Below are 72,089 nucleotides of genomic sequence, written 5' to 3'. Positions count from 1 at the left end.
AGGCAGGGCAGGGAAGGATAAACACCTTAGGATTGGATACTTTGGGTCATGGTGGAGAGGTCTGACAGATTGTGGTCCACTGGAAAAAGGAATGGCAAACCACTTCAGTATTCTTGCCTTGAAACCCCATGAACAGTATCAAAAGGCAAAATGATAGGATACTGAAAGAGGAACTCCCCAGATCAGTAGGTGCCCAATATGCTACTGGAGATCAGTGGAGAAATAACTCCAGAAAGAATGAAGGGATGGAGCCAAAGCAAAAACAATACCCAGCTGTGGATGTGACTGGTGATAGAAGCAAGGTTCAATGCTATAAAGAGCAATATTGCATAGGAACCTGGAATGTTAGGTACATTAATCAAGGCAAACTGGAAGTGATCAAACAGGAGATGGAAAGAGTGAATGTCGACATTCTAGGGATCAGCAAACTGAAATGGATTGGAATAGGTGCATTTAACTCAGATGACCATTATATCTACTACTGCGGGCAGGAATCCCTTAGAGAAATGGAGTAGCCATCATGGTCCAAAAAAGTGTCCGAAATGCAGGACTTGGATGCAATCTCAAAAACAACAGAATGATCTCTGTTCCTTTCCAAGGCAAACCATTCAAAATCCTGGTAATCCAAGTCTATGCCCCAACCAGTAACGCTAAAGAAGCTGAAGTTGAACGGTTCTATGAAGACCTACAAGACCTTTTAGAACTAACACCCAAAAAAGATGTCCTTTTCATTATAGGGGACTGGAATGCAGAAGTAGGAAGTCAAGAAACACCTGGAGTAACAGGCAAATTTGGCCTTGGAATACAGAATGAAGCAGGGCAAAGACTAATAGAGTTTTGCCAAGAAATTCCACTGGTCATAAAAAACACCCTCTTCCAACAACACCAGAGAAGACTCTATACATGGACATCACCAGATGGTCAACACCGAAATCAGATTGATTATATTCTTTGCAGCCAAAGATGGAGAAGCTCTAAAGTCAGCAAAAACAAGACTGGGAGCTGACTGTGGCTCAGGCCATGAACTCCTTACTGACAAATTCAGACAGAAATTGAAGAAAGCAGGGAAAACCACTAGACTGGGTGATATTTAGGTGATATGACCTAAATCAAATCCCTTATGATTATACAATGGAAGTGAGAAATAGATTTAAGGGCCTAGAACTGATAGATAGAGTGCCTGATGAACTATGGACGGAGGTTTGTGACATTGTACAGGAGACAGGGATCAAGACCATCCCCATGGAAAAGAAATGCAAAAAAGCAAAATGGCTGTCTGGGGAGGCCTTCCAAATAGCTGTGAAAAGAAGAGAAGTTTCAAAAAGCAAAGGAGAAAAGGAAAGACATAAGCATCTGAATGCAGAGTTCCAAAGAATAGCAAGGAGAGAAAAGAAAACCTTCCTCAGTGATCAATGCAAAGAAATAGAGGAAAACAACAGAATGGGAAAGACTAGAGATCTCTTCAAGAAAATTAGAGACGTCTAGTAAACATTTCATGCAAAGATGGGCTCGATAAAAGACAGAAATGGTATGGACCTAACAGAAGCAGAAGATATTAATAAGAGATGGCAAGAATACACAGAAGAACTGTACAAAAAAGAGCTTCACAACCCAGATAATCACGATGGTGTGATCACTGACCTAGAGCCAGACATCCTGGAATGTGAAGTCAAGTGGGCCTTAGAAAGCATCACTATGAACAAAGCTAGTGGAGGTGATGGAATTCCAGTTGAGCTACTTCAAATCCTGAAAGATGATGCTGTGAAAGTGCTGCACTCAATATGCCAGCAAATTTGGAAAACTCCGCAGTGGCCATGGGACTGGAAAAGGTCAGTTTTTGGTCCACTCCCAAAGAAAGGCAATGCCAGAGAATGCTCAAACTACCACACAATTGCACTCATCTCACACGCTAGTAAAGTAATGCTCAAAATTCTCCAAGCCAGGCTTCAGCAATACATGAACCACGAACTTCCTGATATTCAAGCTGTTTTTAGGAAAGGCAGAGGAACCAGAGATCAAATTGCCAATATCCGCTGGATCATGGAAGAAGCAAGAGAGTTCCAGAAAAACATCTATTTCTGCTTTCTTGACTATGCCAAAGCCTTTGACTGTGTGGATCACAATAAACTGTGGAAAATTCTGAAAGAGATGGGAATACTAGACCACCTGACCTGCCTCTTCAGAAACCTATATGCAGGTCAGGAAACAACAGTTAGAACTGGACATGGAACAACAGACTGGTTCCAAATAGGAAAAGGAGTTCATCAAGGCTGTATACTGTCACCCTGCTTATTTAACTTATATGCAGAGTACATCATGAGAAACTCTGGGCTGGAGGAAGCACAAGCTGGATACAAGATTGCCAGGAGAAATATCAATAACCTCAGATATGCAGATGATACCAGCCTTATGGTAGAAAGTGAAGAGGAACTAAAAAGCCTCTTGATGAAAGTCAAAAAAAGGAGAAAAAGTTGGCTTAAAGCTCAACACTCAGAAAACGAAGATCATGGCATCTGGTCCCATCACTTCATGGAAAAAAGATGGGGAAACAGTGGAGACAGTGTAAGACTTTATTTTTTTGGGCTCCAAAATAACTGCAGATGGTGATTGCAGCAATGAAATTAAAAGATGCTTACTCCTTGGAATGAAAGTTATGACCAACCTAGATAGGATATTCAAAAGGAGAGACATTACTTTGCCAACAAGGTCCTTCTGGTCAAGGCTATGTTTTTTCCAGTGGTCATGTATGGATGTGAAAGTTGGACTGTGAAGAAAGCTGAAGGCCACAGAATGAAAGTTTTTGAACTGTGGTGTTGGAGAAGACTTGAGAGTCCTTTGGACTGCAAGCAGATCCAACCAGTCCATTTTAAAGGAGATAAGTCCTGGGTGTTCTTTGGAAGGACTGATGCTAAAGCTGAAACTCCAATACTTTGGCCACCTCATGCGAAGTGTTGACTCATTGGAAAAGACTCTGATGCTGGGAGGGATTGCGGGCAGGAGGAGAAGCGGACGACAGAGGATGAGATAGCTGGATGGCATCATTGACTCGATGGGTGTGAGTTTGGGTGAACTCCAGGAGTTGGTGATGGGCAGGGAGGCCTAGAGTGCTGCAATTCATGGGGTTGCAAAGAGTCGGACACATCTGAGCAACTGAACTGAACTGAGATGATAGGGGTAATTTTTCATTGGTGGTGCCAGGCCCTTGGTGATTGAGACAGAAGAATATTTCTGGCTGAGGTGGATGTGCAGTCCAGTAGAGGAGATATGGCTCTGGATTGGTTAGTGTTCATAATAAGGCATGATTCTGCTACACTACACTATTCTTGCAGTCTCTAAGATCTGGCTATCCTCTGGAAGGGAAACTCTCCCTAGCCAGAAAGAGTTTTAAGATGTCAAATGTCCTACTATACAAAAAATAAAAATACAATATGTCCCTTTCCTAGGGTTTATTAAATAATCAATGTTAATGTTCTAGTTACAAAAGGGAAATCTAACATTTTTATATTATTTTTATCTTTTGCAAAAAATCTGTGTATTTTTCACAGTAGTGCTTATATTTTATGGGAAAAATTATGAGAATTCAACACTCTGAACTTTCAGTAAGCAATCTTTTTCCTTACCACTGCTACCACCTTAATCACATAACGTGGTTGCTTTCTCTTTCAAAAGACATTTGTTTGTATATTATTAGTGACTTCAACACCCAATTCTTATTTTGTATATAGTGATAAAGTGATCCTGAAATGAGGGGCTGGGAGTCAGGGGATGTGGACTCCTGGGAATGGAAGCTTAATTTTTTTGAGTCCTGTTTCTTGCAGGCAAGACTCCAGCCTCTATGACCTTCCCTGAGTTCCGAAGGGCGGATTCAAATAGTTGTTAATCAAGACGGAGGGCTTCCCTTGTGGCTCAGCTTGTAAAGAATCTGCCTGCAATGCGGGAGTCCTGGGTTACATCTCTGGGTTGAGAAGATCCCCTGGAGAAGGAAAAGGCTACCCACTCCAGTATTCTGGCCTGGATAATTCCATTGACTATACAGTCCATGGGGTTACAAACAGTCAGACAGGACTGAGTGACTTTCACAAAATCAAGAGAGAAGCAGCCAAGAAACCACCTGAGGTGAGATCAAGGGACTAGAGAAGTTCATCAGTGATGAAACCCTGAACACACCCTAATCTTGTCAGCAACCCCACCTTTGAACCATTGTTGTAGGAGTTAAAGAGAAGTTGCTCATTCTTGTCCAACTCTTTGGGACCCCATAGACTGTAGGCTACCAGGTTCCTCTATCCATGGGATTTTCCAGACAAGAATACTGGAGTGGGTTGCCATTTCCTTCTCCAGGAGATCTTACCAAACCAGGGATTGAATCCGAGTATCCCATATTGTAGGCAGACGCTTTACCTTCTGAGACACTGGGGAAGTCGACTCCTTGTTTGTTGTAAAACTCCTCATCAAATCCCCCCAGGTCAGGACACATAGTTTTCAAGGGCAGGGACCCTCAGTGTTCCCCTTTGCAAGACAAATAAATAAAGCTATTCTTTCCTTCTTTACTCAAAACTCTGACATTCAATTTGGCACCCAGTACAGAGGTTGAGATTTCAGCATTCATCCCAAAGAACATCTCCCTGAGAATCAGTTGTGCCCTTAGCACAAGAATAAACAGTAGATCTAAATAGGCTCTTTATTTCTTTTTTTTTTCTCCTCCAGTTGGAATGCTACTAGAGACTTCCTCCTTATTTATAGGTCTAGCAAAATCTGTTTTCATCCATATTATTGGTATTTGTGGTCTTAGGATACACTTACTTTCTTTGGGTAAGAACATTTATCTGGGAATAATTCAGATAACTTTTTATTATGGGTTGTATCTATCATTATTTAGAAAATGAAAACTTAGAAAATTGAAATACTCATGTTAATATAACATCAACATAAATAAAATCCACATGTTAACAATATTAGAATTTATATGAAAAAACATTTTCTAAAAAAGTTCATTAATTGTAAAAATCACACTTAAGTTTTTGAAAATCTTTTTCATTTCTTGTTTAAAAAAATTCAGACGAACTCTCACATCAGTATCTGCTTTTAATATAATCTTATACTTTGTTTTTATTGAAGCATATGAAAATATGGTTTCACGTATACAATGTAGTTTGAAAAAGGAGGAATTATTTTATTCTTAATTTTAAATGATTGCAATTACTCTACTTTAATAATACATCAAAACTCAAAAAAAAAAAAAAAGGTAATAAGGTAATTTATTCAAGAACAGTTGCAAGTTGGAGCCTGAAATCATATCCATAAACATTTCATACTCAGTTATATTAAAATCCATTGTTCTAGCTTGGATTTTTCAATAGATATATTATGCATGCTTGATTTTATAACATCATGAATTGGTCATTTGGAAAACAGTGAATTACTGGTATTAAAATCTTCCAAATATTGACACTTTGTATGATGCAATATCAAAACAATTTGTATGATCACTCATCTTGAGAAATTTTTTAAATATTGTAAAGCTATTTAGCTCTTTGCCCTGAATGTGCTTTCTAAAATTTTTATCTTGTTGCAAGTTTAAATTTTGCCACCTACACCAAATACCAGAGAATTTCCCCCTTGTAGTGATAAGTTACCTTCAAGCATTTCTGAGAAAATGCCTGCCAAATGCCCAATACCATAGCTAGTTGGTCAGTTTTTCTTATAAGTGGAAGTGACATTTCATGAAATAAGCTAGTTCAGCTGGCAAATCAAACAATCACACAAATATTTTTTCATCAATACAATCATTTTACTTAAGTATGTAACAGAAGAGCTTTTTCTGTATTTCCAATGTGTCACAGAGAGTATCAAAAAATATATTAACTTAAAGTTCAAGATATGAGAAAGTTAATTATTTCACGTCTTCCTCAAAACATTCTTAGAGAAACTTATTTGTTTCCTGTGAGTGGTGACAGGATATGATGATTACTGTTAAACTAAGGTGGAAGTGTTTTGATTTGTGCTAAGTAGTTGCCAGTCTAATTTGACAGTTTTTATACCAGCTGTGCAAAAATTAACACACTTAAAAAGGAAATGAATGCCTTAATATTATTACCTAAAAATTATTATAAAATAGTTTTGATTTTGCAGTTGTACTATGTTTTATTCCCCTTGAACCTCAATCTAAGATCTACTTGATAATTTTTGCCACCAAATTACCACCTGCCACAAATATCACCAAAACCTTCTTACTCAAAATTCCCACAATTTCAACTTCTGCTACCAACAAAATAAATAAATATCAATAACTACTATATAAAAAGTAGCTAAAATAACTCATTTCTATTATTTTTTGCCTTAACATACAATGTATAATTCCCTCACACATCACTGTTCCAGGAGGGTCACAAAATAAGAAAATCAATAAACAAAAATGTCATGGGTTAAATCTAGCACTTTATAACTATGTATCTCCAAAATTTGTTTTTAACAAATTTATCTCAATATCTCTTTAGAAAGAGATCAGACCCCAGCCAGGAAACAATATCAGGCTTCATCTTAACAAAATTCCAGAGGGGGAACAACAAAAAAACAGAAAAGACAAAACAGAAACATAACCATGCTGAGAGTGTCTTGGATCATGAGATAAAAGCCTCAACATTGGTTTCATATTTGAATATATGGACTTCTAAAGAATTCTGTGGATATACATTTATCCAGAAACATTTGCATTCTAGTATATACAAAAAAGACTGAAATGTGATTAGGCATGTTGCTTCATCATAGATGTCTCATAAGAGCAACAGAGTAGTCATCGCCACATTTTTTAGTTAAACTTAGTAATTTGACTGTATACATAGTCAAAGTTGAGATAACTGCTGTCTGTTGTTTGTCACTTGGAGACCTGTTTACTATTTCACTTGTCATTTAATTTGTCAGAACCTACAAATGTTTGTCACTCAGAAAACAGTGTCAGACTTTAATATTTGGGGCTCCAAAATCACTGCAGATGGTGATTGCAGCCATGAAATTAAAAGACGCTTACTCCTTGGAAGAAAAGTTATGACCAACCTAGATAGCATATTGAAAAGCAGAGACATTACTTTGCCAACAAAGGTCCACCTAGTCAAGGCTATGGTTTTTCCTGTGGTCATGTATGGATGTGAGAGTTGGACTGTGAAGAAAGCTGATCACCAAAGAATTGATGCTTTTGAACTGTGGTGTTGTAGCAGACTCTTGAGTCCCTTGGACTGCAAGGAGATCCAACCAGTCCATTCTGAAGGAGATCAGTCCTGAGTGTTCTTTGGAAGGAATGATGCTAAAGCTGAAACTCCAGTACTTTGGCCACCTCATGCGAAGAGTTGACTCATTGGAAAAGACTCTGATTCTGGGAGGGATTGGGGGAAGGAGGAATAGGGGACGACAGAGGATGAGATGGCTGGATGGCATCACTGACTCGATGGACGTGAGTTTGGGTGAACTCCAGGAGATGGTGATGGACAGGGAGACCTGGCGTGCTGCGATCCATGGGGTCACAAAGACTCGGACACGACTGAGTGACTGAACTGAACTGAACTGAACTAGCAGGGTATTTACAATAAATTCTATTCAATTACAAATTAAGACATGTTTCCCCATTTTCTACAATGCTTTGAAAATTCTGGGTAGACGTCTCTGGGTTTTATATCAGATCCAGTTTCCACTTAATGTACTCTTCCCTATTCTATAATCTCTTAAGAAATGAATATTCTTTCCCTATGCCTTATTTGTGAACATTCCTTTCAATCTACTTCATATTAAAATGTAGTTCATAGTGTTTAATTCAATATTTAACTCACCTGTCATTTAGGTACCAAGTATTGAGTTTAAACCTTACATATACTAGCATTCATATGTTTCTCAAAATTTCTTATATCCATCATGTTAAATAAATGTATGTTAGGATGAGGGGTGATGATAAATAAAATACAATAGATACCAGAAAGGTACCTATCTGCATTGGTAGATGAACTCTTTTATCACTGAACCACCAGGTAAGTCCCTATTTATAAGCTAGGAACTTAATTTTTAAACACAATGATTAGGTTGATTTACACAATACCAATTAATTAAAAATACTTACTCTATTATTGAGAAGACTAGAGGTTAAGAGGTAGGAACTTTTAGCTTTCAATCAGAGGCCTTTCTAGAATAAGATGAGGGTTTACCGTGTATATTTATTTATTTAACAAATGTGGTTGCAGTTTCTGATCTAGTATATAATAAGCTTGAAAGCCACAGCTCTATCCTAGTAAGTAAAATCCTGAACAAACTGAAAACTCAACTCATCTTAGATCCCTAAGAGAAGTGAGGTCACAAAGCAAACCACTATGTCCCAAATTCCATGGCGTTGCAAAGAGTTGGACACGACAGAGCAACTAAGCACATCCCCCAAATGGAGAAACAACAGGTGAATACAGATAATCACAACTTACCATGAACTGAAACCTATGTTGAAATCAATATCAGGTAGGCAAACCCAAAAAAGAATCATGGAGCTGCTGGTGATATCAGTGCAGATAAAGTTGAGAGTTAAGAACTCCAGGGGAATCTGATATATGAAAATCCCTATGGTTTTGTGACTTCTACCTCCAGGAGGTCTACCAGACCCTTATAGTAAAAATGTGAGAAAAATTCCCTCATGCTTCCAGAAGGCGAAGAGAAAAAGAATTATTTATAAAATACTCTGCTGTGCTTAGTCACTCAGTCGTGTCTGACTCTTTGTGACTCTATGGACTGTAGGCTGCCAGGCTCCTCTGTCCATGGGATTTTCCAGGCAAGAATACTGGAGTGGGTTGCCATGCCCTCCTCTAGCGGATCTTCCCAACTCAGGGATTGAACCCAGGTCTCCTGCATTGCAGGCAGATTCTTTACCAATTGAGCCACCAGAGAAGCCCAAAAATACTCCAGGGCAATGGTTAAGACTCCACACTCCCAATGCAGGGATCTGGGTTCTATCTTTGGTCAGGGAATTAGATCCCACATGCTGCAACTAAAGATCCCACATATTACAATTAAGATCAAAGATTCCATGTTCCACAACTAAGACCTGGTGCAGCCAAATGAATAAATAAATATTTTTAAAAAAGAAAACTACTCAGAGCATCTGTTCTTATCATGGTCTGCTCACAGGAGCAACTATTTAAGCAGAAGTTATACTGCTAGAGTTCTATCAGAACCCTAGTAAGAAGCGGAATGCCCAACTTCAGTTGTTTCTATCCTTCCATGACAGGGAACAGAAATACCAAACCCCAGCCCACTCTAGCCATCTTTTCCTACTAAAAAAAAAAAAAGGATATTGAGAAGTACTAGTGAAGTTCACAGAGGCACACACTCAAAAGACTAAAATTTAATGAATCAAAGGACTATAGAATGCTTCCTCTCTCCCAGTGCCTTATCATTGAGGTTGAAATTGTTAGTCAGTAAACGTAGGAACTCTGAGACCTCAACCTGTTTCAATAAATATCCTATTCCATTTACCTAAAACTATACCCTTTGTCCCAAATTCTTGGCTCTCAGAGGCTGTGTACTGAGTGTACCAGCACTCAGGTTCAAGAAAGGGTAATAATTAACTTCTGTTCCATATGCCTGAGGGGAAAAAAAATTGGTGATCATTAATCTTTAGCTCATATGTCTGGTCCATTGTAAAATGGCCAGTGGTCATGAGAAAAGGTCAAGGGATGGCAACTTAATGACTAAGAAAACTAAGAATCTGAGGATCAAAAGAAGCCATAAAGATGTCAAGTAAAGCATTGTGACCTTTAAGCTGATGGCTTAGAAATGACATATGTTAAAAGTAAGAACTAATCAGAAGTGTACAAATCAATACTAGTAAGAAAATAAACTGCTGTAAGTCCAGTCTTTTGGGGTATTTCACCCCCTCTCAGTGTCTATGCTGAGAGCTTGTATTTCCTTTCTCTCTGAAATAAATCCTGTTTGCTTGCTACCATGAGAGTTTGCATGTTTGAGTTCATTCTTCAGCTGCCCAAACAAGAACTTGGATTCCCGTTTCACCATCACATTATAAAAAACCTATCTATACAGTTTCTTTTACCTAGTACATGATGTCTGTCCATTAAGGAAAAAATTATAAGACATAATAAAAGACAAAATCACATTTTGAGTATAACGAGTAAGCATAAACAAGGTCGGATATGGCAGGGATGCTAGAACAATCAAATCAGAAATTTAAAAGGACTACAATTAACGAAACAGAGTAGGACCCTGCAGGACTGTCCAGGGTATAAAAACTCCTTCGTGTTCCTTTTTTCTTGTCTGAAGGAAAAGGACTTCAGTCTCCTAGACCTTCTCTGAGTTCCAAAGAGAAGACTCAAACAGTATCTAATTAGGGAAGTGAGAGCATGCAGAGACAAAGAAAAAGCAGTCAAGGAACAATAATGCAGCAAAAAAGCAGAGCCCTAGTTCCTCTTCAAGGGATATACCTTCAAGGGATATACATAACAATCCGATACATATCTTTTGAGTTCTTCTACAGGAACTAAGGCCACCACCCAGGTGGAGGTCAGTAATTTCAGACTTAGAAGCAGCATGTAGACTCCAGACTGGTTAGAAACAGAAGGCTGATGATTGAGATGTTTGAAACACCATCTTATTACCTCAGCACCAACAAATCAGAAGAAAGTTGCACACACTGCAGCCCCTTCTTCTCCCCTAGTATTGCCTTTAAACACTCTTTTCTGAATCCTATCATGGAGTTTGGATCTTTAGAGTAGGAGTCTCCCATATTTCTTGCTTGGCCCTTGCAGTAAAACTTTCTCTCTACTCTAAACTCTGACATTTTAGTTTATTTGGCCTGTGCATCGAGCATACAAACTTAAGTTCCGTAACATTAGTATACTAAGGGATCCAATGCAAGTAAACACTGTATAAGAGCAGATAGGAATTATAAGAAAAAACCAGAAAAAAATGCTAGAGATCAATACACTAATAGAAATGCAGATTGCCTTTGATGGACTTATTAGTAGACTGGACATGCTTAAGGGAAGAATCTCTGAGATTGAGGATATTTCAGTAGGTACCCCTAACACTAAAAAGCAAAGAGGTACCCTTAACACTGAAAAGCAAAGACTGAAAGAAAAACAAACAAACAAACACAACAGAATATCCAAGAAATGTGGGCCAACTACATTGTGGCCAACCACATGTGGGCTTCACTAAGGTGAAGCATATGCTTAATGGCAGAAAAAGACGAAAGAACAGAAGAAATATTTGAAACAATAGTGACTGAGAATTTCCCTATATTTTTCACATTTTTGAGGTCTGATTGACATATAACATCATATAAGTTTTAAAGGCACAGCATATTGATTCAATACATTTCTACTGCAATGTGGTCACTATTGTAGCATTAGCTTCCCTGGTGGCTCAGACAGTAAAGCATCTGCCTGCAGTGCAGGAGACCTAGGTTCGATCCCTGGGTTGGGAAGATCCCCTGGAGAAGGAATGGCAACCCACTCTAGTACTCTTGCCTGGAAAATTCCATGGACTGAGTAGCCTGGTAGACTATAGTCCATGGGGTTGCAAAGAGTTGGATATGACTGAGCGATTTCACTTTCACTTTCTGTTATATCACATAATTATCATTTTTTCTAGTGGTAAGAGAATTTCTCCATATTGTTAGACAAAACCTACAGACTCAGGAGCTCAGAGAACATCTAGTCACATAAAAGCCAAAAACTCTATGCCTAGACATATCATTTTCAAACTACATAAAAATTAAAGAGAGTCCTGGCAGAAATCCAAAGAAAATATACATTGTCTATAGAGGAAAAAAATATATATATAAGAATTATATCTGATTTATCCTCAGAAACCACACAAACAAGAAGATTGGAGTGACATATCTAAAGTGGTGAGGAAAAAACCAAATCTGCAAAATTATCCTTCAAAACTGAGAGAGAAATAAAAACTTATAGACCAACCAAAGTTGGAGGAATTTGTTGCCCGTAGATCCAACTTGCAAGAAGTGTTAAGTGTTTTTTTAATAAGAAGGAAAACGGCATAAGGGGAGACTGAATCTACATAAAGAATGGAAGAGCACCAAAGAAGAAATTAGTCAAGGTAGAAAAAAAATTATTTTTCTTTTATTTTTAATTAAACTAAAGATAATAGTTTATTCCAAACAATAACAGCAACTATGCGTTCAGTTGATGTATAAGTGAAGTGAATGACAGAGACACAAAGGACAGAAGAATTAGGACTATTTTACTATCATAATTACTTGCACTACCTGAGAAAAAGCGACATTTATTTACCAACAAAGGTCCGTCTAATCAAAGCTATGGTTTTTCCAGTAGTTGTATATGGATGTGATAGCTGGACTATAAAGAAAGCTGAGCACCAAAGAATTGATGCTTCTGAACTGTGGTGTTGAAGAAGACTCTTGAGACTCCCTTGGACAGCAAGGAGATCCAATCAGTCCATCCTAAAGGAAATCACAAGGCTATGGTTTTTCCAGTGGTCATATATGGATGTGAGAGTTGGACTGTGAAGAAAGCTGAACGCCAAAGAACTGATGCTTTTGAACTGTGGTGTTGGAGAAGACTCTTGAGAGTCCCTTGGACTGCAAGGAGATCCAACCAGTCCATTCTGAAGCAGATCAGCCCTGGGATTTCTTTGGAAGGAATGATGCTAAAGCTGAAACTCCAGTACTTTGGCCACCTCATGCGAAGAGTTGACTCATTGGAAAAGACTCTGATGCTGGGAGGGATTGGGGGCAGGAGGAGAAGGGGACAACAGAGGATGAGATGGCTGGATGGCATCATGACTTGATGGACGTGAGTCTGAGTGAACTATGGGAGTTGGTGATGGACAGGGAGGCCTGGTGTGCTGCGATTCATGGGGTCGCAAAGAGTCGGACATGACTGAGCTACTGAACTGAACTGAACTGAAAGGAAATCAGTCCTGAATATTCATTGGAAGAACTGATGCTGAAACTGAAAATCCAATACTTTGGCCACCTGATGTGAAGAACTGACTCATTAGAAAAGACCCAGATGCTGGGAAAGATGAAGGCAGGAGGAGAAGGGGACAACAGAGGATGAGATGGTTGGATGGCATCACCAATGCGATGGGCATGAGTTTGAGTAGGCTCCAGAAGTTGGTGATGGACAGGGAAGCCTGGTGTGCTGCAGTCCATGTGGTCAAAAAGAGTCAGACATGACTGAGTGTCTGAACTGAATCTGAGAAGATATTTATGTTATTTAAAAGTGGACTTGGATTGTGTTATTTGAAAGCGCACTTGGACTGGCTGCAAATATATACTGCAAACTCTAGAGCAATCACTAGAAAAAGTGAAAACAGAAGTGCAACTGATATGCTAAGAAAGAAGAGAAAATGGAATCATATAAAATGCTCAAATAAAACTACTACAGGGTAAAAATGTACATAAAAGCTAGGAACAAAGAAAAAGGGCAACACATAAAATACAATAAAATATATTGCAGATATTAAACTGATACAGTTCTAAATGTACTAATTTAAAAACACAGTTTCAGAGTGGATAAAAATTATCAACTATATATCATTTATAAGAAACCCAATATGTGTGTTTCTAAAGGCAAATATAAATTAAAATATAATAAGTGGAGAGATATATGCTAACATTAATCAAAGGAAATATTAATAGGAGCAGTTACTGAAATTATTTTCTGACAGAGCAGACTTCAGAGCAAGGAAAGTTATAAGGGATAAAGAAAGCTATTATGCAATGATAAAGACATCTCATCAAAGAAAATATGCAGGTGGCAAATAAGCATATGAAAACATGTTCCCCATTATATGTCATTTGGGAAATGCGAATTAAAACAACAGTAGGGTATCACTACACCTTGGCATGGCTGAAATTCATAACACTGGCTTCAAATGATAGAAAGGGTGTGGAGCACCAGGTGCTCTCACTCATTGTTGATGGCAGTGCAAATTGGTACAGCTGCTTTGGAAGACTGTGGCAGTCTTTTTTTTTTTTTTATAAAACTAATCATACTCTGAGCATATTAGCAATCACATTCCTTGGTATTTATGCAAAGAAGTTAAAAACGTATGTCCACAGAAAAACCTGCATATGGATGTTTATAATAGCTGTATTCATAAATGCCCAAACTTGGGAGTAACCAATATGTCCTTCAGTAGGTGAAAAACAAGTAAACTGTGGTACATCCAGACAATAGAATAATATTCAGTGCTAAAATGAAATAAGCTATTTTTTCATTAAAATATATTGAGGAAATTTAAATGCATATTTCTAAGTGAAAGATGTCAAGCTGAAAAGGGTAAATAGTATAAACTTCCAACTATATGATCTTCCCAAAATGGAGTTGGGGTGTGGAGATGAATAGGCAGATCACAGATAATTTTTAGGGCAGTGAGAGATCTATGTGTTAGTATAATGTTGGATGCAAGTCACTAACTTCAAATTCATAGAATGTACAACACAAAAATCCCAGTGTGCACTATGGATTCTGGGTGCACTATGGATATTGCTGTGTCCTTGTAGGGACTCAACTATAACAAATTTACTACTCTGGGGGGATATTCTGATATAGGGAGGGCATGCGTGTGTGGGGATAAAGATGAACCTATGAAATTTCTACTCAATTATATATGAACTTAAAACTGCTCTAAAAGTAAGTATAACAAAAAATGAAATTGAAGAAAATGTGTGGATTGCATAAGCCTATTATAGATTTGCCAAAGTTTAAGGACTGGAAAAGGTCAGTTTTCATTCCAATCCCAAAGAAGGCAATTCCAAAGAATGCTCAAACTACCGCACAATTGCACTCATCTCATATGCTAGTAAAGTAATGCTCAAAATTCTCCAAGCCAGGCTTCAGCAATATGTGAGCCATGAACCTCCTAATGTTCAAGCTGGTTTTAGAAAAGGCAGAGGAACCAGAGATCAAATTGCAAACATCCGCTGGATCATGGAAAAAGCAAGAGAGTTTCAGAAAAACATCTATTTCTGCTTTATTGACTATGCCAAATCCTTTGACTGTGTGCATCACAATCAACTGTGGACAATTCTGAAAGAGATGGGAATACCAGACCACCTGACCTGCCTTGAGAAATCTGTATGCAGGTCAGGAAGCAACAGTTAGAACTGGACATGGAACAATAGACTGGTTCCAAATAGGAAAAGGAGTATGTCAGTGCTGTATATTGTCATCCTGCTTATTTAACTTATATGCAGAGTACATCATGAGAAATGCTGGGTTGGAAGAAGCACAAGCTGGAATCAAGATTGCCGGAAGAAATATCAAGAACCTCAGATATGCAGATGATACCAGCCTTATGGCAGAAAGTGAAGAGGAACTCAAAAGCCTCTTGATGAAAGTGAAAGTGGAGAGTGGAAAAGTTGGCTTAAAGCTCAACATTCAGAAAACAAAAATCATGGCATCTGGTCCCATTACTTCATGGGAAATAGATGGGGAAACAGTGTCAAACTTTATTTTTTGGGGGCTCCAAAATCACTGCAGATGGTGACTGCAGCCATGAAATTAAAAGACGCTTACTCCTTGGAAGGAAAGTTATGACCAACCTACATAGCATATTCAAAAGCAGAGACATTACTTTGCCAACAAAGGTCCATCTAGTCAAGGCTATGGTTTTTCCTGTGGTCATGTATGGATGTGAGAGTTGGACTGCGAAGAAGGCTAAGTGCCGAAGAATGAATGCTTTTGAACTGTGGTGTTGGAGAAGACTCTTGAGAGTCCCTTGGACTGCAAGGAGATCCAACCAGTCCATTCTAAAGGAGATCAGCCCTGGGATTTCTTTGGAAGGAATGATGCTGAAGCTGAAAGTCCAGTACTTTGGCCACCTCATGCGAAGAGTTGACTCATTGGAAAAGACTCTGATTCTGGGAGGGATTGGGGGCAGGAGGAGAAGGGGACGACAGAGGATGAGATGGCTGGATGGCATCACTGACTCGATGGACATGAGTCTGAGTGAACTCTGGGAGTTGGTGATGGACAGGGAGGTCTGGCGTGCTGGGATTCATGAGGTTGCAAAGAGTTGGACACAACTGAGCGACTGAACTGAACTGAAGGATTCTTTCCCTTTTTTGTTGAAAATTTGATTTTCAAATGGTGAAGTCTATAAAATGAAGCTGATATTTATTTGCAATCTAAGTAGACTTCATTACTAATTCATGTTCTATTTTATATTCGATTCAATGTATATATCTTTAATTGTTATATATTTTCCACTCACATACAGTGATTATATTTCGATATAAAACAGTATAGCAGCATGTTTCTATTTTCTCAGTTTTACTCTTTGCATTGAATTGTTTTGTATATTACTTTTATAAATCTTATATATTACACATTATTTTGTTACTATATTTGCTTAAATCTGTCATCTTTTAAGGAAAATTAAGATTTATTTTATACTTATACCTCCAGCTTCCACTTCTGGTATGTCTCATTCTCTCATATTGAATCTATCTAGCATTATTTTCCTTCTATCAGAAGAACTTCCTTTAATATTTCTTTTTGTATTATCTATTGGTGATGAATTCTGTATTTATTTTATTATTATTTCTCATAGATCTTTTATTAGGGGTATAGTTTTTAGTTGACAATATTGCCTCATGGCAACCTGTTAGTATCTTAAATATTTTGCTTCACATTTTCTTTGTCTTTTTTTTTTTTTTGGTTTGCATCATTTCTGATGAGATGTTTACTGTCAAATTTGGTCTGCTATGCCTAATTGCCTTTTTTTCTCCAGCTACTTTTAATATTGTCTCTTTTTCACTGCATTTCAGTAATTGCAATTATCTAGGGCTTAGATATGGTTTCCTTCATATCCTTTTTACTGAGTTTGTTAAGATTTTTGAATATTTGGAATTAGAGTTTTCATCAAGTTTGCAACTTCATCACCATAACTTTTACACTATTTGTCTGCACACTTCTTTCTGAACTCCAATTATATATATATCTTCAGTTCCGTTCAGTTGCTCAGTCGTGTCCGGCTCTTCACGACCCCATGAATCACAGCACACCAGGCTCGCCTGTCCATCACCAACTCCCAGAGTTTACTCAAATTCATGTCCATCAAGTCGGTGATGCCATCCAGCCATCTCATCCTCTGTCGTCCCCTTCTCCTCCTGCCCCCAATCCCTCCCAGCATCAGGGTCTTTTCCAATGAGTCAACACTTCGCATGAGGTGGCCAAAGTATTGGAGTTTCAGCTTCAGCATCAGTCTTTCCAATGAACACCCAGGACTGATCTCCTTTAGGATGGACTGGTTGATTCTTCTTGCAGGCCAAGGGACTCTCAAGAGTCTTCTCCAACACCACATTTCAAAAGCATCAATTCTTCAGTGCTCAGCTTTCTTCACAGTCCAACTGTCACATCCATACATGACCACAGGAAAAACCATAACCTTGACTAGATGGACCTTTCTTGGCAAAATAATATCTCTGCTTTTGAACATGCTATCTAGGTTGGTCATAACTTTCCTTCCAAGGAGCAAGCATCTTTTAATTTCATGGTTGCAATCACCATCTGCAGTGATTTTGGAGCCCCCCAAAATAAAGTCTGACACTGTTTCCACTGTTTCCCCTGTTTCCCCATCTATTTCCCATGAAGTGATGGGACCAGATGCCATGATCTTCGTTTTCTGAATGTTGAGCTTTAAGACAACTTTTCCACTCTCCTCTTTCACTTCCATCAAAGGGCTTTTTAGTTCCTCTTCACTTTCTGCTGTAAGGGTGGTATTATCTGCATATCTGAGGTTATTGATATTTCTCCCAGCAATCTTGAATCCAGCTTGTGCTTCTTCCAGTCCAGTGTTTCTCATGATGTTCTCTGTATATAAGTTACATAAGCAGGGTGACAATATACAGCCTTGACGTACTCCTTTTCCTATTTGGAACCAGTCTGTTGTTCCATGTCCAGTTCTAACTGTTGCTTCCTGATCTGCATATAGGTTTCTCAATATGCAGGTCAGGTGGTCTGGTATTCCCATCTCTTTCACAATTTTCCACAGTTGATTGTAATGCACACAGTCAAAGGCTTTGGCATAGTCAATAAAGCAGAAATAGATGTTTTTCTGGAACTCTCTTGCTTTTTCCATGATCCAGTGGATGTTGGCAATTTGATCTTTGGTTCCTCTGCCTTTTCTAAAACCAGCTTGAACATTAGGAAGTTCATGGTTCACGTATTGCTGAAACCTGGCTTGGAGAATTTTGAGCATTACTTTACTAGCGTGTGAGGTGAGTGCAATTGTGCAGTAGTTTGAGCATTCTTTGTCATTGCCTTTCTTTGAGATTGGAATGAAAACTGACATTTTCCAGTCCTGTGGCCACTGCTGAGTTTTCCAAATTTGCTGACATATTGAGTGCAGCACTTTCACAGCATCATCTTTCAGAATTTGAAATAGCTCAATTGGAATTCCATCACCTCCACTAGCTTTGTTTGTAGTGATGCTTTCTAAGGCCTACTTGACTTCACATTCCAGGATGTCTGGCTCTAGGTGTGTGATTACACCATCATGATATGTATCTTAGACCATGGAATTTGCCCTGCAGTTCACTGCTGTTCTTTGCATTATTCTATATTCTTTTTTCCCCCTCTCTTTCTGTTTTATTTGAATGGTTTCTATTTCTATATTATCATGTACAATAACTTTTTCTTTTACAGTGTCTGGCTTGCTGCTTGTTTTATACAGTATGTTTTTCATCTTAGATGCTGTATTTTTTAATCTCTAAAAATTTTTATTTTATTTTATTTGTGAGATTTTATTTACACCTACATTTTTTTTTTCATCATGCTTATGTATTTTTCTACCTGTTTCTATTAACTGAATTGTTCTTGGTTATGGTCATATTTACCTGCTTCTTTATATATCTTGCAATTTTTTTGGGGGGTGCTGAACATCCTTGCATAACTTTGAGTAGTTTTGTTCTTATTTAATACACAGTTATTAGGAGTAATTGATTGTTCTGAGGCTTGAGTTTAAGATAATATATCAGCAAGTTTATACTAGCCTTTTTTATTGGGCTAATTTGGTTCACTGCTGAGCTATGCTCAAAACAGTATTGCAATATTGCACACTGTTTTCCTTCTATCATACTATTATATTTATATTTACTTATTTTCTTTATGCTGTGTATAAGTATTACTGTTATTGAGCAAAACAACATGGATTGGTCGCCAGTGCTAGGGGAGGACTTCAACTTCATGAAGGAGAGTAAAAATCACCAGGATTAGAAATTCAAGCACATCTGTCACCTGAAATAGGTAATAGAGTTGCCAAGGAAAACACAACACAGTCAACCACTGAGTAGACAAAGAGTACTTTTACTCACGTAGAGACAAGACAGCAAAATCAGCTAGAACAGTCAGTGCTGGTATCTCACGGTTAGTGGTGCCTCCAGCAGCAAACAAAGGGCAGTTGACCTATGTGCGCCCATCTCTTGTTGCAGAAGTTACACTCCTCCTCCTCCTTCCAGTGAAGTCTGAAAAGCTGAAAGCTGCAAGCCTGCCTGAGCACCACTGATACACATACATAAGCAGAACAAAAAGAATAGTCATTGACCATAATACAGGGAAAGATATTCCCACAAAAGTTTTATCACCAGCACAGGCTATGTGGTCTCTTAAAGAATTAGCTCTTCCTGCTAATAGTGTGTGTGAGGTTCATAGATCAGCCTGTTAACCTATTTTTTTCTCTTCAGAAAACTAAAAATCTAGTATGTATTATAAACAGGTTAATATATAGGAAAAATTAGACTATTATGTCAATAGTATTTTCATTCAACAAAAAGAGAATTGACAGAATCTAGATTTGGAAAGGCACTGCTGCTGCTGCTGCTGCTGCTGCTGCTAAGTCGCTTCAGTCGTGTCTGACTCTGTGCGACCCCATAGACGGCAGCCCACTAGGCTCCCCCATCCCCGGGATTCTCCAGGCAAGACTACTGGAGTGGGTTGCCATTTCCTTCTCCCTAGACTCCATGAATTCCCTAGTTTTCATTTGGCAAATTAGGATCCCAAGCCTCAAAGCCACTCAAGGTCTTGGACAAAATGGTAATACTTCAATATTCACGAAATGTTAGCACATTTTATTTCCAGTCTAAAACTAGTTTTCCTTAATTTATATTCAAAATGATAGTAATATGTAAGACGCAAATCTATTGAACACAATTCTCAATTGAACACTTAGTTAAATCTGAAATAAAGGCAGCAGTGACCCATTTCTCTTTCACTTGTTCATTTTAAATCTCTGATTTTTATTCTACCCTTGAGAAGAACAGCACATAAGATATACACTGCTTAGAAAGAGGTGGGGGGGGGGGTGGGTCAGGGTTATGGAGGCCAAGTAGCAAAGGATAGCTAGATACTTAGGGGTAATGGGGGAAATTTTTGTTGGCTAAATAATGTGCCCCAACACATGCATTGAGGAGGAATGCTTTCAAGGGCCTTAACAACCTCATCTAGCTTCTGTAAATCCATGGCAATAGAAATCTTAGAACAAACAACATATTTTTTTTTGCTTTTATAAAACACATTTTGTTCCATAAAACACTACCAGATATATTTTGGCATCAGGTGCATTTAGGACATAGTGCATTAATTGAAAATGGACAGGTTTGGGGTTAGTCATAAATAGTTACTACATACTTGTGACAATTGATACTTTTAACTGTAAATATAGGGGGACAAATCCTAAATGTGTTCAAATAATAGAGATATTTTTTACTTCACATATGTTGACAGGTGTTAATAGGGAGGATCCAGGACTGGTTCATTCCAAAATCAAGTGAATTCCCCATAGATGTGTTTTCTCTATTATTTTCACTCTGTCATTCTCAGCATTTTTCAGCATCATACATTGTTGCTAGATGGTCACATATTATTTAGGAAATTTATCTTCATATACGAGTTTTTAGAAATACTAGTTTTATGAAAATGTCCTTCTATTGACCAACCTTTAAGTTCAAGAAAAACCATCCAAGTTTTTCAATCCTTAAGAATCTTCTCTCATCTTACATGGGCCAGAATTATTTCAGAATTCTTTCTACAAACAGACCAATGACACCACATGGATTTATTCAGCTTTTTCCCAATATGCTATAGGACACAATGAAGCCCTAGAGAAAATGACTTGAAACGCTATGTTCTCACTTTTCCCAAGGACAGTACAGAGTGAGCACCAATTCAGATACACAGGAGAAAGTTAGCTTATTATGTAAAATATATGTCTTAGGGCATTAGGATGTAATTCTTTCCTAGAATCCCAGTGGAAAAGGGCTATCTGTATTAACCTTATATATTCTCTGTGTCTGGGTTCTGGGGACACAGATGTCTTCTGTAATGTAAATATCTGCTAGAGTAATTTCAACTAAATTCAGCTTCCATTAGCAAAAAAAAAGAAAAAGAAAATGGGTGTTGGGTAGAATAATAACTGTCTTCCACATGTGTTTATTAAGAGTGATACATATTGTGTTATGCTGTGATATGTTCCTTCAAGCAGCTCCTCAGGACTGAAGGACTTTTTCTGCTTGCTATTGGAAGCATTGCCAGCAGACACTCTTGTACTCTGAAACCTCACTGGGAATTGTCTCAGCTAAAAAGATTCCTCTCACTAAATATCATTCTGGCTTCAAAATTTCCCATGGTGTTGGATAGAGACTTTGCTGAACAATATCACAAGGTAACTACTTCTTTTATTCCAATCTGTTTCTTTTCTTTCCCTTCCAAAGGTGGTCATCCCAAAAGCACATCCAGATAATCTCCTGCATGCTTGTGTGCCTCTCTGAGTGTAGTATCAGGAAATGGTTCTAAAAAGTTCCTGTTATTGTACCTGATTTCTAACAATTCATTTGACAAATAGATAATATATAATGTTTCACCATTCTCTTGATGTGCTACAAGATAAAACAGAGAAGTTTAAATGGGGGAATAGAGGGAGATACTATAAAACTATATTTTTGTTGGATTTTCTAGAAGAATGAAAGTTCAAATAGAATGTTTGATGATTTGTTAATTCAAGGAACATTACAGTGGGAGTGTAACATTTAAGTTTTAATTAGTAAGAAGTAGGCAGATGCTATATTTCAATGTTGCAAATATTCTGCCAGTTTTACAGTCTACTTTATAAATAAGGACATGATAATTTCTTGATGTAGGATTAAGTTTAATAGGCAAGTAAAAACAGCATTTGAATCAAGCAACTTAACATGATGAATAGACCTACAGAGTATGGTATTTCATTAGGAGGCTCAAAATGTTTTGGTGCAAGGCATAGAACTTATAGGTGAGCACACCTTAGGCCTTACTACTAGCTTGTCACCTTTGTTAATTAGCTTCAATACACATGACCTCTGGTAACTATCTGGTATTAACCTGAGTCTCTTTCATTTAACATCTTATATCCACTGCTTTATTCCTTAGTTTTAGGCTATTAAGTTACATAGCATTGTGGCAGAAATAATCATGATAGGAGAGTGTTCCCTGGGCCTTTCACTGCTCTTCATTCCCCAACATTCCCACCACTGAGATAAGGTTGGGTTTCCTTTCTCCTTCCCTCTCTCTGTCCTTCTTAATCCTTACACTATCTTAGAATTAAAAAAAAAAAAAAAAATCAAATTATGCTATGAGAATAAATCCAGATCTGATAAAAGAAGTCAACTTATAAAACATATTTTCTCCTCTGATGCATTTGCCAGCTCCACAAAAATGGTGAGTAGGGGCAATTAAAGACCAAAGATAAGGGAAGGATAGAAAAAGGAGAAGCATTGAGATCTATATTATTAATTATTTATTTCTTCTGGAAGTGAACTGAACTGATACTGAACACCTTTCTGATTTCATAAAAAATAATGTTTTCTAGCATGTGGGACAAGTCAAAGTGTAGCTCTGCTTCAAATAACATCAAAACTTGGTAACCTTTTCAAACTTCATGTGAGAGTATGAGGTAGTTAGAATAGGAAAAAGCAGTCCAAAATGGTGGTGGCTAAAAGACAAAAAAGGAGAAAAGCCTGTGAAGATGGAGCAAGGGAAAACCCAAGGACCCGAGTGAGAACCTTAGGTGAAACAAACAGCCTGATTTGCATAAAGCAGGCTCAAGATGGGGGAGGAGATGAACATATAAAAGGAGGAAGCTAAGATGGACTGAGGCCTCTCCTTTGTGGTCAGCCTGCCCTCACACCTTGAGGGTGTACTTTCCTTTGTTGCTTGCCAGGTAAAACTCTGAGCTGTAACCAAGCTAAAACACTGGTCCACTGCTTCAAGTTTTTGCTGTGGTAAGATAAAACCGAGGAAATTACACACTGTCCCAACATACCTGGTGCCATGACTCAGATTTAACCTGGCTGAAACAACCTTGGCTTGGCCCCTGCAAGGCAGAGGCCAAACACAGCAGAAGCCCAACCCGGCGAAAGCTCCAGTAGTGGAAGCTGAACACAAAGAAAACCCAGCACGGTGAAAGTGACAAGAAGCCCAGTGTGCTAGTAACTGGGACAACAAAAACAAACTCAGCAGAAAGCTCACGCGGCTCAGTCTCAGATTCCAGAAGAGCTCCAGTTGAGGTAGGAGGTCCTCGCTCCTATGCCTGGAAGGACATATGGCTAACAAAATCTTAATTCCTTTACAATCCTTCATTTCTTGTTTCCTCAAACCCCCTGCAAACAGGCCAGTGGCAGTGGGTGTGACTGAGGGACACTGGCAGGGGCTAATCCCCAGTGTGTCCTGAAGGCTCTTTTATCTGTTATGCCCTAGTAGCTGTTGCCTAAGTAAGAGAGGGTTCTTTTGTCCTTAATCTTTGTGCCAAGGATCAGGCCAATGAAAACTGTGAGCCCAGGTCAGGTATTTAGCAGATTTTCCAGCAGATTATAAAGGGGATTCCTTAGTACATTTCTCCCACTGCTTTTTCCTCCTGTCCTTCAGTTCTTCTCTCCACCTATGCCACTGCTTACAAAGTATTGGGCAGGTCATCATCTTTCCTGAATGGGGAAAGTTGTGTTTGAAACTGTTTACCTAAGAGTGGGACTCAAACCCACATAGCAAGGACTCTGTGCTGTGCTTAGTGACTTAGTCATGACTGACTGGGACTTGAGCCCAGCCAAAACCCACAGTGCCTGATATCAGGACCTAATGAAGCTCAGGTTCTTGATGTCTCATTGAAAAAATTCAGTGAGAGACACAGCAATAGGTAAGAGGTGAATTTGTTTGGATGTAGAGAGAAGCAGACTCCACAGGGTGTGGGCCATTACAGAGGGTGAGTGCAAGTGTGGTGGCCATGGAATGTGACGTTAGTTTTCACGAGCTGGGAGCTTTAATATACTAATGAGTGGGAGGATCCTGTGGCCACAGGACTGGAAAAGTTTCAGTTTTCATTCCAATCCCAAAGAAAGGCAGTGCCAAAGAATGTTCAAACTACTGCACAATTTAACTCATCTCACACATTAGCAAAGTAATGCTCAAAATTCTCCAAGCCAGGCTTCAACACTATGTGAACTGTGAACTTTCAGATGTTCAAGCTGGGTTTTAGAAAAGGCAGAGGAACCAGAGATCAAATTGCCAACATCCGATGGCTCATTGAAAAACCGAGAGTTCCAGAAAAACATCTACTTCTGCTTTATTGACTATTCCAAAGCCCTTGATTGTGTGGATCACCACAAACTGTGGAAAATTCTTCAAGAGATGGGAATACCAGACCACCTGACCTGCTTCCTGAGAAATGTGTATGCAGGTCAAGAAGCAATAGTTAGATCTGGACATGGAACAACAAACTGGTTCCAAATCAGAGAGGGAGCATGTAAAGGCTGTATATTGTCACCCTGCTTATTTAACCTGCAGAGTACAACATGAGAAATGCTGGCCTGGATGAAGCACAAGCTGGAATCAAGATTTCTGGGAGAAATATCAATAACCTCAGATATGCAAATGACACCACCCTTATGGCAGAAAGTGAAGAGGAACTAAAAAGCCTCTTGATGAAAGTGAAAGAGGAGAGTGAAAAAGTTGGCTTAAAGCTCAACATTCAGAAAACTAAGATCATGGCATCCGGTTCCATCATTTCATGGCAAATAGATGGGGAAACAATGGAAACAGTGAGAGACTTAATTTTGGGGGGCTCCAGAATCACTGCAGATGGTTACTGTAGCCATGAAATTCAAAGATGCTTGCTCCTTGGAAGGAAAGCTATGACCAACCTAGACAGCATATTAAAAAGCAAGGACATTACTTTGCCAAGAAGGCCCATCTAGTCAAAGCTATGGTTTTTCCAGTAGTAATGTATGGATGTGAGAGCTGGACTATAAATTAAGCTGAACACCAAAAAATTGATGCTTTTGAATTGTGGTGTTGGAGAAGACTCTTGAGAGTCTCTTGGACTGCAAGGAGATCCAACCAGTCAATCGCAAAGGAAATCAGTCCTGAATATTCATTGGAAGGACTGATGCTGAAGCTGAAACTCCAGTACTTTGGCCACCTGATGCAAAGAACTGACTCATTGGAAAATACCCTGATGCTGGGAAAGAATGAAGGCAGGAGGAGAAGGAGACAACAGAGGATGAGATGGTTTGATGGCATCACCAACTTAATAGATATGAGTTTGAGCAAACTCCAGGTGTTGGTGATGGACAGGGAAACCTGGCGTGTTGTAGTCCATGGCGTGGGAAAGAGTCGGACATGACTGAGAAACTGAACTGGGAGGATCATTCCAACAGTTGGGGAACTACCCCCTCCTTACTCTTTTGATAGTGCCTTGGAACTGTCCTGGCTCCTCTGGGTGTGTCATTTAGCTTGCAGACTGAGAATGTAGTTGAATTTGACTTGTCATTTTGTACCCATTTGATTTTTATCGGTTTATGTTATGCCCTTGGGCTATGTCATTCTTTCAAAAGTTGTGCCCAGCCCCCTCCCCTCCTGTTTCATACTCTTTTCCTGAGCCCCATCTGGGCCCACAGTGTTGCCTCTATTGTCTTCTGGAGGGACAACCAGAAAATAGCTGGCCCTTCCTTGGGAAGGAAATACTATATAATAGTCAATCCTTCTAGATATCCCAGTCTTCATCTTTCATGTTTCCTACAACATGTGCAACTACAGCATCTCTCAGTAAACCTACTTGGGCAGGTGATAGGCACACAATGTCTGCTAGAAGTCCATCTCTTGGTGGCATCCCTTCTAGGGCAATTGGGCTTCCAGAGATAATGTTTGCCACTTTAGGAGTTAGCCCTGAAGGCTGTTTGGGCCCAAACCCTTACCACCATTCTGCTAAACTTACAAACATACCCCTGGATCAAATTTCCATTCCATGGAACATGGAACATGTGGTTTGTTGCCTCTTATCAATTTGTTCTTAAGCGACTTACTAACTCCTACAACCCGGACCCTGCCCTCTTGTAGGCAACATCTCTCCACCCCACTTATTATTAAAATATTCTTAAAGCCCTTAGAAACATCAGATAACACACTCCTTTGTCATTACTTCTGTTATTACCTAAGGTGGGTCTATGGCAATGAAATGTTTACCATTGGAGACACCCTAAGTTGTTCTTATGTAGGACTAGGGGAGGAAATCAGTGACTTACATTCCCTGGGAGCAATAAGAGGATAAGGCTTATGGCTGTTTCACAAGATTTCCAGTCTCAGGGCACAGGCTTGGATTGCTTTACATCATGGTATCTATTCCTATTGGCAGTGGACAAGCCAGCAAATAGTTAAGATTGCAACCCCTTAATCCTACCCAGCACTAGTCACACCGAAGAGCATAGGGATGCCCAGCTCCAGCCTGGGGTCTCAGAGGTCGACCTGATACAATCTGCCTAGGGATCTGGTCCCTGAGAGATTGTCATGCCTCAACCTGCTCAGGGATCTGCCAGTCTGGTGGTCCTAGGAGGCTGACCTGCCTCGACTTGCATAGGGATCTGGTCCTCAGGAGGTTGTCACATGTCAACCTGCTTGGGGATCTGCACCCTGACTGGGGGATGCCTGGCTCTCAGGTTGCAACAGTACTGGGTAGGATAAGCTTCAGAAAGACTCACCTCTAAGGAAGTCCACCCGTAGAAATAGAAGGAAGCCTATTAATTGTGGGACTGTGCCCAGTCTCAGCTACAACTCAGGAGCCAAATGAGAACCCCCATTGCCTTTCTGGAAAGGCTAAAAGAGGCCCTCCAAAAGTTTGCCAATCTGGACTTAGAATCTTATGAGGAACAGGTGGTTTTAAAGAACAAATTCCTGTCCCAGTGTGTGTCAGACATCAGGATAAAGTTACAACAACTCCAGCAGCAAGACCCTACTGCCTCTTTTGATGAGATGGTCCAGACAGCCACCAATACCTTGTATGACAGAGAACAAGAGAGGGAGGCCAAGGCCCAGGAAAGGGAGAAAAGGAAAGAGAGAAGTCATGCGCAGATGATGGCCACCCTCCAGGGAAGCCTTATGGCAAGCCCTAAGTCCTTAAAGGACAAGGGAAGAGGCAAATGCCTAATATGTCGACAGGCGGACACTGGGCAAATGAGTGTCCAAACCATGACAAATCTCCTAAAATGGCTTGCTACAATGCCATCAAGTGGGACATTGGGCAACACTCTGTCCTAGGGGCCCAAGAGCCTCAAGGCTAAGCACCAAGCCTTCCCTCATGATGGTTCAACATGACTGAAGCAGGCCGCTCTAGTGAGCCCACCTGTCACAGAAAATCATCACTGGGATAGAGCCAAGGGTAAAATTGGATTTGGCAGGTAGGTCTGCGAATTTCTTGGTTGATATAGGGACTACCTACTCTGTCCTGACGTCCTGCTCCAGAGCCTCCTCCACCCAAACTTGTACCATTTTGGGTGCTACAGGAAAAACAATTACAAAAGATTCACCTAAGGACTTCTTTGTTGCTGGGATGGACAAATATTTTCCCACCAGTTTCTGGTGGTCCCTGGGTGTCCTACTCTCTTACTGGGAAGAGGTCTCCCTGCTTTTGAAATCTTGCAACTAATGCAGTCCTGAGAGAAGATGCTTTAAAACTCTGTCTTGGGGGCAAACTAACCATTTTTACCAGCCACCAAGTGAAACAATTCCTAAATGGGAGAGGCCATTTATGAATGTTTGATCAAAGGATCCTCAAATATCAAGTAGTGCTGATGGAAAACCCAAGCCTGACTATATCCCCTTGTGAGGTTATTAACCCAGACAGCCTCCTGCCTATGCCCATGGGTTCTCTCCCCTTTTCACTCTTGCCTAGAAACCTTGGATCACTGGACAAAACCCCAAGAGGGATTGTCAGAAGATCCTCTGACCAATCCTGGGAAAATCCAGTACACTGATGCAAGCAGCTTTGCTTTGGATGGAAAAAGAAGAGCTGGATATGCAGTAGTCTCTATTTTGAGATCATAGGGGCTAAACCTTTGCCACCAGGTACTTCCAGCCCAATTAGCTGAGCTCATAGCCCTGACTTGAGTTTTAGAGCTGAGAAAAGGAAAATGAGTAGTTATTTATACTGACTCCAAGTATGTTTTTCTGGTGCTACATGCACATGCTGCTATTTGGAAAGAAAGGGGCCGCTTGAACACTGGAGGGCTCCCAATCAAAAATGTTGATCAAATCCTTACAGTCTTGGAGGCAGTCCATCTGCCTTCTGAGGTTTCAGTCTCCCATTATAAAGGACACCCAAAAGGGAGCACAGAAGTGGCATGAGGGAACCCAAGCAGCTCATCAGGCAGCTAAGAGAGCAGCATTACAGAACAATGACCTAGTAGGGGTTGCCACCTTAGTTCCACAGGCTAGTTTGCCAGAAACTCCTTCATATACTGAAGGTGAGACTCTTAAAGTTAAGAGTGAGGGCTTTCAAGAAAATCATAGGGGGTGGGGGGTGGGCTCCAAAAGAAGGGACTCCTTTTTCTGCCTGGGAAGTTACTAATTTAGAGGAGAAGGCCCTTCAAAGATTACTAGGAATTTCCTTCAGAGGAACAGGTCTCCAAATGACTAGAAGGCAAGTGGTCTCCTCTTGTTTCACTTATCCATTAAACAAACCCAAGGAGCTTGAAGACCCAGCCCATCCAATGGCATGGGACCCACCCAGGAGAGGACTGGCAGATGGACTTCACCCAGATGCCAGTTTCTCAAAGGTATAATTACCTATTAGTCATGATAGATTCATTCACAGGATGGACTGAAGGCCTTCCCAATTGAAGGCTTAGGAGGTGGTTAAAAAAAAAAAAAAACTGCTCCATGAGCTCATTCTGAGTTTTGGTCTGCCCACATTATTACAAAGTGACAGTGGGACATCATTTACTTCTAAGGTCACCCAAGGGATCTCTAAAGCATTGAGCATTACTTATTATCTACATTGTCCCTGGAGGCCTCAATCTTCAGGAAAAGTAGAAAGAGCCAACCAATTATTAAAAACAGTGATAAAAAAGATAACCCAGGAGTCTTCCCTGGGATGGAAGGAGGCTTTACCAATAGCTCTCCTCAACACCCATATTGCCCCTAAGGAAAAGGTTGGTCTTAATCCTTATGAAATGTTATATGGGAGATCTTTTGTTTATGTCAGTGGCCTCTTCCTAGTTCCAGAGGCTCAGACCCTCTGGTCTTATACCATGGCCATTGGATGATTCCAACAAGATATATGCTTGTGGGGTGTCAACTAGAACCCAAAAGATTCTAAACAGCCACCACTATATGCTCCAGCGACACAAATCCTAATTGAAGTCTGGAAAGATGGGTCCCCAAAGGCTCAACTCCAGCCCACATGGAAGGGCCCCTACCCTGTAATACTTTCTACCCCCACAGTAGTCAAGGTACCAGGGCATGGCGCCTGGATTCACTCCTCATGAGTCAAGCCATGGAAAAAAACAGAAGAGTACACTCAATACACCTGTGAGCCCCTGGGAGATCTCATATACCTATTTAGGACTACAAATGAGTGCCGTTCTAATGAACACCCCTAAAATTAAGTTTCTGGGGATAAGATTTCTCAGGATAGCTCTAAAGAGCCAACACAGCTTGGCAGGGGTTGTACTCCAAAACAGGCAGGAGATAGATCTCCTGATCCCTAAACAAGGAGGGACTTGAGCTATCTTGAATGAGCCATGTTATTTCTGGTTAAATACCTCCAGCTAAGTTAAAGAAACTCTCACAGTCCTCAAGATAAACATTCAGATCCTATGGAATCTCAAAGAATGAGCTGGAGAGTTCCCAGGGTTGCTACAATTTCTCTTTGGGGGATCCTTCTCCTAGTAAGGGGGGATTTGGAATTAGCTAATGCTGTTATCATTGTATTGACATTGCTTATGATTGCTCCATGTATTATCAATTCTTTAACCAAATTGTCTCTGCCCAGGTCAACAAGCTACAAAATACAGTGATAGTTCAACAAGGATCAGAGAAGGCAATGGCACCCCACTCCAGTACTCTTGCCTGGAAAATCCCATGGATGGAGGAGCCTGGTAGGCTGCAGTCCATGGGGTCGCTAAGAGTCGGACACAACTAAGCAACTTCACTTTCACTTTTCACTTTCATGCATTGGAGAAGGAAATGGCAACCCACTCCAGTGTTCTTGCCTGGAAAATCCCAGGGACGGGGGAGCCTGGTGGGCTGCCGTCTATGGGATTGCACAGAGTTGGACATGACTGAAGCAACTTAGCAGCAGCAGCAGTTCAACAAGGATATATAAAACTACACCTGACCACAAAATGGACACCACTATAATGACTCTGAGGCTTGAGACTAGCAAGAGTGGGAGGCCCAATGCACCTCACCATCCCAGCTCAGCAGGAAGTAGCAAGAGAGACCTTGACACCCCTACTCCCAAAGAATTGGACCTCCCATCATCTTGGGGAAGGGGGGAATGTTAGGTAGTTAGAATAGGTAAGAGTCCAAAATGGGGGTGGCTAAAAGACAAAGACGGAGAAAAGTCCACAAAAATGGAGCAAGAGAAAATCTAAGGACCAGAGTGAGAACCTCAGGTGAAACAAATAGCCCAATTTGCATAGGGCAGGCTCAAGGTAGGGGAGGAGACAAAGGTATAAAAGGAAGAAGCCAGGATGAATTGAGGCCTCTTTGGAGTTGGCTCGCCTTCATGCCTTGAGGGTGTACTTTCCTTTGCTTGCTGAATAAAGCTCTGAGCCATAACAGAGCTATAACACTGGTCTGCCACTTCAGACTTTTGCTGTGATGAGACAGAACTGAGGAAATTACACACTCCCCAACAAGAGTAATCACAATTTCCATTTCAAATCCGGTGATTTTCTTTAAAATGTTTCTCCTGTGTGCCAAACCAACCTTGACACATCAGAGCAAACTATAATACTTAAAGTCAGCAAATACTCATACTTTAGTAGCCTCACGTTTTAGTAACCTAACACAGCATAATGCATACATATGGAACTCACAGTATCCTCTTCTAAATTACTACCCACCCGTAGATGAAACACAGAACACAGCTCTACAACATCTCCACCTTGGGAATTCCTTGGAAGTCCAGTGATTAAGACTCAGCACTTTCACTGCCAAGGTTCAATCCTGGTTAAGGAACTAAGATTCTACAAGCTGTGCAGTGAGATGAAAAAACAAAAACAAAACCACCACCACCAACAAAAAAACTCTTCCTAAATGATCATTGCAACCCCACAAAATTTTTCATTCAATATGTCAATTTTGTTTTTATCTAACTCTATTTATTCTCTATTGTAGTTTCTGTTGACCTTTAGGCTTAATTTCAGTTATTTTATATTTAACAACTTATTCTGTAAACATTGTACTAGTATAAATCCTTTGTAATATAATTTAGGTCCAATTCATCTCTAAAAATATTTATTAAATCTATTTGTGTTGTGTAAAAAGTTAGAGATGGTATGAAAATAGCCAACATTCGCATTCTGTAAAATTGTGATCTAAGAAAACAAAATTAAAATATTTTGCTTTTTAATCTCTGATTACTGCATTTAGTCTCTGATTACTCTAGAAATGCAAACTAATTTTGATTCTATATATAATAAAACCTGAGCCTTCAAAGACATTAAATCTCTGGTTCAAATATTTTGGCCAAGTACACAAAGACCAAATGGAAGAAATGTAGAATTGGGGTGTGTGTGTGTGTGTGTGTGTGTGTGTGTGTATTTAAAGTTATCCCTAGAGCATTTGTGTTCAATCGCTTCTGTCATGTTTGGCTCTTTGCAACTCTGTTCACGAGATTTTCCCAGCAAGAACAGTGGGGTGATGGCCATGCCTTCTTCCAGGGGACCTTCATGACCCAGGAAGCAAACTCACATATCCTGTGTTTCCTGATATGCTAACATTTCACAGGCATTTGTTCCATTTTCTTGTATTTTAAGTCTATTATAAAGCTTCAAGGAACATTCTTTGATGATATAGGTCAATAATACTTGTTGATAGTTTACAAGTGACTTTTCCTGTTTGATTTGACACTCTTGTTAAGTATTTTTGCACAGTACTTTGTTAAGCAGTGGGCATTAGAGCCAAACACAGAGAAAAAACTTGAAACATTGGTCAAACCAGACAACACTTTTGTTGATTTTGTGAAGAATGCAGATCACATTATGAATGGACAAACCAATTTTGTACCAAACAAAATATACTGAAGGATAATATTAATAGTCCTTTATTGGATATGCCTTTGCAAAGATTTCCCCTTCCCACCCCCACCCTCATTTGTGGCCTGTCTTCTCTTTCTCTTATTATTATCTTTCCTAGAGCAGAAGTTTTTAATTGTATTGAGGTGCAATTTATCAACTATTTCTCCCATGGATTGTTCCTTTAATATTATCTAAAAAGTTGCCTGGGCTTCCCTGGTGGCTCAAATGGTAAAACGTCTGCCTGCAGATGCTGGATTCGATCACTGGGTCAGGAAGGTCCTGTGGAGAAGGTAATGGCAACACACTCCAATACTCTTGCCTGGAAAATGCCATGGACAGAAGAGCCAGACCCAAAGTCATTTGCATTTTCTCCTATGTTACCTTCTAGATGTTTAATAGTTTTGCCTTTTAAAATTTGGTTTGTGATGCATTGTGAGATTTTTTTTTTAATGGTGTAAGACTTATGTCTAGATTCATTTTTACACATGTGGATACCCAGTTCTTCCAGCACCATTTGTTGAAAAACTATCTTTGCTGCTTTTCACTTCCTTTGCTTCTTTGTGAGTCTATTTTTGGGTTCTCTATTCTGTTCCATTGATTTATTTTTCTATTCTTTCATCAATACCTCACTGCCTCGATTACTGTGTCAGACCTGCAATTTTGTTCTCCTTCAATACAGTGTTGGTTATTCTAAATTTGTTATCCAAAATATACAAAGAATTCTCAAAATTAAACAATTAAAGAAAAACAATTAAAACATAATAAGATCTTAACAAACACTTCACCAAAGAGGATATGCAGATGGAAAATAGCAGACAAAAGATACTTCACATAATATATTATCTGGGAAATGCAAATTAAAGCAACAATAAAATACCACTACATACCTATTAGAATGGTCTAAATTCAGAACACTAATAGTGTCAAATACTGATAATGATGTGGAGCAACAGGAACTCTCATCCATTGTTGATAGGAATGCAAAATGGTACAGTCACTTTGGAAGATATTTTAGCAGTTTCTTATGAAACTAAATATACACTTACCATATGATTTAGCATTTGGGCTCCTTGGTATTTACTCAAAGGAGTTGGGTTCATTATGTGAACACAGAAACTTGCACATGGATGTTTAGAGCAGCTTTATTCATAAATGCTAAAAGTTGGAAGCAACCAAGATGTCCTCCAGTAGGTGATTGGGTAAATATAATGTGTTACATCTAGACATCTAGTGTATTACATCTATTACATCTAGTGTAATATCATTCTGTACTAAAAAGAAATGAGTTATCAAGCTATGAAAAGACATACAGGGGATTTAAATGCATATTCCTAAAAGAAAGAAACCGATCTGAAAAAGCTATGTTGTATGTCATTCCAATTGTATGACATTCTGGAAAAGGCAAAACTATGAAGGCAGTTGCCAGGAGCTGGGTGGAGGGAGGAATAGGTAGAATTCAGAGAATTTGTGGGGCAGTGAAAATATTCTATAATGATTGATAAATGTCAGTATTCATTTGTCCAAATCCATAGATGTACAACACCAAGAATAAACTATCAACTATCAGTCTTGGTTGATCATGATTTATCAATTTAGGTTCATCAGTTTTAATAAATGAACATCTCTGAGGAGGGTTGTTGATAATGGGAAAGACTATGCATGCTTGGGAGCATGGGACATAAGGGAAACCTCTGTATCTTCCTCTCAGTTTTGCTGTGAACCTTTAGCTGCTTAAAAGATTGCCTTAATTGAAAATCTCTAGATAAAACAATGGATAAACTTTGTTGAATGGGATGATTGATTGTTTTTCTTCACCGTGTATTTTAATATATTTTTTTAATTGGAGGATAATTGCTTTGCAATGTTCTGTTGGTTTCTGCTGTATTTTAACAAATTCTGTATGTTTAGTTTCAAGTAGATCTTCCTACTCTTGGTTTGACTTCCACAATTCTATAAATATTAGAAATGTAAAGCACTCCTAAAGATCTCTACAAAAGTTGGAATTAATTGACTCTTATAGCCTCACAATCTTTCTTTCTTTAGGGTTTCTGCTTCCATTGCATTTGTAGTGCTTCTTCAAAACATGGTGTTAACCTAAACATGGGATCACATATGTGAGCAAGCACACATTTAAATTAAAATCATAAACAGTCTTTAAAAAATCACTATAAGCATTAATGAGTCTTTTAAATTACAATTGCAAAGTAGGGTATTAGAAATCATTTTAGAAATAATCCTTTCCCCTTACTTTTCATCCTTCACTCTACACTGCTGACCCAACCTCCCAAATTTATAAAAATCATACAATAAATTCTAGGTAATCAGGATGCTCTTTACTACTTATTCCATCCAGTCTTTCTACTAACTTTGTACTCTGTCTTGTCTCCATGGTTCTGAGCACTTAGAACTTGATTCCATAATTCAGCCTTAATGTCCAACTCTGACTCAGATTATATTTGCCACAATGCAGTACTGGGTTTGAAATTACCAGGGGATTTTAGGAAACTGCATAGAAGTAGCTTCTTCTCTCATATTAAGATCTGATATTAACCATGTAAAGCTATGTGCCAGGGTTCATGATAATGTTCTCTATGAACTGTTGCAAACAATAATATCAAAAATTAAAAAAAAAAAAGAAATAACCCTTTCTCAAATACTGTTATAAATATCCTTGTTTCCCACCTAACATCATCCATCCTACTTTCTTTGTCTGCTACATCTCATTCAGTTTTAGAATAGAAGGAAATTCATTTGCATACAGAGAACTTCTCATATGTTAAAACAATACAATTGCACACACACACACACACACACACACACACACATACACATACGTGTTTTGTTGAGGCCAGGGAAGTCTGCTTCAAAATATGCCTCAATGCCATATTGATTATTTTGAATTAGTCACTTAAGAAAGAGCTGATGCAAGAGGCACCTTTTGACTCTTCTCTCTAAAGTAGGAAATAAATCTCTCATGTGAAAGGTGCTCTCCCAACATCTGCACCTAGAGGTAGAAGAGAGAATTTATCACTATAGAGAGGGAATTTGGGGCTGAGAAGCTGAGAAACATGGTTGCTTCTTTAATTTACTACCCCAAGCTCAAACTTTGTTTAGATTATTCACTAAATATGTATGCGTAGCCTAAGTTCTCTGTCCTGTCTATTTGTCACAAAATTTATTTTTCCTTGTCTAAAAAGTATAAAAGCTATTTTCTCTATTTCTTAAGCCCCACTTTTGATACCTCCATGTAAACAAATTAAAATTCTTTCTTTTTCTCCTGTTTATCTGTCTGTTTTGATTTTACTATGTCTAGCCATAAGAATGCAAGAACGGTAGCGGGAAAATTTTCATCTCCCCAACAGTGTGTGTGTGTGTGTGTGTGCGCACATGTGCCTGTGTGCATACTCACTATTGCTTCTTTAATCAACTATTAACCAAATATGGTTAATATTTTTTTTTTAAACTTTTAATAATTCTAGCATTAGTAACAAATCAGTAACATATAACATCTATATAACATCTAAAAAAATCAACACAAGAGTGTAGTTTTAATTATCTTTTCTAGGATATTGGTTACCTAGGAAATATCAGCAAGAGGAAATATAATTAACATATCTTGTCAACTGTATTATTGGAATGAAAAATGAAATACAAAGAATCCTTCCTTTTTCAATTATTAAATTTTCTCTAAACTTTGTTGACATAAATGCAGTTTCTAGCAGCTCATCATTCATCTACAATATATAAATTTGACTTAGTCCTGACTGCATACAGTAAGAGCTTAAAAATAATATAACTTAATTCTTGTTTTTTTTAATGTAATTTTTAAACATGTCATTTTCCTACAAAGAATTTTCAGTATACTTCAGAAATTATTATCTTTTCAAACTCTTAACTACAGCTTTAATAAAATGTCAGGCAATTTAAGCTTGATTTTTTTGTTATATTTTTTTATTCTAAAAATGTTTTTCTCAATATTCTCAGAAATATAAGTGAATTTATAGTAAAATGGCAAATATTTAAAAATGAAACAGCATGCTACATAAAATGGAAATTCAAATTCATTTCTGCTTTCTATGTCTCCCATTCAAAAGAAGCTTGAGTATATTTGCATGTACATTTGGTATGTATGCATGTGTGTGTACGTGTGTGTGTTGCACATGTTATGTGTTTATTAAGTGACCTATATACTTTATGACTTGACAGATGTCTCAGTAACTATGAATTAAATTCAAAACTTAACTATGCTTAATTAAATTCATAATTATTTTTTTCCTCTAGTTCATATAATATTGCACCTTTCAGAGAACATCATTCAAATTTGCTTTGGAGGCACTGAAAGTTTTGTCAGACATAATCATCATGCAGCCCTATTATAATGTTCTTCCTCTCTGCTCTGTCCATCATCATCTCCCATTAAATGGTCACTCTTGGCAAAGCTAATTGTGGTTTTCTGTTCAATATCATTTTGGAGCTGCCTATTTTAGAATATGTTTGATAAGGAGTCAATCTTGTCTACATGTGAAGAACCAGAATAAAGCTATGTGTAAGGATAAAAAGAATCTTAGAGGAAAGAGGGACTGCCTTCCAGTCCTCTTTTCCTGCCTTATTGTGTCTCCTTTAAAATATAACAGACCTGATAAAAGGCCTAAACTTTTGATTTTATAATTCAAGGTTATAGGCTTTCTGACATTTGGAACTATGAACATATACCTGCTATATGAACTCGGTTCTTTCGGGGAGTATCAAGGAGACAGTCACAGGGTTCATCCATTTTCTCTCAAGGAGCTAAGAGATGTTTTAGTTGTTTCTTTTACTTTACTGCATATATTTATCTGAAATTCAGTCCAGACTTTGTAGTTGCTTTCGCATCATCTTAAATGTTGATTCCAATATTAAATTGTGTCTTCTAATATTCAGTTGCATCTTCTCTTTCTACTACACTGGTCTGAAAGTGAAAGTCACTCAGTTGTGTCCAACTCTTTGCAAACCCATGGACAATAGCCTGCCAGGCTCCTCTGTCTGTGGAATACTCCAGGCAAGAATATATTGGAGTGGGTAACCTTTTCCTTCTCCAGGGAATCTTCCCAACCCTAGGATCAAACTTAGGTCTCCCACATTGCAGGCAGATTCCTTACTGTCTGAGCCACCAGGGAAGCCCAAGAATACTGGAGTGGATAGCCAACCCCTTCTCCAGAGGATCTTCCCCACCCTGGGATAGAATTGGAGTTTCCTGCATTGCAGGTAGATTCTTTACTATCTGAGCTACCAGGGAAGCCTTAGGGGAAATCACTTGTTGGTAATATTGCATTAATTCCTCACCATGGTATCCCAGGGATGAGGATATATGATAATCTTCCTCACAGTCAATTTTTTTATGAAAATAAATCATTCTCCTAAGTTTCTTCAAACTCATGCAGTAATGCATCTTTCTCTCTCCATGTTGTCATCCAACATGTTCATTTAAGTGATAAAAGTAATAATCTGTAACTTGAGAGAAATGTTATAGGTTTGGTGTAAATGCTGTTATATGCAACATGAATTATCATGAATAAGATCCATTATAAGTTGCATGCATCTTTTGTTAATTTTTAATTATATCTCTTAACCATACCACTTTAGGAAAGTTTTTAGTGTTTTCACACATGTTATATCAAGTCACTCTCTCTAATGCTGCTGCTTTAATTTTCATTACAGCTTCTCTTTAAACAATTAATATGTATGAGTTCTATGGAACTTCTTAATATATACTCTGTAGTTGAAAATTACTGGCGATAAAAATAATTATAAATTTATTTTCATTTTTTATTGTTGTTCTCCATAACAAGTGATACTGGAATAGTACAAAGATTTTTCTTATGAAAATAAATAAGAATCAAGAGTGATAGGAATAAACTGAATGTTTAGATAAATAAAATTAATGTATAGGGGGAAAGCCCACAAAGTTATGTGCTTTGAAGCTTTCTTAAATCCTGTACAAATTTGAGGTCTTCAAATAAACCATCTTAACCTTTATTTTTCAGGGAAGAAAAGAAAACAAACATTTTCATTTAGTTTAAAAGCTGTATTACATTCAGTTCTCCCAAACACATATAATAAATATATCAATCTTTACCCTGGGAAAACAATGAGTCGAGCAATTTGTAGACTCATTAACTGCCCTACAAAGTATATATTTTAATACTATTACAAATGATTTTTTTTGTTGTTTTTACATTATTATTGTTGTTCAGTCATTCAGTCAAGTCTGACTCTTTGTGATCCCATGGACTACAGCACCCGGACTCCCTTGTCCTTCACTATCTCTCAGAGTTAGCTCAAATTCATGTCCATTGAGTTGGTGATGCTATCTAACCATTTCATCCTCTGCTGCACTCTTCTCCTTTTGCCTTCAACCTTTTTCAGCATTAGGATCTTTTCCAATGAGTTGGCTCTTTGCATCAGGTAGCCAAACTATTGGAGCTTCAGCTCCAGCATCAATTCTTCCAATAAATATTCATGGTTGATATCTTTTAGGATTGATTGGTTTGATCTCCTTGCTGTCCAAGGAACCCTCCAGAGTCTTCTCCAGCATCACAATTCTTTGGTGCTCAGTCTTCTTTATGGTCCAACGCTCATGTCCATTCATGACTAGTGGGGAAACCATAGCTTTGACTATAAAGACCTTTGTCAGCAAAGTGATGTCTCTGCTTTTTAATATGCGGTCTAGGTTAATTTTAGCTTTCCTTCCTGGTGGCTTAGATGGTAAAGAGTCTGCCTGCAATGTGAGAGACCTGGGTTCCATCCCTGGGTTGGGGAGATCCCCTGGAGAATGAAATGGCAACCCACTCCAGTATTCTTGCTGGAAAATTCCATGGATGTAGTAGCCTGGTGGGCTAAAATTTATGGGTTTGCAAAGAGCTGGACACAACTGCACAACTAACACTTTCACTTTCCTTCCAAGGAGAAAGTGTTTTTTAATTTCATGGTTGCAGTTGCTGTCCACAGTGACTTTGGAGCCCAAGAAAGTAAAGTTTGTCACTGCTTCCACTTTTCCCCCTTCCATTTGCCATGAAGTGATGGCACCAGATGTCATAATCTTCATTTTTTGAATGTTGAGTTTTAAGCCAGCTTTTTTGCTCTCCTCTTTCACTCTCATCAAAAGGCTCTTTAGTTCCTCTTTACTTTCTGCTATTAGAGTGGAATCATCTGCATATCTGAGGTTGTTGATATTTTTTCCAGCAATCTTTACTTCAACTTGTGATTCATCCAGCCAGGCATTTCACAAGATATACTCTGCATGTAAGTTAAATAAGCAAAGTGATAATATGCAGCCTTGTCATACTCCTTTCCCAATTTTGAACCAGTCCATTGTTCCAAGTCAGGTTTTAACTGTTGCTTCTTGACTCATATAGGTTTCTCAGGAGATACATAAGATAGTCTGGTATTCTCATCTTTTAAGAATTTTCCAGTTTTTTTGTGTGATCCGCACAAAGGCTTTAGTGTAGTCATGGAAACACAAGTAGATGTTTTTTTCTGAAATTCCCTTACATTACTGAAGGAATTTATAATTTGACTCTTGCTAATATGTGTATATAAGCAATAAACATTAGGTTTAAATAGTAACTGAGGTTTATTTTACAGTGCTTTCAATCAAATATTTAGCAACAGGACACACTGATCTGTATTCACACTGATCTGTCTTTGTTGTAAAGACTTTTGGAATCGAGTATCCATCTCTAATAAACTCTGGGCTTCAGAAACCATTTCATCTAAAAATCCTTCAGAATTTGAGATTATAAAATGTATCAATCTATGTGGAAAGAAAAAGTATCCAAAAAACTGTGAGTAGAAATGAACATTAGCAAAAGATATGTAAAAGAAATAAGAAAACTAAATACAGAAATATAAATGGTTATAATTATTAAATTAGAAAAAATTAAATAGTTAAAATAATAAAATAATATAGACATTTGAAAATTAACGTTTTTGATGAAAGAGAGAGAAGGAAGAAAGGAAAGAAAGCAAGTTGATTTTGACGAGTGAGAAAAAGAGAGACAGAGACAATGAGAAAGAATGGAGGCATGGAGATAGTGAAGGAAGGACAAAGAGGAAGGGAAGAAAGACATACATAAAGAAGTCAAAGAAATTCTAATTAGATCAGTAATTATAGAGGAGTTGGAGAAGATCTAGAAAGAAATGTTTGAAAGGATAATACAAAGTAATAATAGAAGTTAATACTAAACCTTAAAGAAGAGAAAATTTAATTTATTTAATATATGCTATCAAAGAAGTTAGCAAAATAAAACAATACAGTAAATTTTTAAAAGCTTTATAGAAAAGTGAAAGTAAAATGCATTGTTGTAAAGAAGTAAAAAGACTCATTAGGCAAGCATCATGGATTAATACAGTACATACACAAGACGTGGTGAGGAGTAACAAAATTGCTTTGCAAACACAGCATACACATTTGTGTATATAGCACTTATCATTTTCTAAAATTATAAGAAATGTCATGTGTACTGAACTGATTTTTAAATAAGAAAATGAATTCAGGGAGTTTAAGTAATTCATTAAAATCTTTTCTCAAATAGGCTGAAGGGATCTGAAGCAATACCCATTATCTCTAGCCTAGTAAACTTAAGCAGTTTTTTGGGGCCTCTGTAAAGATTCTATTTTGAATTATATTAAAATTATAAAAATTAAATTAATCGATATATATATTATTAAAATGTACCTATGGCTATTGTTTTAGCCTGTGGTTAGTATTATTTTCCATGTTTAAAACACATTACATGACTGTTTCATTTTCACAGTTTCATTTTTTTTTTCTTCTTAAGAGATTAGGAAATATATTTTAAAATGTTCAAAAACTATATTTACTAATTACAGTTTTTTGGTTATTCCAGCTCTCAGTTCAGTTCAGTGGGTCAGTCATGTACAACTCTTTGTGACCCCATGGACTGCAGCACGGCCAGGCTTCCCTGTCCATCACTAACTCCTGGAGCCTACTCAAACTCATGTCCATCGCGTCGGTGATGCCATCCCCCCATCTCATACTGCCGTCCCCTTCTCCTCCCGCCTTCAATCTTCAATTTCAGCTCTAGTAACCAATAAAATTCTGGAATTCTTAAGTGATTTAATCAGGAAGAAAATATTTAAAATAAGAAACATCAGTATAATATAGAACTAATGCCAACTAAAATAGAACCTAATTCATTTTCCTGGCAGGAAAATATACTGTTTCTATGTCATTGAATTCTTTGTGAAGTTGTTCTTTTATTCTAATAACTTTGGATTTTAACTTATAAAACATATATTTTTATAGCTTCATCACAGAACTTTGTAAATATTATTTCAATTGACATACCTATGTTATCATAGAGAATCAATTGCTTTGTCCTAGAAAAGACAACCTTTCAGAAGTAAAATAAAAGAAAATTAGATCTACAGCCCTGCTTTCCATATGTAAATATTCTCTTCCAAACACTGAATCACTTATTCAAAATGCATATCCAAATCTTTTGGTTTTGGCAAAGTTCTAGAAGAATTCATTAGAAAATAAAGTAATTTTTGTAATATAACTTCGTCTCCTAACTACAATAGCACAGATTTGTGTTCTATTCCCACTTTTCTGTCAATCAATAATACTCATAATAATGTTTTTATATTATTCTTAACACTGATTATGGGTTGCCACTCCTAATTCACAGATTAATTTTTATTACTTATACACACAGAGTTTATCAATATAAAGACTGGATTTGTATGTAATTAGATCTTCCTTAAGTTTTTCTTATTCAAACATGAACAAATATGATTCTCTTCAAGCAATCTCACTCATTCCTTGACTATTTCCTTGTCTTGTTTTCTTCATCTCTATCCTTGTATCATTGATAATAACTCTGAACATGTACATCATATTCTCATGTGGGCATTGTTTAAATGTACTATGAATAGTGAAACAGAGAGGAAAGCTATGATAGCATCAATATCAATGGAATGACTGCCGCTAGGTAAAAGTCAGGAAAGTGGTAACTTTATGACAAAATCTGTGGTCTTAAGATAAAAAAATCTCTCCAAAACTGATTCACTAAATTCAGCAATTCAGTATGGGTATTTTTAGGTGCAATCCTTATCATGTGCTAAGTTCAAATGAATTTTGATATTTTTTATATTCTATTTTTCATATTTATTTTAAATATTTGTAACATATTTAATTAATTATATTAATAATATTTAATTTATTGATTTAATATTTTGAATATAATTGTTAATATATTTTAATTAGGCAATTAGGCATATTTCTTTTCATTCTTTTTTAAAATAATATTTTGGCTCAGTGCACATGTTCATTTAGATAAAGATGGTAATAATTTTATAGAATTCTAAAATATATCATTGGAAATTTTATTTGGATTGTAATAATTTCATGGATTATTTCAGAAGATAATTTTCTAGTTAAGAAGATAATATGTAGAAGATTTTCCATGTTTTCCATGTAAGAAAGTAGTAGGTTTCTCCATTTATTTCCAGATTACTTTTTTCAGTTCTAAATAAACTATTGTAAGTTTTTCTGTGTAGGAATACTACTTTGATGGAAAATCTTCTACATACTCTTTCTACATTGTCTATTGTATATTTCATTTTGCTTGGAAATCACTGATGTGTATATATTTGATTACAGTATGTCCCTTAAATAAAATTCAGTTATTACCTGTATTACTTTTAAAGATAGTTTTCTCTTGGATTCTTCAGTTAAGATACCTTAAAATACATTAGTATATTTATCATTTATTTATTATAGTAAGAATAGATTATATGAGATCAACTCTGAGCAAAGTTTTAAGTGTACAGTATTATAAACTACATAGACAGTGTTATGTAGAAAATATCTTACTCATTTCTCATAACTGAAACTTTATACCCATTGAACAGCAACTCCTCATTTCCTGCTATTTCCTACCAGTCCCTGGCAACATTTTACGTGCTCAGTTCCTATTCAAAATTGATATATATACCTCACCTTGTCAAGTCCCAGGATATGGCCATTTTCTTAAGTGCAATTACTCCACAAAATTCAGGTCCCATATCATATTCTGCCTGCCCTGAGGAAATAACCACTGACAATGCTACCTAAATGCTCCCTGTACTACCGGACTTACTCAATGGATGCAATTCAATCTCTAAATATTTGTTCCTTTTTAGAATTATTATTTTTCATTTATTTATTGTCTTTTTCTAATCATTAATAGAATGTCTTATTTTTCTTTGTATTTTTGGCACATAGCACACAGGTAGGTCAAAATAATAGTAATTTTAATTGACTAATCAACATAACAGGCTTTGCCTTTCAACTGGCACATTTCATAAATTTTCTTCAAATAGTCCACTAATAAATGTATCTTTAAAATCTTCTGTATTATTGACTGATTTCTGATTTTTAATTACTTATTATTCATTCCTTTCTGTTTTTTCTATACAAAGTGTATTTCTGTTTGCTGAGGAAACCACTTTTTAAAAAATTCTTTCCAGAGTTAATGTGAAATACATAGTATATCTTATATTCTTTCAGTTTAAACAGGAGCTTAGCATCTTATTATTATTTTCTTATTGACAGTCATCATGTATTTTGATCTTAATTATCACATTTACATTTTTATTTTTATACTATGCTGTGCTGTGCAAGTCATGTCCAACACTTTGTGACCCCATGGACTGTAGCCCACCAGGCTTTTCAGTTCATAGAGTTATCCAAGCAAGAATACTAGAGTGGGTTGCCATTTTCTTCTCCAGGGAGTCTCCCCAACCCAGGGATTGAACCCAGGTCTCCAGCATTGCAGGTGGATTCTTTACCATCTGAGCCACCAGGGAAGCCCATTGTTATATGATATCTTCTTTCAAAAACATATTTTTTCATTTAATTTAATTTTATTTTTGGTTGTGCTGTGTAGCTTGTGGGATTTTAGTTCCCTGACCAGGGATTGAACCTGTGTCACAGCAGTGAAAGTGCTGAGTCCTAACCACTGGACCACCAGGAAACTCCCTGCGGCTGCTGCTGCTGCTAAGTCACTTCAGTCGTGTCCGACTCTGTGTGACCCCATTGACGGCAGCCCACCAGGCTCCCCCGTCCCTGGGATTCTCCAGGCAAGAACACTGGAGTGGGTTGCCATTTCCTTCTCCAATGCATGAAAGTGAAAAGTGAAAGTGAAGTCACTCAGTAGTGTCCAACTCTGGCGACCCCATGGACTGCAGCCTACCAGGCTCCTCCATCCATGGGATTTTCCAGGCAAGAATACTGGAGTGGGATGCCATTGCCTTCTCTGAGGAAACTCCCTAAAAACATATTTTTAAGGAGATTTAGAAAATGTTTTATTTAAGATAGTTATTTCTCCAAACAGAAGCATTATTATTTTATTAGTTAACTAAGAATACTTAAAAATAAATTCATCAATAAATTTTCAGAAAACCTAATCTTGAGGATGAAAAATTTTGGCAAGCTGAAAAAGTTACGGTCTATGAATGGAAAGCATTAAAAACATTAAAAATAATATATACAATCATACAATACCAATATGATTACCATCTTTTCTTGTAAAATGAGGTATGTTACTAATTGCCAAAATGATACAGAGCCAATATAAACAAATTATATAGGAACAGCTTAGTTAGCAATAACATCACTTACTTAGAACATGTAATTCTAAAATCAAGTTTGCATGTAATTTCCTGATTGATTTATTCTATGACTCCTTAACTTTTACAGGGTAATGCATAATTTCTGCACTCTAATTTCATTATTTTAAACTAGTATTCCAAGCAGGCATGCACACATGTGAACACAAACGCATATACACACATAAATGCTTGCAATAATGTTCTCTTGCACAGACTCTTTACATACTCCTTTCCACAAGCATTTTCAAATGATATGGTGATAAATATATGGTGATAAATTTCTTACAGTTTTATTTCTACTCACCAACTGTTTTTCACTAATATTTTCTTTTTGACCTCTCTAAAGAATTCTCTGCAAGGAGATCAAACCAGTCAATCCTAGAGGAAATAAACCCTGAATATTCATTGGAAGGACTGATGCCTAAATTGAAGCTCCAGTACTTTGGCCACCGGATATGAAGAGCTGACTCATTAGAAAATACACTGATGCTGGGAAAGATTGAAGGCAGGAGAAGGGAACGACAGATGATGAGATGGTTGGATGACAACACCGACTCGATGGACATGAGTTTGAGCAGGCTCCAGGAGTTGGTGATGGACAGGGAATGCTGGCATGCTGCAGTCCATGGGGTCACAAAGAGTTGGACTTGACTGAGCAACTGAACTGACTGAAAGAATTCTTACATAAAAGTAAAATTCATAAATGTGCAGTGACAAATTTAAGGTGTAATAATTTATATGAAGATTCATTTATAAATAGACTTCTCAATGACCCAAGTGTGAATTTTGGTCATTTAACTTATATACTTAACACATGAGTTTATAATTTTAGAAAAGGAATAGTGGAGAGAGAATCAAATAAAACTTCTTAATTTGTCAACTAAAGGACTATAAGAACATAGTTTTGGATAGCATGTAAAATAGCATTTAGATAAATACAAAGATGAAAATATTTGCTAATTTATACTCAGAGGAAAAATATACATTGACATCTGACTTTTCAAAAAGGATAAAAACAAAGTAAAAATAGGATAAAATACACAAAAATATGGATTGCCATTTTGGAAATCTTGAAAAAAATAAACAACTTATATTCATCAAAATTATCCCTCAGAAATGAACATTCCTCAAAAGAAACTTCTGGGCCCAAAAGTTTTAACCAAACATCTAAAGAAAGCTAACATCATATTTACACATTATTTTCAAAAAAAAGAAAAAGAATACTTCCCACTTCATTTTATGAGTCTGTTATTACCCTAATACCAAAACTAGACAATAAGTACAAAAAAAAGAAACAAAACAAAACAAAACCTCTCCAAGGTTTTGCTCATAAACTTCCATGCAAAATGCATTAAAATATTAGTAAATTAAATTTAGAAATGTATAAAAAGAATTTATGTATGAAGGCTAAATCAGGTTTCTACATTTTTTTTGTTGTTGTTGTTGTTCTCTGCAAACAGATACTTCTTACTTCTTCCTTTCCAATTTGGATGTCTTTTATTTCTATCTCTTGTCTAATTCTTTGGATTAGGACTTCTAGTACTATGTTAAACAGAAGTGTCAAGGGTGGGCACTGGATCTTGGAGGAGAAGTTTTCAGTTCCTTACCCCCACCCCTGGAAATGAATTCACAGGCTCACAACCAACTAATCTTCAGCAAGTTTGCTAATAATATACAACGGAAAAGGATAAAATCTCTTCAACAAATTGTGTTAGGAAAACTGGCTGTTCACATGCAGAACAATGAAATTCAACCCTTATCTCACACCATATACCAAAAAACCCCTCAAATCATTTAAACAAAATACCCGAATCCATAAATTTACCAAAAGAAAACATGGGGAATATTTTTTTATTTTCCACACTGGCTTTAGCAACTATTTTTTTGGATATGATACCAAAAGAACAGGCAACCAAATTAAAAATAATCAAGTCTGATAGCATCTAACTATTAATACAAAGCTTCCACAGAGTAAAAGAAATAATCAACAAAGTAAAAAGGCAATTTACTAAATGGGAGAAAGCATTGCAAACCCTGTATTTGATAATTTTCAAAATATATAAGGAAATCATATAACTCAATAGTGAGAAACACACTGATCAAACAGTGGACAAAAGATTTGAATAGATATTTCTCCAAAGAAGATATACAAATGGTGGCCAATAGGCATATCAAAGATGCTCTACCTTGTTAATCATCATTGAAATGCAAATCAAAGCAACAGTGAGATATCACCTCACATCTGTTAGGGTAGCTATTAAAAAGTCAAAAGGCAATACATTTCAGCAAGTTTGTGGAGAAATTGAAACCTTTCTACATTATTGGTAAGAAAATAAAACAGTAAGTATTAGTATGGAAAACAGTTTTGAGGCTACTCAAAAATTTAAAAATGGAACTATTATGTACTCCCACTCCTGTGTATCATTCAAAAGAACTAAAATCAGGATCTCAAAGAGATAGCTGCAATCTCATGTTGCTGGTATGAAACTTCACAATAACCAAGATATGGATACCAAGCAAATGTTCATCAACAGATGGAAAAACAAAATGTGCTATAGGGGAATTCCTTGGAGGGTCAGTGGTTAACACTCCATGCTTCCACTGTAGAAAGTCCAGGTTCTATTACTGGTCAGGGAACTAGAATCCTGCAAGTGGTGTGGTGCAGCCAAAAAAAAAGAAGAAAAAGAAGAAAATGTGGTATATATATATGTGTGTGTGTGTGTGTGTATATATATATATATATATGAACATTATTCAGCCTTTAAAAAGAAGAAAATTTGGCAGTTTACAGCAATATGAATGAACTTTGAAGACACTGTATTAATTGAAACAAGTCAAAGTGCAAATACAACTATATAAGGCATTTAAAATAGTCAAAGACATAGAATTAGACAATAGAATAGCTGTTACACTGGATGAAGAAAGGGGTACATGGAGAGCTGTTGTTCAATATACCTAGACTTATACAAGATGAGTAAGTTCCAGACATCTACTATACAAAGTGTCTAACAATAAGGCATTGTATACTTAAATCCAGTGAAAAAAGCCAGCAACAAAAGGTTACATCCTCTATGCACCCATTTTTATAATCTTTGCAAAATGAAATTACAGAGATGGAGAACAGATTCAGTTCAGTTCAATCGCTCAGTCACATCTGACTCTTTGAGAACTCATGGACCACAGCATGCCAGGCCTCTCTGTCCATCACCAACTGCTGGAGTTTACTCAAATTCATGTCCATTGAGTTGGTGATGCCATCCAACCATCTCATCCTCTGTCATCCCCTTCTCCTGCCTTCAATCTTTCCCAGCATCAGGGTCTTTTCAAATGAGTCAATTCTTCACATCATGTGGGGATTTTCAGCTTCAGCATCAGTCCTTCCAATGAGTATTCAGGACTGATTTGCTTTAGGATGGACTGATTGGATCTCCTTCCAGTCCAAGGGACTCTCAAGAGGCTTCTCCAACACCACAGTTAAAAAATGTCAATTTTTTTGGTGCTCAGCTTTCTTTATAGTCCAACCCTCACATCCGTACATGACTACTGGAAAAACCATAGCTTTGACTAGATGGACTTTTTTTGGCAAAGTAATGTCTCTGCTTTTTAATATGCTGTCTAGGTTGGTCATAATTTTCTTCCAAGGAGCAAATGTCTTTTAATTTCATGGCTGCAGTCACCATCTGCAGTGATTTTGGAGCCCCGCAAAATAAAGTCTCTCACTGTTTCCACTGTTTTCCCATCTATTTGCCATGAAGTGATGGGACCAGATGCCATGATCTTCGTTTTCTGAATGCTGAATTTTAAGCCAACTTTTTCTCTCTCCTCTTTCTCTTTCATCAAGGGGCTCTTTAGTTCTTCACTTTCTGCCACAAGGGTCGTATCATCTGCATATTTGAGGTTATTGATATTTCTCCTGGCAATCTTGATTCAGGCTTGTGCTTCATCCAGCCCAGCATTTCTCATGATGTACTCTGCATACACCTTGAACAAGCAGGGTGACAATATACAGCCTTGATGTACTCCTTTCCCAATTTGGAACCAGTCTCTTGTTCCATGTCCAGTTCTAACTGTTGCTTCCTGACCTGCATACAGATTTCTCAGGAAGCAGGTCAGGTGGTGTGGTATTCCCATCTCTTGAAAGAATTTTCCACAGTTTATTGTGATCCACACAGTTACAGGCTTTGGCATAGTGAATAAAGAAGAATTAGATGTTTTTTCTGGAACTCTCATGATTTTTTGATGATCAACGGATGTTGGCAATTTGATCTCTGGTTCCTCTGCCTTTTCTAAATCCAACTTGAACATCTTGAAGTTCATGGTTCATGTAATATTGAGCCTGGCTTGGAGAATTTTGAGCATTACTTTGCTAGCATGTGAGATGGGTGCAATTTGCGGTAGTTTGAGTATTCTTTGGGATTGGAATGAAAACTGACCTTTTTCAGTCCTGTGGCAGATTAGAGTTTGCCAAAGACTAGGTAAGAAAGGGGTAAGAGGGTTGGTTATAAAAGTGGAGAATGAAAAATCCTTGTCTTGAAACTATTTTGAATGGGTTGGTGGTCAACTTTATATGCTATATATATATATATATATATATATATGATAAAATTACATAGAACTAAATACATACACACCGTCGTGATTATCTGGGTCATGAAGCTCTTTTTTGTACAGTTCTTCCAGTGGTCATGTATGGATGTGAGAGTTGGACTGTGAAGAAGGCTGAGCACTGAAGACCTGATGCTTTTGAACTGTGGTGTTAAAGACTCTTGAGAGTCCCTTGGACTGCAAGGAGATCCAACCAGTCCATTCTGAAGGAGATCAGCCCTGGGATTTCTTTGGAAGGAATGATGCTAAAGCTGAAACTCCAGTACTTTGGCCACCTCATGTGAAGAGTTGACTCATTGGAAAAGACTCTGATGCTGGGAGGGATTGTGGGCAGGAGGAGAAGGGGACGACAGAGGATTAGATGGCTGGATGGCATCGCCGACTCGATGGACATGAGTTTGAGTAAACTCCGGGAGTTGGTGATGGACAGGGAGGCCTGGTGCGCTGCGATTCATGGGGTTGTGAAGAGTTGGACATGACTGAGCAATTGAACTGAACTGAACTGAGATACGTACACATACACACACACACAAATGGATGCATTTAAAATGGTGATCCGAGTAAGTTCTATTGATTATATCAATGTAAGTTTCTTTGTTTTAATATTGTACTATATTTAAGCATGAAGTTGACTTTAGAAAAACTGGGTAGATAAATGGTATATGAGATGAGTTCATATTATTTCTTACAGTGGCATTCCAATCTATAATAATTTCAAAACAAAAGTGGTAAAGGACCTCCTGGTAGCAACAAATGCACTCAAAGACCAGATTTTGGTCTCTAATGATACTCTAGGGCCAGGGCAGAGAAAATACAGAACTATCCTGGACCATACTGTAGTGTCAGAATTTAAGAAAAGGCATTAAAAAGACACAGGAAACAATATGATACCCCTGTTGAAAAAAATTAGCTAAAAAGTAAATATGATATATATATAATTTATAATATAAATTTGCATTATTTATAATTTATATATAAAATACATACAGTTAAACCATTAGTGTAAAATAAACATCCATATTTATATAAATAAATAATTGAATAAATGAAGAAGGAAAAAACTCTGTCTTGTGAAATGAATTACAGTGCTTTCTTTACATACTAACTCCCTCCAGGCATGGTGTTTGATTCTTACATACCCTCTTCTCCAAAGAGAAGAATGATCTCCCCTCAGTAACTTGCTTCCCAAAAATAGAATATGGAAAGGAAAAAAGAAACACAATTCTATATTGTAGATACCCACTAAATATCACCTTACCCTGGTGATTAATGCCTTCACCATATATCTAACCCAAAGTTAACATCACCACTGCTAAGTCATACTGATAGCATGCATTTTTAATATAATGTGATAAGGAAACCCAGGGTCAGAACTAACCATAAGAAACATATCAGAAAATCCCAAGTTGAGCAAGATTTTCAAAATATCTAGTTAATGCTCCTCAAAACCATCAAGATCATGAAAAACAAGGACAATCTGAGAAACTGCCATGGATACTAAAGATATATGGTTTCAAATGTAACATATATTGAATAAGATCCTAGAAGAGAAAAAGATAATAAGTGAAAACAAATGAAATCTGAATAAAATATGGAAATTTAGGTACCATTGTAGGTTTCTTGTTGTTATTGTTATTCAGTCGCTAAGTCATGGCCAACTCTTTGCGACCCCATGGACTGCAGCATGCCAGGCTTCCCTGTCTTTCACCATCTCCCAGAGTTTGCTCAAGCTTATGTCCATTGAGTCGGTGATGGTAACAAATCATCTCATCCTCTGCTGCCCCCTTCTCCTGCCCTCAATCTTTTCCTGCATCAGGATATTTTCCAATGAATTGGTTCTTTGCATCAGGTGGTCAAAGTATTGGAGCTTCAGCTTCAGCATCAGTGCTTCCAATGAATATTCAGGGTTTATTCCCTTTAGGATTGACTGGTTTGATCATCTTGATCTTTAACTGACTCTCAAGAGTCTTCTTCAGCACCAGAATTCTGTTCAGCACTCAGTCTTTTTGTGGTCTAACTCTCACATCCATTCATAACTACTGGAAAAACCATAGTTTTGGCTACACAGACCTTTGTCAGCAAAGTGATATCTCTGCTTTTTAATACACTATCTAGATTTGTCATAGCTTTGTCTTTTGGATATGTCTTTCCAAGGAATAAGCATCCATTCTATAGTACTCTAACTATAGGGTAAACTGAGTGAAAAGCATATAGAATATTTCTCTATTATCTTTGCAACTTTTTTCTATAAATATAAAGTTATTCTAAAATAAAACTCTTGTTAAAAACTAAATATAATTAAAAATCCAATTTTTTAGTGACACTAGTCTCATTTCAATTACTCAGTAGTCACATGTGGCTACTATACTGCACAGCAGAGATACAGGATATTTCCCACATGATATCAGTACACTTAGCATAATATCTCTCCCCTGTCCAACTTTCCCCCAAAGCCTCACTTATCAAGATGAGCTTTTACTCCAATCATTGAGATCCAAAAACAATTTTGACTAATCACTAATCAACAGAGACTAATTACGCATAAACAGGTGGTCAATAGTGGGATAAACCCATAATCTAAGTCTGAAGGCAAGGCATCTAACACCTAATCTTCAACTGTAATGTTTGATGCCCCTATTAACCACTCCTAGAATTGCACTAAACCTCATCTATTTAACCTTCATAGGATCATAGAGAATACAGGCAGTAAAGGGAGCCTGGTAGACCTGCAGAAAAGTGAAATGGCTTTCCCTGCCACAAGCTTCCTCAACCAACCTTGGACAATGTCTCCTGTACTTGAGTTTGGCTCAAAATTCTGAAATACATTTACTGAGCAGCAAACCCCTCCAAGCACTTACCCTTAAAAATTACACTAACTACAACTTCCCAATACCACAAAGAAACTTTCATAACAGTCCCCTGGTAAGACCAAAGGTTTCTGAGGCAACAGGGAAAGCTTAAGTGTGGGACACCACACAATAAGGAAAGGAAACAGAAATAGCCATGTCCAAGGAATTATCCACACAAAATTGTGTGCAAAACAAAACAGAACCAAGGAGTTGTTACATAAATGGACTAAAAATGGCATCTGTATATTGGCCCCTATGTTGGTTAATTTTTCATAGGAGGTTAAGATAACAAGCTCAAAAGCAACCAGCACAAAACTCAAATTGTTGAAGATCTAACTACTTGAAATATAGCCCAATCAGATATACAGCATTTAGAGTCTGCCTTCTTTCCATATCACATGAAATTTCACCCAACATCTGTTAGTCATACAAGGACAGACCATTTAGCTATAGAAAACCATCAACTGTTACTGTCCTTCAGAGCCCTCTGATTCAGAGTATTCCCCCCCTGCTGTTAAGTGACATCATCTGGACAGGGAAGTTCCCTCTCCCCTGGGAGTTCCCTTCTGTTTCCATTTCTCGGCAATGGCCCTGCACTGCTGTCTCTGAAAGTCTTCTGCTATAAATGCTCATCTCCCTCAGGCAGTCCTGTCCAAGTGGCCACCCAATAAACCTCAGGCAGTATTGTGCAATATTGCCTTTTCATGGCCATTTCTTTTCCTTGATCAGCCCTGAAATCCTTGATATCTACTCTCAGCTTTCAGCCATCACTTCATACCTCTATCATGAAGACAATCTCTATATTCTTGCACTTTTCTAAGCAGTAGACTATTGTTTCTTGTTTCTTCATAACTGTTACCTTTCTAAGAAGGGACATACTTTATTATTTAAACAAAATATTATACAGAAAAGCAGGGCCTACAAGTAAAAACGAATTTGTAAAGTATCAGATGTTTGTTGAATGCTTATAGCTGTAGCATCAAATGTCAGTTGTTTACCTGTCATACTAGTAAGTAAAGATGGCAGAATGGCAGAGTAAGATCTATGTAAAAATTTACTATTTCCATTGGAGAAGCATTTTCTTCTTATTATTATTTTGGTAAAGTGTATGGAAGTGATTCCTAGAAATCTGTCATCTTCTATATGATCTCAATTTTCCTCAACAGTCATTGCTATTTAGCATTTTAAACAATGTAATTCTCAGTGGGCCCTGGGGCTGTTGTATGTTTTTTTAAGACTACAGGGTATCAGAGTTTCAAGATAGCATTATTAGAATAGAACCTTATATCAAGCATTTCAAAAAATCACTGTTGTATAACAGCTTGAAAGCTCTGGGCTTTGTTAAGTAGATAGCATCACAGCTTGTCAGAATCATCAGCCACCAACTGGGATTGTGATATGAGGGTTTAAAGAAGCATTGTTACTTTCCAGTAGAAGGCATTAATATTTAAAATGGTAGTTTTCACCTTTTTTTATATTTCTCTGAATTGAGTTACTTGATTGTTTAATTCTGGGCAAAACCTTTCATAAGCTACTGTGAATTTAATCATTGTATTCCTTTCCCAAATGCTAGCCTTTATAAAATAGTTTCCACTTACATATTTTTTTCAGTTTAAGCATTTGCAGCTAAAGAACAATTATAGTCATTCTGTTTCAAACTTTAAAAAATTAATTCAAATAGTAACAAAAGACATTTTCCCATCTCTTCCAATTTTATCATTGGTAGTCTCAATACCAGGTAATTGTATCAGGCAAAATGACAAAACTTATTTAATAAATTGGACATGCCATTCTATAAACTAAACCTAAAGTGAATGGCATATTATTTTGTCACAATGCTTTTATTCTGCACTGTATTTGGTTGAAACATTCAAATGAGGGAAACAGTTTAAATATGACATTTTTCATGTGCTTTATCACTATAATAATTACTTTTAAATTGTTCAAATGAGATAATTTGTAGTATAAAAATTGTAAAATTTACTTTCTTAAGTACAAATATATTCTTTGACCTAAGATTTAAATACTCAGTTCTATAACTTGTATATGTTTTTTGACTTGGGCAATACTGTAGGCGCTCCACCTATAGCCGTAGTTAAATTGCTCAGTCACGTTTGACTTTTTGAGAGCCCATGTACTGCAGCATGCCAGGCTTCTCTGTCCATCACCAATTCCCAGAGTTTACACAAACTCATGTCCATTGAGTCAGTGATGCCATCCAACCATCTCATCCTCTATAGTCCCCTTCTCCTCCCGCCCTCAATCCTTCCTAGTAACAGAGTCTTTTCCGAAGAGTCAGTTCTTTGCATCAGGTGGCCAAAGTACTGGAGTTTCAGCTTCAGCATCAGTCCTCCCAATGAATATTTAGACTGATTTCCTTGAGGATGGACTGGTTGGATCTCCTTGCTGTCCAAGGGACTCTCAAGAGTCTTCTCCAACACTGCAGTTCAAAAGCATCAATTCTTTGGCACTCAGCTTCTTTATAGTCCAACTCTCACACCCATATGTAACTACTGGAAAAACCATAGTTTGACTAGATGGACCTCATTGGCAAAGTAATGTCTCTGCTTTTTAGTAGGCTGTCTAGGTTGGTCATAGCTTTTCTTCCAATGAGCAAGTGTCTTTTAATTTCATGGCTGCAGTCACTATCTGCAGTGATTTTGGAGCCCAAGAAAATAAAACCTCACTGTTTTCATTGTTTCCCCATCTATTTGCCATGATGTGATAGGACCAGATGCCATGATCTTAGTTTTCTAAATGTTAAGTTTTAAGCCAACATAGCCTTAAGGCCTTAACAGTTCTGGTATCTGGTATCCAGGACAAATTCCAGGTTTCCCTTGTGGCTCAGCTGGTAAAGAATCTGCCTGCAATGCAGGAGACCTGGGTTTGATCCCTAGATTGGGAAGATCCCCTGGAGAAGGGAAAAGCTACCCACTTCAGTATTCTGGCCTGGAGAATTGCATGGACTGGATAGTCCATGGGGTCACAAAGTGTGGGACATGCTTTCGTTTCACTTTCAGGACAACTTCCAGTTGCCACTATCCATCCCTCTGCCTGAGGGCTTTCTCCAGGGAAGGCTACCAGATGCCATCAGAACAGACAGTTCCCAACTGGGAGTCTTAAATATTCTGTACCAACTTGCCATCTTTTGGATACAATAACAAATGTGTGTTCTTCACTGTCTCATGCTGTTACTGGCTTCATAACATTTTGGGGCTTCTTTCTTTTTCCTATTTCAATTTTCCACTGTCCTACCAGTGTGTCTGCATCTCTCAAATAAACTACTTATATTTGAATTCTTATGTCATGGTTGTTTAAAACATTCATCACTACTTTGATAGTGTTCTCTCCCTCCCATCAACAAACTGTCAATTTCCATTTGTTTATTCTCAGTATACATGAATTTTTCTATTCTTATAATAACCCAGAATAGCTCTCCCACCTATTTCTTTTTAAACATCATATTCCCCTCCATATTTCTACAGTTCTCTGCTCATCTTCAGTAAACACTTCTTGATATTAATAGCATTTCTTATAAAGGAGCACCTCCCCACAGCTTATTTAGTTTTCAGCCCATTCCAATGCAGCAAAAGCCTCTTACTCCTCCAGATTAGGAAACATTTCCTTGCCAAAGTAATTTTATTTTTAAATCTGATGAGCATGTCTCTGTCTTCATCTATCTCAATATCCCAGGAGAATCTGGTGCTGTTGAACATATCCTACTTCCTACATATATCCTGATACATGCATTGTACAAGCCATAAACATCCCTTTAAGTTTTACTTTCCAATATTTGTAAATGGAGAAACTATTTACCCAGAGTCTGAAAACAAATACTTATGAGATCTATATGATTTGCTTTCTCTACATATTCCAAATAGTTAATGTATTAAAAAAAAAACAAAAGTAAAAACAAACAAACAAAAGCATGTTTGTTTACAGTATTTCATTTCTCCACATTCTCTAAGTTTTTAACATCTTCCCAGCTTCACCATGAAATTCTGGACCAGTTCACCATCATCCTAAGCCTGAATAATAAAATAAATTTCCATTTGGTATCTGATTCTATGCTTCCTGCCTCTCCCTAGTTTATTCTTCACATAGGAACCTGAATGACTTTTTTTTGTTAACAAAAACCTAGTGCTGTAAGGATTACAATTTCAATTTGTTCCTATAGCCTAAAAGTCCAGCAGAATCTGGCTTTGCATTAGCTTTTAAATATCATTTCCTAACATTTGCTTTTTTGTATAAGCTTCTGCTACACAATCAGAGTAGAATCAGATATTTTGAAACTATGTTAAAGAGGATAAAATATCAAAAACAAATTATATATGAAAGTGTTACTATTTAGAATGAGCAAAGAAATAATAAAAAGTACACATTTTTGAAAACATACATTCTAAGAACATCATAACATAGAGAAAAACAACACAATATTATATCATTATTAACTTCTTGAACTACTTTACAGTTTTTTCCTCTGTTTGCTGAATATTCTAATTGTCTTTTCATATCAGAATAATTTTGTAATGTAGTTTTCTAAAGAGATAGTAGAAAGATAATTCAGTCTCATTTCATAATTGGGATTTGTTTATTATGTATTTTTGATGGGTAACCACAAAATTTAACTATGGAAGTACTCTGGTTTGTGTGCCTGTCAAACACATAGATTCTGACCATTTTAGTTTTAGGTTTTGCCAATCAAATAAGAAAAATGAATAGATTCTGTATTTATAATTTTATATACCACAGTATCAATACCTGATACATGAGAACTTCTATTTCAACTAGGCATCAATGAGAACTAAATCTTTCATATTATGACAGGTAAATTTTTCTACAAACTGTGTCCTGTTTGTGTTCAAGTTTTGTTCCTCCTATTTTGTACTCCATCCTTCCAGTATGTGGCACCAAAGTGCACATCCTTTTTAAGGTCATAATTACGATGTATCCATATCATGGATGAAGGAGATTCCTAGAAGCTATTTTCATGCAAGAATGGTTAGGAATAATTTACCTGCATACTGAAGAGATTGATTATATATATATATGTGTGTATATATATATATATATATATATATGAACATACATACATACATACACACACACACACACACACACACACACACATATATATATATATGTTGTTGTTTAGGTGCTAACTCATGTATACCATCTTGTGACCCCATGGACTATAGCCCACCAGGATCCTCTGTCCATGGAATTTCCCAGGAAAGAAGACTGGAATGGGCTGTCATTTCCTTCTCTAGAGGATCTTCCTGACTCAAGGATCCAACCAATTTCTCCTGCACTACAGGAAGATTCTTTACCACTGAGCCACAAGGGAAGCCCTATACATATAAAACATATATTATAAATAACAGATTTAGTTCTCATTTACACGTAGTTGAAATAGAAGTTCTCACCCATCAAGTATTGATACTGTGGTGTGTGTATGTGTATATATATATATATATATATATATATATATACATACTGCTAAATTCAAATCAAATGTATCACCAATTAAACATAGATCCAGACAATGAATAAATGAGTGAATGAACAATACTTGTCTCCTTCACAGCTCTGGACATTTACTTTAGGAAGTAATTAAAATATAGCTCTTAGAATATACTCAACATGAATTTGAATCACTGCCCTGCTGCTTATTAATCTTTCTTATTCTCAGTTGGATTAAATAGAAAAGAAATAATAAGATAGAATTATCTAATATGAGTGATCACATTATGTGTAAATGGTCCAACTTTCTAATTAGAGATTATCAGATTGGATAAAATAGCAAGGACAATAAAGAACTCAAGTAATAAATAGTTTAAAAGAATGAAAACTCACAAGTATAGGTAAAGATTTCAATAGTTCAGCTTAGTGCTAAGCATGTTGTGGCTTAGTCACTGTCATGTCTGACACTTTGGGATCCCATGGACTATAACCTGCCAGGCTCTTCTGTCCACAGGGATTTTCCAGGCGAGAACACAGGAGTGGGCTGCCATGACCTCCTCCAAGGTATCTTCCCAACCCATGGATTAAATCCAGGTCTTGTGCATTGCAGGTGGATTATTTATCATCTGAGCCACCAGGGAAGACCAAGACACTAGAGTGGGTAGCCTATCCCTTCTCCAGGGGAACTTCCTAACCCAGGAATCAAACCAGGGTCTCTTGCATTGCAGGGGGATTCTTTTTTAAATAACTGATAAACCAGGGAGGCAAGAAAACAATGACATAGATAAGTTAAATAAAAGAAATGCAAAAAAGCAAAATGGCTGTCTGAGGAGGCCTTACAAATAGCTATGAAAAGAAGAGAAGCAAAAACAAAGGAGAAAAGGAAAGATATAAGCATCTGAATGCAGAGTTCCAAAGAATAGCAAGGAGAGATAAGAAAGCCTTCCTCAGTGATCAATGCAAAGAAATAGAGGAAAACAACAGAATGGGAAAGATTAGAGATCTCTTCAAGAAAATTAGAGATACTAAGGGAACGTTTCATGCAAAGATGGGCTTGATAAAGGACAGAAATGGTATGGACCTAACAGAAGCAGAAGATATTAAGAAGAGGTGGCAAGAATACACAGAAGAACTGTACAAAAAAGATCTTCATGACCCAGATAATCACAATGGTGTGATCACTGACCTAGAACCAGACATCCTGGAATGTGAAGTCAAGGGGGCCTTAGAAAGCATCACTATGAACAAAGCTAGTGGAGGTGATGGAATTCCAGTTGAGCTATTTCAAATTCTGAAAGATGATCCTGTGAAAGTGCTGCATTCAATATGCCAGCATATTTGGAAAACTCAGCAGTGGCCACAGGACTGGAAAAGGTCAGTTTTTAGTCCAATCCCAAAGAAAGGCAATGCCAAAGAATGCTCAAACTACGGCACATTTGCACTCATCTCACACGCTAGTAAAGTAATGCTCAAAATTCTCTAAGCCAGGCTTCAGCAATACATGAACCATGAACTTCCAGATGTTCAAGCTGGTTTTAGAAAAGGCAGAAGAATCAGAGATCAAATTGCCAACATCTGCTGGATCATGGAAAAAGCGAGAGAGTTACAGAAAAACGTCTATTTCTGCTTTATTGACTATGCCAAAGCCTTTGACTGTGTGGATCACAATAAACTGTGGAAAATTCTGAAAGCGATGGGAATACTAGACCACCTGGCCCGTCTCTTGAGAAACCCATATACAGGGCAGGAAGCAAAAATTAGAACTGAACATGAAACAACAGACTGGTTTCAAATAGGAAAAGGAGTACGTGAAGGCTGTATATTGTCACCCTGCTTACTTAACTTATACGCAGAGTACATCATGAGAAATGTTGGGCTGGATGAAGCACAAGCTGGAATCAAGATTGCCAGGAGAAATATCAATAATCTCAGATATGCAGTTGACACCACCCTTATGGCAGAAAGTTAAGAGGAACTAAAAATCCTCTTGAAGAAAGTGATAGAGGAGAGTGAAAAATTTGGCTTAAAGCTCAACATTCAGAAAACAAAGATCATGGGATCTGGTCCCATTACTTCATGGGAAGTAGATGGGGAAACACTGGAAACAGTGTCAGACTTTATTTTGGGGGGCTCCAAAATCACTGCAGATGGTGATTGCAGCCATGAAATTAAAAGATGCTTACTCCTTGGAAGGAAAGTTATGACCAACCTAGATAGCATATTCAAAAGCAGAAACATTACTTTGTCAACAAAGATCCATCTAGTCAAGGCTATGTTTTTTCCAGTGGTCATGTATGGATGTGAGAATTGGACTGTGAAGAAAGCTGAGTAATGAAGAATTGATGATTTTGAACTGTGGTGTTGGAGAAGACTTTTGAGAGTCCCCTGGACTGCAAGGATAATGCAATGGGATATTACTCAGCCATAAAAAGGAACACATTTGAGTCAGTTCTAATGAGGTGGATGAACCTAGAGACTATTGTACAGAGTGAAGTAATCAGAAAAAGAAAAGCAAATATTGTATACTAATGCATATATACGGAATCTAGACAGATGGTACTGATGAAATTTTTTGTGGGGCAGCAGTGGAGAAACAGACAAAGAGAACAGACTTATGGACATGGTGGGGAGGAGGAAGGAAAGGGTGGAATCTATGAAGAAAGTAACATGGAAACTTACATTAAAATAAGTAAATAAGTAAAATAGATAGCCAATGGTAATTTGCTATATGACTCAGGGAACTCAAACCAGGCTCTGTAACAACCTAGAGGGGTGAGATGAGGAGGGAGTTGGGAGGGAGGTTCAAAAGGGAGGGGACATATGTATACTTATGGTTGATGTCTGGCAAAAACCAACACTATTCTGTAAAGCAATTATCCCACAATTAAAAGATAAATAAATTAAAAAAAAAATTTTTTTAAGTTCTTCACATAAGGTGGAAAATGTAATTATGTGAGGTGATGGTTGTTAACTAAACTTATTGTGATAATCATTTTGCAGTTCAGGCATATTTCAAATCATTATGCTGTAAACATGAAATTAATTTAATATGCTAAGTCAATTATATATCAATAAAACTATGAAAAAATGAGTTAAAAAAAAATAGAGGTGCCAATTACCATGAATGGTCAGCTATTTAGAAAGAGAATGTGAGTTATTAAGCTTCTTGTTTTCTTTTACTTTTTCAAGAATACACAATATTCTTGAAACAATAGTGAATAATATTCTATATTTATGTACATGTTTATAATTTTTGTGTGTTCTTTTTTAATTTTGAATATCCAGAGTTCCTTTAGTTGTATTTTTCCAGAATTCATAATTATAAACCTCAGTTTAACTTGTTGGTATGAGGTTCATAATGTATAATCATTTTTTAAAGGGCCTCCAAAATATACAAGTCTGCAGATATGTGCAATAATTTGGAATATTTGCTTTAAGTCAAAAGAGGTAAATATAATTTAAATATGCTAATTGGAAGTAATTTGCATAATAATGATATGTATCATTACAAGATACACTTAAAAGCTTAGTAGCCTGGCCTCTTTAAAAGACATTTAAGATACATAAATATTCATATAGCATTTCTACTGTGCTTTCAATTAGCAAAATATTGTGAGCTACTCTCAGTCAATGTTTGGGAAAATTTTAACAGTTTAACTTTTAACTTTTGGATGACTGAGCAATTACGAATATTTTTATAAATCTTGGATGTACATTTTATAGTATAATTATCATTAGTAATGAAAGTATTAAGAATTTAGTAAACATGTTGAATAAGTACAAAATAATAAAGCAAAAAAAAAGCACATGCAAAAAAGTTACCAAAATAGCTTAGCTTATGATTAAATTAATCTCTTTCCACTTGTGGAGACAGCAATTTTTGTGAATGGTCAGCTATCGATAGAGAAAATGGGAGATAATAAACTTGATTATCTTTCAATTTTTCAAGATATCTCTCAAAATAAGTGGTAAAAGAACAATGTAACTAGTAACTGCTTAACAATAAACAGTAAAATAATGTTATTAACAATAGTCAATTTTTGAGTACATTCTCTGCTGAACACTATTAAGAACAGTGTTCTTCAAACACTGTTTGAAGAACCCTGTTGTTATTGTTGTTTAGTCACTAAGTTGGCTCCGACTATAGCCTGTCAGGCTCCTCTGTTCATGGGATTTCTCAGGCAAGAATAATGAAGTGCGTTGCTGTTTCCTTCTCCAAGGGATCTTCCCTACCCTGGGGTTGAACCCATGTCTCCTGCATTAGCAGATGGATTCTTACCACTGAGCCACTGGGGAAACTCCACCAAGAACTTTACAGGACTTTAATTTTACACTGTTCTTCTGAAGAAGAAGCTATTAATAGCTCTAAGATCATGCCATCTGGTCCCATGACTTCATGGGAAATAGATGGGGAAACAGTGGAAACAGTGGCAGACTTTATTTTTGGGGGGCCCCAAAATCACTGCAGATGGTGATTGCAGTCATGAAATTAAAAGACGCTTACTCCTTGGAACGAAAGTTATGACTAACCTAGATAGCATATTGAAAAGCAGAGACATTACTTTGCCAACAAAGGTCCGACTAGTCAAGGCTATGGTTTTTCCAGTCGTCATGTATGGATGTGAGAGTTGGACTGTGAAGAAAGCTGAGCGTCGAAGAGTTAATGCTTTTGAACTGTGGTGTTGGAGAAGACTCTTGAGAGTCCCTTGGACTGCAAGGAGATCCAATCAGTCCATCCTAAAGGAGATCAGTCCTGGGATTTCATTGGAAGGACTGATGCTGAAGCTGAAACTCCAATACTTTGGCCATCTCATGAGAAGAGTTGACTCCTTGGAAAAGACCCTGATGCTGGGAGGGACTGGGGGCAGGAGGAGAAGGGGACGACAGAGGATGAGATGGCTGGATGGCATCACCAAGTAGATGCAGATGAGTTTGGGTAAACTCCGGGAGTTGGTGATGGACAGGGAGGCCTGGCGTGCTGCAATTCATGGGGTCGCAAAGAATCGGACATGACTGAGCAACTGAACTGAATATATGTATGAGAAATTGAATTTCAGAGAAGGAATAGTATGTGATTCCAGACTAGAAAGTGAAGAAGCAAGACAAACCTGTGCCCCACAATGAAGTCCTAGCACAGCCAAAATAAAAAATAAAAAAATAAAGAAAAAGAAAATGAAGAGGTCACAGTTTGAACATAGGCAAATGGGATACAAATCCCACATTCTTAATTATTATGCTTCTATCTATGTGACATAAGAATAGCAAATAAAATAAATTTACTTTCTTTACAGTCCAGCTTTGCTTTCATAATTCTAGTATATTAATGAGAAGAGTTTTAACCTGAAAGCAGTGCCAAGTACTCAATGACAGCAACATGCTGCTCAAACTATTATAGTTCTGCTCAGGCAATTCATCCTAAAGCACTACAGTGATTGTCACAATTTCATATAATTATCTGCCTTGGAAATGAAAAGACTGGAAAAACACCCATCAAATGTCTTTTTTATTTTTTCTATGAGCTTAGGACTTTCTGACAATAATTGTATATTTCAAACCTATAGCTCAAAATCCTAAGATACTGAAAAAGAATCTGAAAATTGACATTATGCATTTTACCCTACAGCAGCATGCCTTACTATATAGATGACTTCACCTATTTCAAAATATACTCCAATTTAAATCTCTTTGTCCTTGTCAAATGCCTTCATATATAGCCACTATTCTTAAATTTGGAACTAAAATAAAGTTCTTTGCTTGTGGTATCTGTTGGGGGTAGTTCTGGAGAGTGAGGTAAAAGAAAAACTAAAAATTCTTTGACCTCCCTCTATTCCAATTTTGAAACAACCTCCTCACAACAAATTCATATCACAGATGTAAGATACTCTTTGTGAAAATTTCACGAACTGGCATGGAAGATAGTTTTAAGGACTGAGGAATTACTGACGCTTATAAAGCCACAAGTAAAAGTATTTTCTTACATATTTGAGGTATACATCCATGAAGATATCAGGGAATAAAGTAAAATACAATAAAAAAACAGCTACAACAAAGTTAAATATTTTCTAATCTTTAAAAGTAACACATGCTATTTTTAAACACACAGAAAAAGATAGTTAAAAATATGAAAATGTTTTTTTAAAAAGCATGCAATTTAGAAAACATAAGAAAAATATAATACAGTCATACCAAATAATGCAAGGGACATACATATTTTTAAAAACAGAGTATTTTTATAGCAGTTTTACGTTCATAGAAAAATTTAGAAAAAGTACAGAGATACCTATATATGCCTACTATACTTCCTCTCCCTACGGATGCATAGTCTCTCCTACAATCAACATCCCGCACAGAGTGATACACTTGCTATAATTAATGAACCTACACTGACACATTTATATTGGGGCTCATTCTTGATGTTGCATATTTCTATAGGTTTTGATAAATATATAAGGATATTTATCTACTATAAGAGATTCACACAGAGCAGTTCTATTACCCTAAAAATCCTCTATGCTCTATATATTCCTTGGCTATTCATTCTTTTCTATCCTTTAATTGCTGGCATCTAATGGTATTTTTACTATCCCTAGTTTGTCTTTTCTGATAAGGCAATGGCACCCCACTCCAGTACTCTTGCCTGGAAAATCCCATGGACGGAGGAACCTGGTAGGCTCCAGTCCATGGGGTCGCTAAGAGTTGGACACGACTGAGCGACTTCACTTTCACTTTTCACTTTCATGCATTGGAGAAGGAAATGGCAACCCACTCCAGTGTTCTTGCCTGGAGAATCCCAGGGACAGAGGAGCCTGGTGGACTGCTGTCTATGGGGTTGCACAGAGTCGGACACGGCTGAAGAGACATAGCAGCAGCAGCAGTTTGTCTTTTATAGAATGTCATATAACTGGAATCACATGGGCTTCTATCACACAGTAATAGGCATTTAAGAATTCTCCATGTCTTTTTGTGTCTTGATAACCCATTTCTTTTTAGCAACTGAATACTATTTCATTGGGGGCTTCCCAGGTGGCACAGTGGTAAAGAATCCACTTGCAATGCAGGAAACATGGGTTTGCTCCTTGGGTTGGGAAGATCCCCTGGAGAAGGAAATGACAACCAATTCCAATATTCTTGCCTGGGAAATCCCATGAGCAGAGGAGCCTTGTGGGCTATAGTCCATGGGATCACAAAAGAGTTGGACACAACTTAGCAACCAAACAACAACTATTACATTGTCTGGATGTATCATAGTTTACTTATTCATTCACCTACTTGAAGGACCTCATGGTTGCTTCCAACTTTTGGCAGTTATGAATAAAGCTGCCACAAATGTTCACGTACAAGTTTTGTGTGGACATAAGTTTTCAAATCATTTGAGTAAATACCAATAAGCAAAACTGCTGGATTTGAATATGGTTTGTATGGGAGTAGAAGGTTTAGTTTTGTAAAAACTACCAAACTGTCTTTCAAAGTAACAAAGTACCATTTTGCATTCCAATCAGCAAAGAGCAAGTTCCTGCTGATCCACATGCTCACCAACATGTTTGGATTTTAGCCATTATAACAGATGTGCAATTATATCTCATTTTAATGGGGAATTCCCTAACGATGCATGATGTACAGTATTGTTTCATGTGTTTACTTGCCCTCTGGATATCTTATTTGGTGAGGTGACTGTTCACCTTCTTAACTCTTTTTTCCCCAGTTTTGTGGGAACATGATTAACTTAACGGTGTACAATACGAATGATTTGAGACATATATATTCAAAACATTTACAACAGTAGGGCTAATTAACACATCCTTTACTCAACTAATTACCATTTTGTTGTTTTTGCTGTTATGATAAGAACATTAAAGCTCTAATCTGATAGCAACTTCAAGGTATACACTACAGTATTGTTAATTATAGTCACCATTCTGTATTCCCAGATCCCCAGAACTTACATTGTAACTAAAAGTTTGTAGCCTTTGAACAACATCTCCCATTTTCCCCACCTTTCAGGCTCTGGCAACCACCATTCTACTCTTTGTCTCTATGACTTTTGATTTTTTCAGATTTCACCTATAAGTGAAACCATACAGTATCTGTCCTTCTCTATCTGACATTTCACTTAGCATAATGCCCTCAAGTTCCAACCATGTTGTTGCAAATGTTTCCTATTTCTTAAGGCTGAATTATATTCTAGTGTAAGGAATATCTTTACTTTCTCTATCCATTCATCCATAGATGGAAACTTAGGTTGTTTCCATGTCTTGAATACTGTGAATAATAATGCTGAATGAATATGAGAGTGTAGATATCCCTTCAAGGTAGTGATTTCATTTCCTTAAAATATATGGTCAGAAGTGAGATTCCTGGAGCATATGGTAGTTTTATTTTTAATTTTTTAGAAACCTCCCTACTGCCTTCCACTATGGCTTCACCAATGTACATTTCTACCAATAGTGTATCAGTGTTCTTTCTTCACATTTTGACCAGCATTTAGTACCTCTTGTCTTTTCTACAATAACCATTCTAACAGGTTTGAGATAATATTTCACTGTGGTTTTGACTTGCCTGTATGACTTTCATGTCTTCTTTGGACAAATTTCTAATCAAGTTCTCTGCTCAGTTTTTAATCAGATTCTTTCTTTTTCTTTTTTTGCTATTGAGTTTTATGAGTTTCATATATGTTCCAGGTATTACCCTCTTACCAAATGTGGTTTGCAAATATTACTCCTACCTCAGAATTTACTTTTTCATTTTAATGATTATTTCTTTTGCTGTGCAAAACTTTTTAGCTTGATATAGTTGAATTTGCTGATTTTTTGCTTTTGTTATTTTAATCAGGTTATTTTGTTATTTTAATCTAAAATTTTTGAAAATTTTGTATATGTCCATGTTTTTTGTCCATTAGACCATTCAGATATGACCTAAATCCAATCCCTTACAACTATACAGTGGAAGTGGTAAATAGATTCAAGGGATTAGATCTGACAGACAGAGTGCCTGAAGAACTATGGATGGAGGTTCATGACATTGTACAGCAGGCAGTGATCAAGACCATTCCCAAAAAAAGGAATGCAAAAAGGCAAAATGGTTGTCTGAGGAGGCTTTATAAACAGCTATGAAAAGAAGAGAAGCAAAAAGCAAAGGAGAAAATGAAAGATATACCCATTTGAATGCAGAGTTCCAAAGAATAGCAAGGAGAGAAAAGAAAGCTTTTTTCAGTGATGAATTCAAAGAAATAGAGGAAAACAATAGAATGGGAAAGACAGAGATCTCATCAAGATAATGAGAGATAGCAAGAAAATATTTCATGCAAAGATGGGCACAATAAAGGACAGAAATGGTATGGATTTAACAGAAGCAGAAGATATTAACAAGAGGTGGCAAAAAATACTCAGAAGAACTATACGAAAAAGATCTTCATGACCCAGATAATCACAATGGTGTGATCACTCAGCTAGAGTCAGACATCCTGGAATGCGAAGTCAAGTGGGCCTTAGGAAGCATTACAAAAAACAAAGCTTGTGGAGGTAATGGAATTCCAGTTGAACTACTTCAAATCCTAAAAGATGATGCTGTGAAAGTCCTGCACTTAATATACCAGCAAATTTGGAAAACTCAGCAGTGGCCACAGGACTGGAAAAGGTCAGTTTTCATTCCAATCCCAAAGAAAGGCAATGCCAAAAATTGCTCAAACTACCACACAATTACACGCATCTCACACGCTAGTAAAGTAATGCTCAAAATTCTCCAAGCCAGGATTCAACAGCATGTGAACCGTGAACTTCCAGATGTTCAAGCTGGATTTAGAAAAGGCAGAGAAACCAGAGATCAAATTGTCAACATCCCTTGGATCATCGAAAAAGCAAGAGAGTTCCAGAAAATCATCTACTTCTGCTTTATTGACTATGCCAAAGCCTTTGATTGTGTAGATAACAAAAACTGTGGAAAAAATTCTTCAAGACATGGAAATACCAGACCACCTGGCCTGCCTCCTGAGAAATCTGTATGCAGGTTGAAGAGCAACAGTTAGAGCTGGACATGGAACAACAGACTGGTTCCAAATGGGAAAAGGACTACGTCAAGGCTGTATATTGTCACCCTGCTTATTTAACTTATATCTAGAGTACATCATGAGACATGTTGGGCTGGATGAAGCACAAGCTGGATTCAAGATTTCTGGGAGAAATATCAATAATCTCAGATGTGCAGATGACACCACCCATATGGCCGAAAGTAAAGAAGAGCTACAGAGCCTCTTCATGAAAGTGAAAGAGGAGAGTGAAATAGTTTGCTTAAAACTCAGCATTCATAAAACTAAGATCATGGCATCTGGTCCCACCACTTCATAGCAAATAGACAGGGAAACATTGGAAACATTGAGAGACTTTATTTTGGGGGGGCTCCAAAATCACTGCAGATGGTGACTGCAGCCATGAAATTAAAAGACACTTGCTCCTTTTAGAAGCAAAGTTACGACCAATGTAGAAAACATATTAAAAAGCAGAGACATTACATTGCCAACAAAGGTCCATCCAGTCAAAGCCATGGTTTTTCCAGTAGTCATGGATGTGAGAGTTGGATTATAAAGAAAGCTTAGTGCCGAAGAATTGATGATTTTGAACTGTGCTGTTGGAGAAAACTCTTGAGAGTCCCTTGGATGGCAAGGAGATCCAACCAGGCAATCCTAAAGGAAATCAGTCGTGAATATTCATTGGAAGGGCTAATGCTGAAGCTGAAACTCCAACACTTTGGCCACCTGATGCAAAGAACTGACTCATTGGAAAAGACCTTGATTCTGGAAAAGATCGAAGGCAGGAGGAGAAGGGGATGACACAGGATGAGATGGTTGGATGGCATCACCAAGTCAATGGATATGAGTTTGAGTAAACTCTGGGAGTTGGTGATGGACAGGGAGGCCCGGAGTACTGCAATCCATGTGGTCACAAATAGTCAGACATGACTAAGTGACTGAACTGAAGTTTTATGTGCTTAGAATTTAATAATTATCATACTTAAAATGATATAATTTTATTAAAAGGGACCCATCTCATGATCGGCAATGTAGAAAACTGCACTCTTTCTGCATGAATTGCCTGGGTAAGTGCAGTGAAAAGATTGTTACTAGGAACTAGATTCCAGCAAATCCTTTCCAGTTCACTTCACTTCACATCAATTAGGAAGTTTTGGTGCTACAATAATATGATTTTTAATGTAGAATTCTCATGTAACTGCCATATACTGGAAATGTTAGGTTATTTAATCTCAAATCACATATTCAATGAAATAGAAATATAATTTACTTTTATTTTTAACCTTCATTTTGGAATTTGAACTGAAATCAATTATTCAATTAAAGTAACACTTTGTATCATGTATCAAAATTATTAAAACTTTACACTGTGTTAACCAATAATTCTATTTCTAGAAATATATTTAGGAAATGAATTATGTAGTTAAGTATTTCTAGAGGTTCATTCAGTTCAGTTCGGTCACTTAGTCATGTCCGACTCTTTGCGACCCCATGAATTGCAGCATGCCCAGGCCTCCCTGGCCATCACCAACTCCCGGAGTTTACCCAAACTCATGTTCAATGAGTCAGTGATGCCATCCAGCCATCTCATCCTCTGTCGTCCCCTTCTCCTCCTGCCCCCAATTCCTCCCAGCATCAGAGTCTTTTTCAATGAGTCAACTCTTCTCATGAAGTGGCCAAAGTATTGGAGTTTCAGCTTTAGCATCAGTCCTTCTAAAGAACACCCAGGACTGATCTCCTTTAGGATGGACTGGTTGGATCTCCTTGCAGTCCAAGGGACTCTCAAGAGTATACCTGTGGCGGATTCATTTTGATATTTGGCAAAACTAATACAATTATGTAAAGATTAAAAATAAAATAAAATTAGAAAAAAAAATAAAATCAATTCTGAAAAATTCCAAGCACTCTATGAATGAATAAAATGAACAAATGGCAAAAAAAAAAAAAAAAAAAAAAGTCTTCTCCAACACCACAGTTCAAAAGCATCAATTCTTCAGTGATCAGCTTTCTCCACAGTCCAACTCTAACATCCATATATGACTACTGGAAAAACCATAACCTTGACTAGGACTTCTGTTGGCAAAGTAATGCCTCTGCTTTTCCATATGCTATCTAGGTTGGTCATAACTTTCGTTCCAAGGAGTAAGCGTCTTTTAATTTCATGGCTGTAATCACCATCTGCAGTGATTTCGGAGCCCCCCAAAATAAAGTCTGGCATCATTTCCACTGTTTCCCCATCTATTTGCCAGGAAGTGATGGGGCCAGATGCCATGATCTTAGTTTTCTGAACGTTGAGCTTTAAGACAACTTTTTCACTCTCCTCTTTCACTTTCATCAAGAGGCTTTTTAGTTCCTCTTCACTTCTTGCCATAAGGGTGGTGTCATCTGCATATCTGAGGTTATTGATATTTCTCCTGGCAATCTTGATTCCAGCTTGTGCTTCTTCCAGCCCAGTTTCTCATGATGCACTCTGCTTATAAGTTAAATAAGCAGGGTGACAATAAGCAGCCTTGACGTACTCCTTTTCCTATTTGGAACCAGTCTGTTGTTCCATGTCCAGTTCTAACTGTTGCTTCCTGACCTGCATATAGGTTTCTCAAGAGGCAGGTCAGGTGGTCTGGTATTCCCATCTCTTTCAGAATTTTCCACAGTTTACTGTGATCCATACAGTCAAAGACTTTGGCACAGTCAATAAAGCAGAAATAGATAAAGCAGTTTTTCTGGAACTCTCTTCCTTTTTCCATGATCCAGCAGGTGTTGGCAATTTGATCTGTGGTTCCTCTGCCTTTTCTAAAACCAGTTTGCACATCTGGAAGTTCACGGTTCACATATTGTTGAAGCCTGGCTTGCAGAATTTTGAGCATTACTTTACTATCGTGTAAGATGAGTGCAATTGTACTACTATTTATACTGATGAAGAATGGGAAATCTATATTAGTATCAAATATTAGTAGACAATTTAAATAATTATACAAATTTTAAGTATTATGCATAATTTGAGATGCCCTGGTGGCTCAGACAGCAAAGAGTATGCTTGCAATGCAGGAGACCAGGTTCAATCCCTGAGTCAGGAGTAGGATATGACCACCCGCTCCAGTATCCTTGCCTGGAGAATCCCATAGACAGAAGAGCCTGGAAAGCCCAGTCCATGGTTTTGCAAAGAGACAGGACTGAACAACTAACACTTCCTTCTTTCTTTATACATCCTTTACCATTTTCTACTAAATCACATGTCCAGGGAAATTTGATATATAAAGAAAAGTGCAAGTTAGTAGTGTATACAATATGAAGCCAAACTTGTTAAAATGAAAGGAGAAAGAGGAATAAAGAGAAAAATGTGGAAGGTGGAGAAAAACTTCAAAATTGATCACATTTTGATCTTTTTGTTTTGTTCTCCTATATCATTCAAATGAATGATTGATTGATTGAATTGAGTGATTTATTTAAATTTAGTTTTACTTTCATTGCTAGTTTATGGAAATATATCATCACTTTTTTCCTTAAACATTTTCATCTTGAATAGTAGTACAGAGTTCATATTGATTCAAAGATCATCTTAAGGACCATCTCAACTTTGATATATTCACTGATAATTTATCCTTACTTGATATGTCTCTTCATTAAATGTTCAGAGATATCAATCATTACCATCACAGTACATTAATTGATTCTATAATATCATCTGTATTCTTTAGCAGGTTCATATTTGCTTTGTAACCTCACTAAAACTGCCAACTCTTAGGGCTAAAGATATAGGACATAGTGAATAATGTAGTAATCAAGTGGTAGTGCATTAATGACCAAGGTAATGAGGTATTATTGCAGAGTTTTTTTTATTAATCATCTATTTCCTCTTTATTCTTTGTCCAAAACCCGATTAAATGAAAATGCTCCATTTACAGCCAGAGAAATATGTAATCCC

General features: G+C 37.2%; 1 non-coding gene across 1 annotated transcript; it reads right to left on the bottom strand.

The window, feature by feature from the left end:
* Positions 1-44,520: 44,520 nt before the first annotated feature.
* Positions 44,521-44,592, bottom strand: TRNAE-UUC (transfer RNA glutamic acid (anticodon UUC)). Its single transcript has one exon. It is a non-coding gene; the product is annotated as a tRNA-Glu (tRNA).
* Between the last annotated feature and the right edge of the window lie 27,497 nt (positions 44,593-72,089).

Source organism: Bos grunniens, chromosome 14 (genome assembly GCF_055505025.1).
Source record: "Bos grunniens cultivar Pamir isolate PY7600 chromosome 14, Bosgru_T2T1.0, whole genome shotgun sequence".
NCBI classification, from domain to species: Eukaryota; Metazoa; Chordata; class Mammalia; order Artiodactyla; family Bovidae; genus Bos; species Bos grunniens.
This window is presented reverse-complemented; position numbering and strand designations above follow the sequence as displayed.